We start from the raw sequence: 72,089 nt of genomic DNA, 5'->3' as shown, positions 1-72,089 counted from the left end.
AAGCTATAAAGTGTTTTGTTGGCCAAGGAGAAATCATTATTCCAGCCAAGCCGTAATAAATTTCTATGTTGTAGTTCCTAAAATATTTTCCTGGAATTTATGGCATCACTGGAACTTATTCCTTACATTTTTAAACACATAACTTTATTATTTTGCCAGTAATTTTATGTTTTACACTAAATCACTGGGTTATGAATGTTCCCATTCTTTTTAGACTTTGTCTTTTGTAAATCAAATTAATCACAATTTAGAAGTACATAAACTTGATAGGACATTTTTATAACTTTGTGGAGCATTTCAAACTGGATGTACACAAAAACAATTAAAATAAGAAAATATCTTGAATCAATATTATTTTAATTTATTTATCAGTGGTATAGAATAAATTACAGTTTCTAGAATCTGATTTAGGCCACTCTGTAGCTTCAGTGACAACCACAAATCATGTACACGCATACAGATTTCCTTACATCTCCCCAGTCTCCTCTGCAAACAAGTCTGTTTCCTTTCTGTCTGCTCAGCCTTCTCAGTTCTCAGTCTTTCCGCACTCTGAGCCTTTGTTTTCTATTAAAACAACACACTCAGCTACTTACCTGTGAGCACTAAGAGTGAAGAAGCCTGTGTACTCTTTTGGTGCTGCCCTAAAATTATCTTTCCGTACAAGATGTAACTTTCTCTTCTTCACCTTCTCTAGCTATAAAATGCCAACCCTCTGCAGCTGAAGAGAGGCAGAGATTTATTAACCTGTCTAAACCAGACTTTGAGAAGTGCAGAGGAAATTTCTGCCGAGCAGATGCCCCGCAGAAGGCATTTGCAACACTTAAAATTAACTTAACATTCCTTTTCAAGGGACTGAGCAGCCCATAAAACTTAGTGCAGCTTTCAGTTCTGCTGCTAATGTTATTTCAGTTATAGCATCTTGCTTACCCTTGATGGTAGACTTTCAGTACACACACCATACTCAACAGTTGCCGCAATCAGGAAGAATAACAGATATAGCTTAGAGAGCAACTCATTTTAAACACGGGGTGCAAGCCCATCACGCAAAACGGCTGCCAGGGAGGTGCTGTGGATGGAGGCCACAAAAACGGACTCAGAAAAGTTACAAACTGTGTTAGTCCACTCTGATCTTCTCTGATTTCCCAGCAACAGTTCATTTTAGGTCCTTCTAAACCTCACACAAACACACTTTGATGAAGTCCACAAGTCCCCTGCAATTCCTAAGATCTTTCTTGACTTTTTTAGGGAGCAGCTGGTTTGTCAGCATGCTTTCTGCAGAGCTGCTTTTGTCCCAAGAAACAGTTATGGCCCAAAGTTAATTCGATGACTGAACTATAAAACCTGAAAAGAAGGATTTGTATAGGATAGCTGAGAGACTTTTAACAAGGACACCACAACAGCAGCTGGTGTGATAAAAGTGATACTGAAGGATTGCTTGAAGAAATAAAACAATTCAAGCAATTCACCTGACAAGGAAAAATCTGTTTCACCACTGTACATCTCAGCAAGCTGCTTTTAAATCAAAAACAAATAAAATACTGAGAAAAAAAATATTTTTATATATCATTTATATAAAATATATATATTTTTATATATATAATTGTGTGACTTCTTAGTCAGATCATTCGGAAAAAACCATCTGGATGGTAGTGGCAGAATGTGACTCTTATTTTAGTGAGCCTATTGCACATGATCATGGAAAATCTGTCAGGCTTGGTATTTATTATCAAAGGGCTCGCACAGCAGCACTGGAAACCTACATATGAATAACGTTTGACGCATTGCCCCATCTAAATAAGGTCCTAGATAGTCCCAAATAGGCCTGTTTCCTCGGTGTGGCAGGTCTCAGAAGTGAGCATGACACCTGGTAGCAATAGCAGTTGCAGAATCAGAACCAGAGAGCAGGCGAGCGTTGTAAGCTTTTGTTAAACCTGACAGTTTAACCTACTGCTGAAAAAGGAATTTATGGACTTCTAGTTTTGATTTAAATCACTGATTTATCACTTTCATTCTATCCCGAACTTTTCCCAGTGAAAGACTTTGTATTAACAACTCCACTTTTCTTAGCAGAATTTCTTGGTGCAGATTCCTTACGTGAAGTATTAATTGGGCTCTTCTTTCCAAATCCACTTTCTGCCCGTGTTTTACAGTCACACAAGGTATTTCCAACACAGCGGGGTAAAATTTTTCAGACAAATAATATACTCATCAGGAAATGTCATGCTGTGACAATATGTAGAAATATTTGAAAATTCAGGTCAAATTCAGCAAATAATTTGAAAATAGCAAAGTGGAATGGGCAAATAATGTCTAAATATTTTATTTAAATATTTGCTAAATGAAACATTTCAACTGCTGATGTCAAATTATTGCCTTATCTCATGAAGTTAGCTACTTTTTAAAGAAACATTTTAAAGACATTTTAAGGGTAAAACAAAATAAAATTGAAATTGTTCATTTTATATTAAAGCTGTTGAACTAAAAAAATCAGTTTAAGCAATTCTACAAAAGAAAGATTTTTAAAAAGATTGCAATAAGTCATTGTGGATTGTGATCCCCTCAATATTTTGATTTGGTGACTTCATAGGAGGTGGGGATGGGGAGAGGCTATTTTCCCAGTTCTGATTATTACCACAGGCCTCCCCTCGATACTGTACTGTGCAGGCAAGGATGAGTGACCATCACAATTCATACTGGCACAGTAATAACGGCCATGATCTATCTGGAGTTGGAAAAGTGCATGAAGCTCTAATCTAAGGACTGGTGCACATGGAAAGAATTTGATTTAAAAAAAATACACAGCATTAAGGTTTAAACTAAAGTTTTGTGCTCATATAAGTAGTTCCACATATTTCAGCTACCCACAATATCTTAAAAAAAATTATTGCATTGTGAGACCGCATATAAATGATGTGCAATACCTGGAATGAAGTGCAGGAAACGTCAAGGACATTCATTTTAGCACTGCTTCATAGGATGCCCCAAAAAGAGACACAAGTGAAAACCCGAGAGCAGATAGGTGCATGAAAAATGGACCTGCTTTCCCTCCCTGTTCAGAAATCCTGAAGCACAGGTTCCTGGCTGCACCACAACTGCTCTTGACTACACAGCAGTAAGCAAAAAAGATGTTGAATGAGAAGAAAAATGTTTAGTGGCTGTTTATTATCAGAGTTACAGATGTTTTGTCTAGTGTGGAAAAACTCAGTCCTAAGTTATTTCCTTTCATCACACTCCTAGAAGAGTGACTTCTCTTGCCTACAAAGGCACCGTACTGTCCACCACACACAGCTATTAGCACACATTTGGATATCGTGACTGTATTCTTCTTTGAATATTATCCAGATAAATCATTCATTGTTTTTTAGAAGTTCATGAAAGCACAATGAAAAAGGGGGAAAAAACCCAACAAATCTTAGGAAAAAATCTAATGCCAAATACTGTGCAAAGGTAGGACTTTATGCCATTTGAAAAATCAAGGTACCAGTAAAGATCTCCACATAGCATCCTTCAGCCTATGTTGTGCATGGTTTACCATGCTATCAGCAACACACCTAAACATGAGGGGAATTTTACCCTCTTCACACCACTCCTTACATTCTTAAAATAGACCCTAAATGATACATTATCTCGCACTCTCCTTCTGCATAGGAGCATTTCAACTAGCATAGGTGTTGTCTGGCATATAGTCCAAAGGATGTGCCTCCCCCTTTGCAATCTTCCCATTACTGAAACTTGTTCTACCACCATAATTCCCATAAAATAATTACTATGTTCAGACTCAACTCAGCTAAGAAGGCAGGTATGTCTGGCAAAAATATAAAAACTGAAGAGAGAGAGAAATAAACTTTATCCAAGCCACTGACAATGATTTGTCAAGCTTACCCAAGCCTTGCACTCACTCAGTGGTAGGAAGCAGCTAGACAGATCTTATACTGAATCCAGCCCTTATTCTGCTCTTGGGTTATACAATATATTATACCTTGAAAACGACGCTTATGTAAGTAAAGTTACAGTGGACTCACATTTCATATGTAGAGAAACAGCTGCTTTTTTAATTTAAAAAATCTAAATTAAATCATAACTTAAAAGCTATGTTTCGTCATCTACAGAACATGCCAAATCATATGCCTGAAATATAAAACTGATGCTGAAATTCTGGTAATATTTAACATGTTCGTTATGAAGAAAACATTCTTCTTGAGCTTGGAAACTGACTGAACAATAGCAGCTTTAGGACCTCCAAAGCCGAAGGCGTACAAAGGTTATGAGAATGTGTCTGCCCAAAACTACAAATCAAAAGAGTAACAACAATACCATATGTTACAGAACATAAAGTATCCTTCACAAACACTATAAAACCCCCACATATCTCTGCCTCAAGAGTCCCGCTGGCCAGCGGAAGGTTGTGTTTCATTACACTATCACCATATAAGAACATTTTTTCTCCATTTTTAATGGCATGCCGAAAACCTAGCAGCACCACTGAATGACCTTTGGAGGGTTAAGATTAAGTACTAATGACAGAAGATTGTCTTTGGCCTAATACTTTTTAAAAATGCAGAAGCTGATTTCATGGAGAATGGCTCCAGCTGGCTTTAAACCGCAGCCAAAAGTAGCCTTTATTGATGTTGTTAGTTGATTTTATTTAATTTAGGGGAGGTGTATGGATTTGTCCACTCCAATAAGACCCATTTCTTGTTGGAGTATTTCTCTTCACACAGAAGTACTGTAGGTCATTGTGCACTAAGGTATTACAAGTAAAGAAATGGACACATCTAGACTGGCACTGAGACCCTGCACCTAAACAGGGGGGAGAGAGAACTAGTGATCCCCCTTGTTCAGCTGCACAGAGCCCCCAGACTCTGGGCTTTATAACATAGACATGGACCCACCACGTCACTGGGCGAGGTGCAACTTGGCAGAAAAGCAGCTTCTCCCACAGCTCATTTCAGCAGAGGGAAGATTGCACTGGAGGGCCACCATTTCCATTAACAGATTATTTCTTTTCTTCCTTGCAAGAGAAAGGAAAGCGGCATGTGAGTGATGCCTTTCAAGCATCTACATGCCACAGATGTGCTGGAGCTGGCATGGTTTTGCTCCAGTGAAGGTGCAGAGAACTTGGTCAGTCTTTCAGCACTGATTCCTGCAGTAATGGGACCTTTATGAAATCCTGAATTAAAAGCAGTATATGTGGAGATATACCTACAGTCCATTCAAGACCCCACTAAAATCAATGAATTAAGCTCTACAGCAGTCCCCAGAGAAAGCACAATGAGACACAGAGGAGTTCAAGCCTTGAGCTGTAAAGTGTCTGCACCTGGGGCCTGGGTTAAAGTGTGCACATACACAGCCTAGTCCTGCACGTAGCTCCTTGCTGAAGCTCACCTCTCTTTTGAGAAACATTAATATAAAACTATCTTAAGGTTCACTAAACATAAACATCAAGCATAAACTTTATCAATAGCTCCCCCAAATTTTAGGAAGTATCTGGAATACTCTTAAACGGCTCTTTAACTAGAAGATAATGAATAATAAAACTGTCAGCCTCTCTTTCCTGTATCGATTTCAGAGAGATTTTCCTTACTCCATTAAAATTACCTTTTCAGATTCTCAGCAGGAGCATTCAATCTTGCTCAGCAGAACTTAATCACAGCCTATGTCTGGTTTACATGGAAGCTTAGGTAGACCCTTTCAATATGGTTATGAAAAAAGAAATTCCCTGATCTCCTATACAAATGCTTCAGTCTCATACTAGCTTGTGGATTGCCCAGTACACTTTGTCTAATCAAAAGGAAAATTACAAAGACAAAATGGAAAAGGTTTATAACTACATGAAATAAAACAGTGGAGCATTCCTGCAGAACCCATCTCAGTACAAGGCTCTCTTCCTCCCAGCAGGAGGAAGGCTAGAGGAGGCATTGACAGATATTCTCTGTACTTAACTCTTATATCTATTCTTGGACTTAGCAATATAGAAAAATACAACTTTAAGCAATTAACAGTAATTAAAAGTGTTATAAGTGTTGTGGGTTCTAGAGGAAAGCTTTTGCGTGCCCATTTGGAGATGCCTGAGATCTAGGAGGTGGGCTGTAGAGGGAAAGCCATGCACACGTTTCCCCGCAGCATGGAAGATCTGGAAGGAAATTTCTGTAAAGTTCAGCCAAGCCCAGCACTCCTCATACCCAGAGCACAACTGCCGAACAGCGTCCCCTTTCTTTGCCTTGTGCCACGTGAACAGACTCATCTGTAGCCAGGGCTGAGGAGAGACAGTGACAAGAAATCTTTCCAGGCTAGAACTTAAATCCTTGCATTTCTGATTGAACTGCAGATTACTGTGGCCATATGCTGCCTTTCCACAACAGGTGGAATACACTTTATCAGATCTGCCATTGCCAAGACAGCTATCATTTTACTCATTTAAAAGATTTATGCCGCAATTGTCCTCTCTCTCTCAGACGGAGGGCTTGTCTATGTTGGAAATTTGGTGTGCAGTAAGCCAAGCCACAGATTTTCAGCAGACATGCTTTTCCACAGTAATGCTCTGAATGTGATTTTAGGGCCTACTATTGTTACTTTTTTTTTTTTTTGAGACAGTCTGAAAGAATATATGGTTGGAAATCGGTACAGAGAAGTTATGTAAAATTCACGGCCTCCCATGCCACAGACTGACTTTCTCTGGGGAAAGTTAGCATAAACAAGCTCTGATAAAACTGGCTGAGAGAAAAAAAAAATTATGCATAAGATCCAGCCTTCCTCTTCCTTGCTCTTTCCTCTCCCCCTGAAAGCTCTAGACCTTTCCTAGGTGTTACTGCTTCAGAAGTCTGGCAGATCTGAGGCTTATTGCTCTGGTCTGTATTCAGACAAAGCAAAAAAAAATTTCAATATTCCACACCAGGTTAATGGAGCTGAAATACTTTGGGCCTACAAGGAAAAGAGGAGAGTGATTCTAAAAACTCTGATAGGACTGTTTCCATTGGAAAAATGCAGTTTCACCAGAATAATGGGCTCACTCATCTCTGCCATACTGGTATAATATAAATATAAATAATATAAATAATACCATACTTGGAAGAGTCATCAATATGATATAAATTGAGTGTGTCAAGAAACGGGAACAGACAACAGTGCAAAGTGAAAGGGTGCTGGTACCTGCTATTCAGGCAAGCGGTCTCTCAGGCCTATGAACCAGGCCAGCGTCCATGAAATGCCTTAGAAATGGACGTCCCCAGGATTCCTGTTCCCTCAGCACTTATTTTGGGACTAATGTCCCCGTCCAGCAGTTCACGTCACACAAGAGGGGAGCTGGGAGCCGAGGGGGCCCCGCTGGGCACAGCCCCACTGTACTGAGTGAGGGAGCAGGGCAGGCCCCAGGGTGGCGGCTGGTGTCGGCCCAAGTCCAGGCCCTCAGGAGGGTTCACGGTGATGAAGTGGGGCCGAGGTGAGAGCGGGACATCAGTGGCACTGCAAAATGGCATCCCCCGGCCTCGCTGGGGCAGGGAGGAGGTCCCAGGCTGGGCTGCAGGGGGGTCCTGGGCCGCAGGGGGGGGCAGCCGCGGGGGGGAGGTCAGGGCCAGTTGGGGCTGTGAGGGCCGCAGGGCCATGGCAGTGCTGGTGCCCCCACACACCAGTCTTACTGGTACTGAGGACAGGTCGAGCTGTGTGCAATTCAGACTGAAGAACTGCTTATTCTAATTTTTATTGCTTATTATAATTTTTAAGTGCCCTTTTCCTTGCATGCTAACAAGCTAGTAGTCTTTATCCCTTTCACAGAGAGATTCCTCCATCTTAGAGCTTCGCTCTGGAGCCACCTCTTGAATTTCTACCTGAGCCTGCCTGCTTTCTTGTTCAAACCTCACAGAAGAGGAAGCACCACAGGAGAGAAAGTGGAGCCTTCATGAGGGAGGAAGTAAAAACGGGTGGCGAGCACAGAGTCTTTGCTCCAAGCTGGGCTGACTTAAAGTGCCGCAGCCAGACCCAGGGTCAAGGAATCCCCAGGGGATCTATCACGCAGGGCAATAGTGCAGCTCTTTGCCATGTCATGATCACACAAACCCTTGGGAAGTATCTTCTTGTGCTTGCAGCTGAAAAGCGGGTAGTTTGTCAGAAAAAAATCCCATCCCTCACCCAGCTAATTGCATAAAGAAAAGCATAGACCAGGGTGGGCAGATTTATCATCAAGAGCACCCACATCCATTTAGTTTCAGTAAGAGGTAATTCTCCATGTTGACTGGAGGTATTGCACTATCACATTTATGGCAGTGCCACATATGGAGAGCATAAGATGTTGCTGTGCCAGGTACTGTACATTATTATTATTTGTACTAGCACCATGCCAGGAGCCAGGTGCTGTACAACATAAAACAAAAAGTAATTCTGTCCTGTGGACAGGTTACAGAATAATAGCAAAGGTGACCACTCCTGATCTGGACAGCTTAGTCTAGATCAGGACAAAAAAGAACATGCATCAGATGTCACGGTTAAATAAAATATTTGTTTTCCTCACAGAAAGGGTCTTTGTCTAACAGGAGTCAGGATTACCACGCTTGAAGACAGTCAGAAGGTAAGGTGAGAAGAGACACCTTCATCACACTGTGTTTATTCAGGGTCCTTTTTGAAACATTTCATCAGAGACATCAAACTGCTGAAGAGCCTGACTTAGAAACCAGTTGTGAAAAGTGTAGTCCTGCAAGTGGTAGAAATAGCCATGAGTCTCAGCACAGTCAGACACCAGCATTTTGTTCTGAGTAAATTCATCTACAAACACACATGCAAAGCACTGCCTAGCTCATACACTGGAAAAGCAAACATTATATATATATCTTAAAAGCCCAGTAAAGTTGTTGCTTCTGCAAGTGAAGATGGAAGAACACATTCCCCAGCAGACAGCCAGGTTCAGGCTGCGCTTGCATGTTAGGTCAGGCCTCAGCACTGCCAGCTATCTTCTCCATGGAAATGGACTGAATAATCCTCTAAAGAAAAGGGGTTTCATCACGTTAGCCTTACAGCTTTTTTCTGAGGCCTACAAGTTAGCAGGCAAAAAAGAATCCCAAATCAACTTATTAGGTTTAGAGCTGCTTTTTAAAGTCAAAACTGTATTTTATCTAGTGTCCTTACAGCAGTGACTATGGCCTCACCATCTGCAGCAGCCAGGAAGTGAACAGATCCATAAATAAATTTATCCAAATTTGTCCAAAAATAAATGGATAAATTATTTTGGATAAATTTATCCAAAAATAAAATTCTTAATAAAATATGCATATAACTTCAAAATCTCTTCCAGTTTTTCAGACCACGTTACACTGTATTCACTAAGAAATCTCAGTAAAAACTAACAGAAACCCTTGTAAAGCCCTTTATAAAAAAATGATTGGCATGCCTATCTTTTGATTTGGCTGAATGCAAAAAAGATGTTTGAGAAATTTGGGTTTAGGGCAGACACGTCTAGGAAGATCCATTCAAAGCCCGTTACAGAGGCCCCTGGGTTTTGCTATACGGTCCCTCCCCCAGCACTCCCTTCATCTTGGTGCTCATTGTCATGTATCTCAACTCCGCACACAGGGTCCAAACCAATGAACGGCAGTTTCGCCATTGCCCCCGTAGGTTAATGGTCCACAGTCCTAGTCTTTTACCTGCCTAATCCTTTCTCACAGAGGGATGCCCCTAATTCTAATTAACTGAGTGCCTTTAGGTCCCTAATCTATGCAAAATCCTTTTCAAAATTTGTACTGATAAAAGTGCCAGGAACGTATGTATGTGCCAAGATCCTACAAGGAAAATACAAGAATTTACTTATCCAAACACAGTCCTTGTAAGTATTTCTTGACATGTGTGAATCTTGCACTTTTAGTATAGAAACTGCAGGTTATTTGAAAATAAGTTGTGGAAAACCCTCCTGATAGAGCCTAGTGTTGGTTTTAAGATGATGAAGGCATGCTGTGGCTAAAAACAAAATATTTTCTAGGGAAGGGTGGAGGAGGCAAAGACTAAAAATTCTGATTGTTGAAAGAGAGATTCAAATGGTATAGAAATTATCATCTAAGTAGCCAAAAAATGAGAACAAGGCTAGTACCCAAAAGACAGCCTCTCCAGGACAAGGCTTCAGGTGTCTTGACATAGCGTTATCAAAGTTGAGATGCCAAAGCACACACCTCCAGAGCAGGCCATCCTGGCAAGAAGCAGGCCATCCTGGCAAGACAGCATTAGCGATCTTCAACTAGCACAATACACAATTGCTTTTGCAAGGTGGGTTGGAGGTAGCTCTCTGTGCCCTGAGAGAAGACTCCAAAACCTTTTGACAATGCAGCTCACATGACAGTCCCACCTGGTATCCTTCTCTGAATGAAACACTTTCGAAGCCTTGCTTTAGGAACACAAATTAGCTACCAGAATTTAGCCCTTTTTAAAAATATGTTTTGTAATTCCTGCAGCTAGAGCTTGACATGTTTACTTCTGGTATCTTGCCCTACAGTAAGTTCCACATAAAATGCTGTTCCTAATGAACAATAGATATAAGAATCTGGCTGGGAATGAAATGTATGAAGCAACATCTATTTCCTAATGGATTCCATAATTGGTGAAAATAACTTTAACAAAATACAGGTCCTCCCTCCCCCAGCAGTTCTTCCTCTGTGTGTCAAGTTTGTGGGTTTACCAAAGCCCCCTCTGCAAGCTGACTGAGAGCCCTAGCCTCTCAAGAGTCTCCCAAATCAACAAAATGCCCCCTCCTAATTCTTTCTCTGTTAGAATTTATTTTGCATAGAATTTATTTGCCCGTTTTGCATGAGCTGTTTGGCTGTAATCTCAGCAGCATGCAGTCTTGCCAGATTTCAGAAAGATGAGTAAACTTCTGAATCTGATAGTGACTTCAACAGAATACCAAAAAGGGGCTTCTTTGTTCTCCATAAACAGACTATTTACTTTGATCTGGTAAAATGAATTAATGAAAGGAAATGACACCTTCCAATTTTGTGTGTGCAGGAGAAAGGGAAGTGGGCTTAATTTTTGTTTGTTTGTTTGTTTTTTTCCTTTTTCCAAGGATGGAGTAGGCTAAGGGGCATCCTTTCGAAAGTACCGGGCTCTTAGAAACAGACAGATCTTTTCTCTGGTAAAAAGTCTCCTCATAACACTGTAAGGTCCATGTATATGCAAGCAGTTCAGAGTTATTACAAACCTAAAATAGGAAGCTATTCACTTGATCTTTTGGTTCAATCCTATTAGGACCCCCCTGGAGCTCTAAATGGATACCAGCCTGTCACAGGCCTGTTGCTGTGACGACCCAGTCTTTACAGAACAAGAAAAAGAAATGATAGTGATTGGCAGACCTTCCTTGCCCTAGTATGTAACACAAAAGGAGACAAAATGAAGAGGAAGTCAGACTCTTATTATAGGTTTGATGCTTCTTAACCTTACAGCACCTTACACCTGGTAAGTGTCACCCTGCAAACTTAAACCCTTGGACGACTGCTGTTACATTTCAGTATAAGATGTGAAGAGCTAAGTCAGGCATTAATTTATCCATCCTCTTGTTTTAGTTGATTGAAATGCAAACAGCATTCCTAGCAAAACTGCATCTGCAGAAAGAAGAAATAAACACAGAGGGCCAAACCCTGCTCACCATGCCCTCATAAGTAGGTTTAGGGGTGTAAAAGCACTAGGTCAAGCAGGATTTAGCCCACGGTGTAAATGAATGAGTGGCTAGCAAAGCAAGGACTGCAAGAGGGAACTGTCTACGGCCCCTATTCGCCCTGCATGAGAAAGGAAAGAATTTGATAAATTCTACCATATGGTGCCATACTGTATCTTGCTAGCTATAAATAATAGTCTTTCTGTTTCTGGTTTTCTTTAGCTTTCCTTGGTAGCTGTGACAGATTTTCAGCAATGGTTATAAAAAAGTGCAAAATGCAGTTTCTCCACTTTTTTTCCTTTTTTTTTTTTTTGTGACCAGCTAAACAAAAGAAAAAAGATCAAAAGAAAGGGAATAAAATAGGAAACTTTCCATTAGCTTAACAACATGAAGATCCAGATAAAGTCATTGTGATGTTAGAATATTGTGCGTTCAATTGTTGCTATCAAGAGCTGTCAAAGAAAATGATTGCTTAAGGGTGACAGATATACACCTGCATCCACAATGCCTGAGCTATATCTGTACCTTATACATGTTTTTCCCAAACTTAATTATAAATTTTGTTACTATCACATAATAATCTTGAAAAAATCCCAAGAGCCAAATAGCTTTCTCATAGCACCACAGAGAAAGTTATTATAAAACTTTTCTATTTTCATTCCTTTCTGAGTTCTCTTAAAAGCAACAAAGTTTTTACTCATAAACTTTCAAACAGCATTTCTGACATTTGTAGTACAATCTTGTGTTTAAAAGTGTCACTAAACAAATGTTTGCTTGAGTAGTCAGATGAAATCCAATAAACCATGATCCTTAATGATGGTATAAAAGTTTGCTGCATTAGCATGCTCGAAAAATGACATTCTCTAAAGATAATAAGGGAAAGTTAAATTACCAAGAACAGAAAATCTGGCTATATTCTGAAATGGCTTTTTAATACTCTAAGTCACAGTTCAAGACATTAATTTTCTTGAATAAGCAAAGCTGAACTTTTAAAGGTTTGTAGAAAAGCACTTGTGCTTAAAATAAGATTCAAAACAATAGCACAGATTCTTAGCTGATATAAGCCAATGTAGCTCCATTGACTTCAGTGAAGTTACACTGATTTAAAGCAACAGAAATTCTGATCCAACCTTCTAAAAGCTTTTAGACCTGAAATTTATAATAATATGCTATTGAGTCTTTTGGATGATGCTTTCCATATTTACATTTACAGCTCTTCACCATTATTCCTCCCTAACCGCTCACTTCCAAAGCGACACCGACCTCCAAAGCAAAATGCAAAATAAATGTGTATATGTGTTATTATTAAGGTAGGGATAAAAAAACCCCATTGATCCAACATTTCTCAGAATTTTAAAAAGCAATTAAGTTAGCACAAATTTAATACTATATTTTCTTTTAACCTTCATATAACTTAATTTCCCACATACCTTAAAAAAGATTGTTTAATAACATGTTGAACAGAGATACACTTATTACAACATATATACACATTGCCTGATGAAGTCTGCATTCATAAAAACAGTGCAAGCTTTTGTACCTGGAACATACGTAAAATTTGCATGAAAAAATATTTGTTAGCCAGGAAAGGAAAAAAGTTAAAGGTGTCAAAAAATAAATTCTAAAAAGATTATATTTCTTTTTTTTCCAGAGAAAGTATGCTGAAATATACTGCTTTTTGTATACTGTCAGACTAAAGTATCCCACAATAGGCATTGCTAATCATTGCCAAGTGAGAAGCTGAAATGAATGCTTCCTTTACAGACCCTTGTTCTTCTTTAAAAAACAAAACAGAACTTCTGTAATATGAGGAACAATAAACTGAGGCTATTTTTTATTTTCTGCGTAAGCTGAACTCATGCCCATACAATTTTTTTCTTACAGTGTAAAACAAGTTTTCATATGGCAGCTTTGTAATCATTCACGGAGATTTAAGAAATGAAATAAAAACTTCAATTTATCTGAAACTAATATGTTTATTTTGCTAATGTTTCAGTAATTCAGCAATCAAGCCATGTTTTATACGGTTCTGTCACAAAGTAGTTGTTTTGTTAAATTCCCACCAAAGGCCATATAATGTATTTACAAACTACTTATTACTAACGTACACTATTTCAGTAAGGAGAAAGGGAAAACATAAAGTATTTCCTGTAAGAGATAACTGACAACACACTTTCATGACATAGCTTTTAATTTGTTTTTAATTAATACACATGGAAACAACGGTTTATGAAAATCTATTTAATTTTACTCTTATTAATTTATTTTTAGTATTATTTTATGAAAAAGTTTAAAAAATAAAAAGAAAGCAATTGTGCAAAATGGAAAATCCAGGCACAAAGAATCTATAATCTGATCACATTTTTGTCTGCATTCTGCACAGCAAGAATCGTTTGTCCTACAAGTATAGCACTTTAGAAGTCATTTGGTAATACCTTTATTTTATTACCATTATTGCAGCATGATAAGAGCAGTTAGTAGTATAAAGTTCCCCTGCATTTTCTTCCTTTCGCATAGTTAATATTGTCAGCTTTAAATACATACCAAAATACCAGAGTTATAGAAGCATGCTGGGAGGGTTAAACCTCTAGTATTTTTCCTGGGTAGCACAAGTTGGAGTAGTCCCTGGAAGAATGAAATGTGTCTCCTGTCTGTGGGATGAGCAGGGGCTTTGCACCACCTCCTGGTGCACTGGGGAACAGCTAGAGACCAGGGTTCTCGCTGACGGATCTTTTTTCTCCTCTGTTTTTCTCTTTTCCCCCACTTTTACCCCTATTTTTTCTAACACCTTTTTAAAACTTAGGGACCGATAGCGACAAAAGCCCTTGTCCTGCCCTGCTGCCCCCAATCCCCTAAAACACATGGATAGAGCAAAAGGTCTTTGCATCCGCCCTCTTGCTGCCCCTCGGCAAGAATACCTCTGCAGATAAAGCCAACAGTATGCACATTGCTGATTTAACACGGACCCCGGTCTGGAAAGCACGGAGACCCCGGAGGGATGGAAACTCCCCGAGCTTGCACTACGAGGTGCGCTCCGGACTGGCAGTTCTGGGTGGCATTGCCACTGGCTGTCAATTCTAGGCAGGATTGTTTGAGCAGGGCCTTTGTCACAGCCCTGTCCCCTCGGCCATAGCTGCTCTCAAGCCTTCATCACCCTGAGGTGCAGATTTCTAGATGAGCCCCCCGCAACAGTCTGGTCTAAGGGCTTGCAAAAAAGAAGAGAAATATTCCTGGGGGTTCCGGTGGGCTTTGGGTCAGGCCCAGAGCTAATAAACTCCCGGCAGTAGACCTTTCCTGGGATGGGCTAGTCCTGCCTCCTGTTATGCTTGTTGAACAGCATCCTAGATAGGTCTACGGGGTTTCTGCCACAGAAGAGGAATTAAAGAGAACAAAAGGAAAAAATACAAAATCCGAGAGCTCCTGAACTGAATCCTTGTCTCTTGCACTGACAGAGCCACTGTGTGATGGGGATTTGGCCCCATAAGTCTAGTAACAATCTAGAGCAAAACAAAAGAGCTAATAAAGGGGTTTCATCATCTGTTTGGCTTCGCACTCCCAGCTTTAAAACAAAACAAGACACTACCACTATAATACCAGAAAAATAAATGCTTTTCTTTCATAAAAACACTCGTTATCCATAATTAGTCATAATGACATGCTGTATTCAGGCCTCTAGCTAGGTTCTGGCTAGAAGTGTAAAGAATTGGCTTCTCATAGCTTCCAGTCCTTTACCCAGTATGTTCTTGAGGATGCAAAATTGATTATCTGAAATAGAAATCTCTTAAGTTTCCTTTGTTTTTGTTGTGCTGAAAAACCTATTAATTAGTCATTAAGTCTCTGCATTTTCCAGTTCCCTTAAGCAGTTGGCTATTTAACTCCATTGAGGTTAATGGGTTTACACCACAGTGAAGTTAACCTAGCAGCTACAAAGTCATTAAAAGCTTGACCAAAGCTTGACCAAAACTTGACCTGATCCTCACTAAAGACTTTGGGCCACTACTGAGATCGTTAATAAATTATGTATGTCTTAATACTATCTCCTCACAACAGACCCCAGGATATAATATGTAATATTGATTGTAATGCAATCTCTCCTTGGCAAAATAGCATTGATACTATGTATAAATATTATTCTGAGATTTCAAGTAAAAAAAAAAGACCACCATAAACACTTTAATAACAAATTTCCAAGGTATATAAACCCATACAAACATTTTTTATTCTAGAAGTAAGAGTGGAAGGCGAAAGCAAATGTTAGTATATATCCATTGCCCCAGCCAGCTATGACATTTAAACTAAGAGTACAATTCTGCTGGAGAGATTTTGTTCACCCTCACATCACTTACACTGAACTCTGATAACGGGAGGTTGGTGCTTGATCCAAGGTCTATTTAGTCAGCAGTTTTCTACTCATTTCAGCCTACAGGTTGAATTGGATCAACCCCCAGGAGACATCATGCCTGTTGGCTTCTTTTATTCCATGTGTGATATCAGGTTAGTAACAGAAAAACACCCACTGTCTCTTGGAGTAATTTCTACTTGCTTCAAATTGGCTCCACACAAAGCATATATACCTGTACCAGCTTGCTCATGCCAGCGGCTCCCTTCCCCTCATCCTCCAAGGATGGATAGTCAGTCTGGCCAAGACAAGTTTTGAGCATCTCTGATATGAACCAGGTTATTTTCCAAAGCCCAGGGAACTGAACAGACAATAGCTGCTCGCATACTTAAGACAAGCATTTTGCTGTCATCGAACTGTGCTCAATGTTGCAGAAGTAATCGCTACTGACTGCTCCTCAACAGGGCATTTACACAACACAAGCAGGACACCTCCTTCTCACATGCTTCAAAAAATGGGTTTGCTCAGACAAAAGTGGCAAACCTACAAAAACCTTCCCAAGTCTGAGTGGACATCATCCTGATTTCCTCATAGAGATGGTCCTCAGAATTTAGTAACTATAATTTTTGATGAGTGTGCAAAGACTGTGTAAAGGATTATGGATTTGGTGTAGAAATATAAAACAGACTTAGAAAGAAAAACTCCAAAGAAAAACTCTCAATACAATTCGGTAGGCCAGACTGTGCTCACTTTCTGCTGAGCTTAGTGCAGTGGTAAGGCTGTCAGTTATGGCTCCCTAACACATCCCCATGGGCTGCTCTAGCTTTCACCAGATGGCAGTGGTGCCTCAGGGACTATCCATCAGATGAGGTTAACAGCAGGCTCTCCTCCCCTCTCCTGACATGCTTACCAAATGGGGGACTTTGGGGAGCAAAGCATTGCACCTTCCTTATCCTGTTCAAGACTCTCCCATTTCCTGTGGTATCCACAGCAGAACGTTATAGGAAATCTCCAAATCCATAGGACTACCTGAACAACAAAGAGAACACTAAAAAATAAGGGGTCCTGGCAGTTTCTGTAGTTATATCTACAGACTTCTGTGAAATTCCATAGATTCCTTCTGTTACTAAACTCAGAAGGACTTTTTCCATAAATACAAGGACAAAGAATAGTCACATGGAATCAGAGCTTATGGATTTGGTTTTGCCACAAGCTCTGTATTTGGGTTAAGTCATCTAACCTTTCCATTTTTCAGTCTGCATGATGAGCACAGTAATTCTCCTTTAAATAATGTATGATGGGATTTAACTCAGTTGTCATCTGCGAAGTGCTAAGGCTGATGAATATCATGGAAATATCTATCTGAATGTTTGTACAAAGTGTACATTCTTGGAGTATAGGCAATATTTATATTAATGATTGTGGAAACAGACTGGATTTTCCAGCAAGAGATTTCCATCTACTTCTCCTCCCAGCCTTTCCATAGCCCCCATCAGACTCCACACTCATTCATTAATTCACATTTATTTTGGTTACAATGAATAGCCTATCGTTCCTCCTATGTAGCAATCAGAGCAGTTTTCCCAGTTCCATTCTCACTTTCCTCCACTAGAGTTTGGGGCAGGTGAGACTGAGAGGTTTCCAACAGCAGATCCTACCTATAGGTAATAGGCACGGACAGATTTTTCACTGTGACATCCTTGTACATAACAAGCTAAAGGGGACATCAGGACACCATGTGGCGAAACCCTAGCAAGAAACTGCCAGTCACTGCATGAATTTGCCCAGAAGTGACAGAGCCCAACCAGGAGGTGCAGACCAATTCAGTTGTCACAAAGAATGGCTTGGGAAACAGAACCTCAACAGAACATGAGCCACTTTCTTCAGAAAGTTGCCTGTTACCCTCTAATGGACCAAGAGACCAAGCAGATGTTATTGGAACTGTTGATCTGGCCAACGAATATTCATCTATATATGTATATCCTGAGAGAAAGAGAGAGAGAGAGACATGTATATAATGGTACACACCCATACTTTATGTGTGCCCAGCAGAAGCACACATGAGATCTGCCACAAGTCTCTTGCTTGTACTACAGCTCTGGTAAAAGCTGAAGGTTTTCCATATCCATGCTTAGATAAAACAGTTGCACTGTTAAGAGAAATGTTGGCTCCAGTGGCACTTCCTCCTTCTTTAAGTCATGGAAGGTGGGCAGAGAACTGCCTGTGGTATGTGGGCTGAGACCTGGTACCACCTCAACCCTCCTGAGATGTAAGAAATGATTATTCTCTTCTGCAATGTGAAATATGTTCTGAGGCACAGGAGAAGTCTTGTCTGTTATAAAGAAGCACAAAGCAAAAGGAAGGGGCTGGCCAGTACAGGTTCTGCTTATATGCTGAATTTATATTCTTGCAACACTGAATTTTGAGCCACAGCTTCATCCCCACCTCGCCACAATCCTGCAGCTGTGCAGATGTACATGCCATACTGCACGAGCAAGGAAGAGACACATTTTTAATAAGTTGTTCTGACATTTCTACACTATGGCATTTGTATTTATTACAGCAGACCATCACGGTGCACATTGCAAATCAATAAAGTGAATGTGAAGCTGTTCGTAGCACTCAAAGCCTTGTCCATTACTGTAATATCCAGTTGTTTACAGTGCAGTAATGAGGCACTTGTAGGCCTCACTCAAATATGGCTTTCATTCTCCAGCATGATCAAATGCCAACATGCTGTACAATGGTTCCTTTGTGGATCAGGTATATCCTGATTTAGCCTTGGATAACACTACAGAAGTCAACAGGGTTGTAGTTCACTCACATCATCAGGTAAAGATAAATTAAGTCAAAACCTCAGACCCAAGCAGTTTCCAGAATTAGGGAACTTTTGGCTCAGATCCCTTTCTTTCAGGAAGAAGAATTTAAAGAGGAGAGTGGGAACACAAGGAGAAAGGGGGTGTGGAGACAGGAAAAATATGCCATCTCAGCCGTGCATTGGCAGCTTCCATAAAAGAGGTCTTGAGCAGAGCTCAAAAACCTATTTCACAGCTTCTTTGGCTGAAACAAAGCCTGAGCAAACGTCTATATTTCATTTCCTAATATTACAGACTGATTCTGCATGGGACAGACTGCAGAGACACTTGCCGATTCTCTTTGCCATGTCCCTTGTCCCTTCCCATGTCCTGGGTATGGGCTATTGAGTAATCATGCAGCAAAAATTCTGGAGAGCTGTGCTCCATCTCTACGGAAACAGGTAAGGATCCAATTGAGAAGGTTTTAAAATTATTATTATTATTCCTTGTTTTCACATCAGAAACATTAACCCTTGCGGGGAAGGGCTTGCTGACTGCAAGTGGAGTAATTTCATCCCAGGTTTCCAGGAAGGAGGCAACACATTCTGAATATGACTTTTTGTTCTTTTCCCACCAGCAAGACAAAGGGTCTGTAACAGGTATGAGGTTTGAACAGCTACAGTTTTGGGGGAAATCTGGTGTTGCACTGGGAAACTCAAAACCCAGAGAGCTGGTTTGCTTGCAGATCAGAGAGATTTCAATGAGATGCCATGAGCAGCACAGGCTTACTTAAAACAGGGCTTTGTCCTTCTCTCAGACATCTTCAATGACCACATTAAAGGTAAAAACTGAAAGTTGTAGTGGGGAAAAGGAAGAGATGGAAGACAGGTATTCTGATTTCTCTCAGTTTGTCCTCAAATGCTCATTTCCTTCTGGCAGGTACTAATTTCTTCAAAATTTTCCACCTATACCTTCTCCCTTCAGATTTCACCTTTGTTCCTCTTTTTTTCAGTCTTTTTTCTCTCTTTTCAGTCTCTCTTTTCCTGCCAAGGATTTCCCTTTCCACAGCTCCCTTAGCTCTTTTCTGTCACACCCAGCTCCTCCAGTGGCCCTTCCCTAATGGGCCTTGCTCTACTCCCAACCCTTCGTTATCTGCCTGCAGCAGCAGGCTTTGTTATACTGCTGTTCCTAAGCCCAAACCAAACTGCCTGTTTTGCAGCATCCCAGCTCTGGTGCAGGGCCCATTCAGAATAAACAGCCCAAGTAGGCTACACCAGTAGCTGCTCCCAGATGTGGCTAATGAAGCCAGATTGATCTACCCAAGTGCAGAATGGGAATGGCTCCGCCTGGATCAGGGCTGCAAGAAGTTTCCTGTGATGTTTGAGAAGGGGCAGTAACAGGATAGGAGAGCAGATCTGTAAACCATTACAAGTGCCTCTGTAGAAATGCTAGAAGCTTAAGGAAACTGGACAAAGAAGCACTTTTGCTGGGATGGTCATGGTTTCAATTTTATCATTTTGTTGTGACACAGCAGTCAGTTTTTCACCAGGTTATGGCTTTTGCATGTGCAGTGGATATACTTCCATAACAGTATGTCATTTGACCTTTTAACTATGCAGATCGATTTTGTGAATCCAACCTAAAGCACCAAAAAAACCCAAATCATTTTGTTTAGTTTTTCTTTTGGATCCAAAGAAGTCTATATTTGTTGATTTGTGCATGCTCAGATTTAATGCGCTCCTGCAGACTATCTGCTTAGCACCCAAGCAGCAGGGCTGGTATATCCCATATGCATCAGAGTAACTGCACATGCATCACCCATCTGTCCAAGACTTCCAGCAGCCTGGTCAGAAAAGCAGCAAGAACCTCAAGCCCTGTTCAAGCTAAAACACTGGGCAGAAAGAGGACATGGCCTGGCAGAGAGCCTTCAGTTGCTGAGCTTCATTCAGCTTCACGGAGCTGCTATAAAGCATGTAGATAGTGATAGCCTTCATTCCCAGCTCCTCCAGATGGTCTATGACAATTGGAGCTGTAACTGGCATAAAACTTGTTCAAGAACATGCAAAACTAGCCCTGGAGTAGAAAGGTTGACTGACATGTTTAGTGGGTAGCGCTTATATAATATTAAACATAGCAGGCTGTGCAGCAGCTTCAATTGTAGAGAATTGTAATCATTGCAATCATGCGGAGTAGAGAGGGTGAAGACAAGACTCGTCTAACCACCAACACACTGAGCAGGTAGCCACAGCAGCAGGTCTAGAGCTTCAGTGATAGTTTCAGCCAAGGAATGATATGACCATCCCCATGTCAGCTCCTTGTCCAAAACCAAAGTATTTCTCAGAAGTCAATAGCTAGGCAGGGCTGCCTTTCCAAATTGTTACAGGGTACTTACAAGGAATTGCTGCTTTATCTGAAATCACTCTGTTTGCTTGCTTTAACTCCTTTTTGGCTTTATTTGCTAATCTGCCTATTCTAGTAAATCATTTCTTTTAGCCAATTTAAAAAGATGTGGTTTGGAATCCCCTACATTTTTTTAGACATACACAATCTATAAAATTTACATTTTATTCAGCAGCTCCTAATGAGCTGCTTGTAATTGGTGTCTGAAGTGAAACTTATTTCAGCCACTGCAAAAGCTGGTTCTGAATGTGAGGACTTGGTGTATCAGACGGGAAGCAGCAAATCCTCTGGCTAATGGGTTCCCCATGTTACGTCTACCCTGACTTAGTATGGTTACGTCAGAAGGAGCATTACTGCCTTAGAGCCATGCTATTCTGTTTCACAAATCCACACTTCTCTAGTGTGTACAAATAACAAATTCCCTCGCTACCACTCCAAAAATATTTAACAGCAGCAGCTCCAGGGATCATTCACATTACTGAAATGTAATTAGGCCTACAAGAAGTGTAGGAACTTTTACTAGTCTATTATATTAGCATAAAGAATAATTACACTGCATGGATTTTTTTTTAACACAGCTGTAGAAGTACATATTTTGCACTGTCAGCACATGGAAAGGCAGAGAGATTTGGTAAGCCTGCAGACAAGTGTTTATTTGACTCATGGGAAGAAGAAAATATCCAAGGTTTATAAGTATCCTGAAAAAGGGACAAATGTGCTGCAGCAATTCAACAAAGTGCTTATTCTAATCCTTATAAATATGCACCACATGTATCTTTTATAACTGTTATGTTTTGTAGTATTTAGGCAATAGTCAGTATTGAAGGCTTTGTCAGCTATGCTTCAATGGCTTCATAAAAGCACCTTCCATTTAAAGAAAGAGGATTTCATAGTAATGGGCAAAATTGTAAGTGCTGTCAATGGCTACATTTCATCTCATTGATTTACACTGTGTAGGATGATTGCCTGATCTGAATCACATATGCCGGAGACATACCACATTCAGTGAAAAACAACTGGATTTCACGAAGGAAATGAACTAGCAAAATCCGCTAATTCTCGGTGCAGCGACTCTGTCTGTGGAAAGCTTACAGGGTTGTGCTGAGATGATCTCAACGGTGCAACAGTGAGTGGAAACTAGCAGACTACGAGTCTTCAAATGATGCCTTAAAGCTGTCTGGGACCAAAATACACCTAGTTAATTAGCGGGTGTTCAGTTTTAGTGCAGAACATTGTTGAAAAGAGGCCTTGGGCTGGGACAACCTCTAACTACAGATAAGCAGAGGGTATTTCTAGACGAAACTTGCAGATCAGGGTGGTTGGCACTGCTAGCAAAACACTACCAAAACCTAACTGTTTATGTTTGCTGGGGCTTCTTCTCGCCCTGGTTGAATAGTCTGGAAGGAGGGAGGAAGCACTGGATGGGTTATAACCTGAGCTACATAGTGAAGTGGTTCGTGCAGCAAGCTGGAGTGCTGTTTTGCACCCAGTGCCTGTGTGATTATAAACAGCCTGTATTTGGCACCGTAGGACTGGTGGTAGCCCAGCATCTTGGCATATCAACTTTCTTTTTTCCTCTCCTCTGGAATCCCTCTGTGTAATATGTGTTAAAAGGGTCAATGCCTTTTGAGGATTTAGGGATTTAGTTTAGGGTTGAACTCTGCACGCTTATGCATGTTATGCTTGTCACATACCTTACTTGGACTTTGTTATGGTCTTCACAATCAATGATAAGAGGTAACACCCCAGCAAACACTCCACCTAAACTGTGCTAGCAGCAGTAACTCAGGAGGTAGAGATTTGGTTTGCCTTGCAATTCACAGCATAGATCAGATGCAGAGGCCACATTTTCTCTCCTGACCTATTTCGTATTAGTCCCCAAAAGTTACACTTCTATTCCTCTACATTAATAAGGGCACAGGGCATAGCCTGGATAAGGGCATAGTCTGGATACTCCAAGCAAGATTTAGTTTTTGTTTTCACTCTCTCAAACAGGGATTCACTCTGTGAACTCATGTGGAGTAAACGCACACCTCTTTCCCCAAAATACAACATTAGGGCAAGCACACAGTGAGGTTTTTTTGATCACTTGTAATAGCTTAAAATTTCAGCTTAGAGATGGGCTGATTATTTGAAGTGTGCACTGCACAACAAACTTTCCACAAACATAAAGCATCATAACAATGGGACACAAAATACTTTTAGCACAACCGAAATCTTTAGCATACATATGAGAAACTTGAAAAAGTTGGCCTGGATTTAAAACATAGGATATAAGCCTAAGAAGACAAGAGGTTAACTAAGCATGGAAGAACAGGACAAAGGAGCCTGAGCAAGGTCAGAGGAAGGTAAAACCTCCATGCAGCACAGCGGAGAACCATGCTGAGTTTGAGTCCCAGAGGCAATACAGATGCACCAGTGCACATGTTAATAAGCTTCATCGCAGTAAAAACTATTAGCATGGGCACAGCCTCCTGCTACACCAATTATTCTGCTTTGAGCACTAGTTTAGTTTCTCCAAGGTGCTCCATTGCAAACAACAACCATGCCTTCTGCTCCTGTTCCCTGCACAGCTACTTTGCTAGCAAATAAATCTGTGGTATGCAAAAAAATGGACACGGCTTAGTTGTGACTCGGCCTTGCTTCCAGGGCTTGCTTTGAAGATCCCAGAGCTATAACAGCTTGGACTACGTCTGAGGAGCTCCCCAGGGCATTTTTGCCTTGACACACTGAGGGTGACGGAGGGTATGGATTGGGAATTCCAGCTGGGGCCCTTGAAAAACTACAGAGCCAAGGCTGGCCGGAGCAGGGGGCTGGCAGCCAGCTGTTTGCAAGCAGAGACTACTCACCTTTCCCCTCACCCTGCATATACGTGGTCAGCCCTGGCCGACGTTGGGTTTCCCCTGTGTGCTGAAGGCCTAGGAGCCAGGACCTGCAAAGCAGGGATAGTGCTGGCGTACCCGGCAGCTGCTCTGCGGCTGTAACCTGTCGCTGCTGCAGGAATGAGTCTGCCCGCAGGCTTAGGCAGCTTCTGCCTTGCCTCAAACACAACAGGACTCGCTTTGGGTCACATCTGCCCCAAAAATGGTTTGGCTGAACCGGCTATTTCAATGCCCCTCCCATGGTTCTGCCCTCTCCCTCACGTCTTTGATGGTGTCAGCCCAGGGATTCGTTGCAAGGTTGTGGAGGTCCCCAGAGAAAGGGCTGAATTCAAATGGAGGGCGCACCATGGCCAAGCATGTCGGAAGGGGCTGACCCTCTCCAAACCCAGGCATCAGTGGCCCACTGCCCCATGGAAGCCGCCTGGGGACGTAAGAGATGCAGCCAGGGAAGAACTTGAGTTCTGAAGCCAAAGAAAATAAAGCTTTAATCATAATTATAAGGTTATTGTATGACATCACAAGAGATCATTGGGAACCTTCCGGTGTCTTTCTCTTCAGACTTATTTTAACTGAGCTCACTTCAACTGAGTTTTCTGTGAATTATAAGGCTTGCTTGGGGGACAATTACATCCCTTTGATGTGTTTTATGCTGGCATGATTGATATATATACCAGCCTTAACTTATTAATGCAGGGGTTTTGGCGCAGTTCAGGAACCAATTCTCCTGGTCCCACTCAATTTACATATAAATGTAATAGCCAGTACTAAGGGGTTTTTTCTTGCACAAAGGGCCAGATGCAGAAGCAGGTCTTAGATGTCTGGAATTAGATTTTGGCACTGAAACTTAGATCCTCTTGATCATTTTGCAAAGCCTCTGAAGGTCCTGGGATGAGAGATGGGGGAGCAGCAGGAGCAGCAAACGGCTGCTGCGTCAGACAGCCTGCGGGGTCAGGTAGCAGGTAGGTCCAGTAGCGGCACTCCTTCCAAAAGATGCTGTGAATTCATCCCATCTCTGCTACCATCCATTTCATCCTGCCATATCCAGAGAAGGCTCTTTGTCTCTCAGAAAGGAAGACAAGGCTTTTACCCCAGCCAGCCCTGGGCACACTATGGCATTATGATCAGGGTATAGACTGAACCATAAAAAACCAGGCACAACTATTCATGTTCCGAGATACTGCTGAAGCATAAGGAGTTTCCTGCTGGATGTGAGTTCAGCTGAGGCACAGTATTGACATTACTGACCAAAACAGGCTCAGAGTGTGGAGAATTCAGTGAGAGAAATTGCTAAACATAGGGCATGGAGGGACGCATCTTGCACTTTTCCTGGAAAGGACATTTCTTGCACCCCTTTATGTAGCTCTTTTCCTAGATGCTAGTACCTAGGCATCACAGCTGTAAGCCAAGACCCAACTGTGCTGAGCACAAAACTCCACCCTTTGCCTGACCACAGGTACAAGTGCACAGGTATTCACAAACCAGGCATGCTCTGCATGCGCTTGGACCAGCCGGCAGTGTGAGCACCATACCCATCAGCACGAAGCAGTACATCATTGTCTCGTGCTATGAATCGTTCTCCCTGTTGATCGGTGACTTCTTCAGTTGGTGATGTCCCTAGTGAAGTATTCTTCCTGTTGAGTTTTAGCTCTGTCGAGCCTTTTGACTTTGGCCATCCTTGAAAGAAAAGCTAGGTTAGCTTTCTGCTTTTAATTTATCATCCTGTTAACTGTCCAGGACCCTGTGGATTACAGTGCTACAGGTTTTCTTTTTTCTCATCCCCTAGATTGATAAGGAAAGAGTAGTTTATATAATCTGCTCTGCTTGGAATACATATGGTCCTCTGTCCCCCTCAGCAGAAGTGCTGATACGCCCAAATCCAGGAGAACAAGCCCCCATGGAGTGAGTCAATGACAAGATCTCCCTGAGGATGTGTTGAGGAATCAAGGAAATTAATTCAGGTTTCCAAAACATTTCTGAAATATAGCAAACAGCAAGAAGGTGTCTTGGCAAAGGCATAGGTCAGTGGGTGGCTTCCAGGCTCCTCCTGCACTGCCCCAGCCTTTAACGCCTTCCTGGGCTTTGCAGGAGGCCATGCTGGTTCCTCTTGCAGAAAGTCACTCTGGCTACCTCTGCACAGAAGAATGCAGTGAAGAATTTTTGCCTTTTTTCTTCAAAACCACTACAGGACTGCTCCCAGCCTTCGGAGTCAGTAGAAGGATTGCCACTGACTGACTTCAGGCTTGAACCCATGCCCAAAGTACGTATGGGAAATGATGTCAGCCTGGGCTGAAAATGACAGTGTTCAGATGGCCAGTGCTGGCCAGGACTTGGAAGGAGATGATCTAATGGTCCTTTACTGACTGTAAAATCAATTCATCTATTATGATAGTAATGCTGATAATGATTCCTCAAAAATTGCCCATTATTTCTTACCTGTCAGTGGTTCAAAAATACCCACTTGGAAAATTTCTTAAGCTGAATCCATTGATTTCAGAAAGGGTGCTGCTCTTTCCCACAGTTTGTGGAGGACATGGGAGAGGATTAGATCCAACACTTCATTGGACTCTGCAGTGATGCTGGTCAAGTTCATTAGGTAATGAAAACTGCCTGCTGACACTTAGCCTGCAGGAGAAAAGTTCTAGCACTGGTAGGAAGTTCATAACCCATTGGAGAAAAAAAATACATATTCTAACAATAGATTCAGGAAATTATCACAGGCAGGAGTATTCTACTCAGAGGTCGTACACGGACCCAGAAAAGCAAAGGAAGGTAAGAAGGGCAGCACAACTAAGGCCAAGTAACCTGGAAATGGTCCAGGTCTATGCGGCCTGGTCTTAGATACAGGTCTAGGCAGGGAGCAATACGCAAGTTGGATGTCAGTGCAAAAAAGTCTCAAGCATCCTCTGCCACATGCTTGTTTTGGCCTTGAAGGTAGTAGTTTCTTTCCCCATCCCATCTGGCGATTCACTGTGGCCAGAAGCAGAGGCAGGCTGAAGGCCCGTGTGGTGCCATGAGTGGGTCCCACACCTGGGCCACGATGAAGGTCACTCTGTTTGACCTGGTAAGCAAGTGGAGGAGCCGCACTTCTTCCTGGGCTGGGCTGGGTTCTGGTTCACAGCCGTCAGTGGTGCAGCCAAATGCTACTGCTTGAGGAAGCTATGGTTTGCAAGAAAAATACGGAAACTGCTACATATTGAGAGGAAGAGTGAGGAGATGAGAAAAAATGTTAATCAAAGAAATGAAAGCTGGTCTAATAACTAGAGTACTAGTAACAAGTACAGTATTCAGGGACTGGGTGCCAGTTCCTATCTGCCACCCACTTTCTTATGTCCTAGGGCAAGTCACTTTGGATCCCAGCATCTGAAGTATTCAGGCATTTCATGAGCCTTCTCACCTCAGTTTCCCTTCTGTAACAGGGAATAATACCACTTTCTTACCTCCAAAGCAACTTGCAAGAATAACAGTATCAAGGAGTATCGGGAGCACAGGTATGGGATGATGCAAATTAGCAAATATGTCTGGGCTTTTCTTGGTTGAGAAGCACATGTGCCATAGGTGCATATGGGCGCTGGGCGTGTGGAGCCCGGCTGGGCCCGGGGGTGCCACACCGACCCCGCGTGCACCGGCAGTGTGCCTGGGGGAGCTGGTGCCACAAGGTGGGAGATTTACACCTTGGCTGGCTCCACAGTAACGTCCTTGTGCACACAAGTCCTCACTATACCTGCAGTCTTCCCTGCAGGGATGTGCTATTAATTCACAACCCAGCCCCGCGTGCAATAATTTTTCCACGGAGACAAGGCCCAAGACAGATGTGAGAGTGGAAATGTAAGGCAGAATAAAAATTAAGGCCAGCTGGAACAACAACGTGGGGGGAAAGGAGGATTGTGTCCCCCTGCTCCACTGCCGCGTGCAGGACTAGCAAGGACTCCTGCTGTCCCTTCAGCGCTCTCTCCTCCTCGTGCCTGAATATGTCAGGGAATCAAATATTGCGAGAGAAACTTTCCTGAGTCGGTGTAGACAATGTGGAAAAAGATGGAAGGATTTGTTTTCTCCTGGCTTCTTACTGCAGAGCAAGCTGAAGATGCTACAGAACTGAGCAGCTGGCTGCAGTTTGTGCCCGTGGACTCGCACAGCAGCACAAGGTCGGAGGGAGAGAAAGCAAAGGCGTGTGAGGAAGAGACGCAGAGTAAAAGCACGCTGAGAGAAATGCATATTAGGCAAAAAGAGAAAGTGGGCATGCCTGCTGTGAGTGAGTGTGCGGCTGTGGGAAGGGGCATGTGTGAGACAGAGAGAGAAAGTAGATGAGGGACCTGCCAGCGGCAAGTGTGAAGATGAACACCCAGTAGTGACAATGATGTTCTGGCCAATCAATGATGCTTGATGCATGGGGGACGGGATAGATGTCATTATTCTACAAAACCGTATACAAGCAAAACCAAAGCCATCTTTTTAAAATGAAAATAAAACAGAAATGACAGGGGAAAAGCAAAATATTTGTGAAATGATTTAAACAAAGAGAAGTAAATCCAAAGAATATATTTTTTCCCAACCAATATGATGTACTGTATAGTTTACGAGAGAAGAAAGAAAAAAATCAATCTGTGGCAATATCTGATGTGCCTCTGTGTAATAAACTGCTCTGCAATTATATGAACGAGGTGGTGGTGGTGACGAGAGGTAGGGGATTTTTGTGTCTCCAGATGTGCTGGGTTTGTATCATCCTGTCACCAGTTGTTCAATATTGTGATACCGGACAATCTCCAGTCTTTTTCCCAGTAGGTCAGTGAACTTATTTTCTTATCAAGCCTTAAGGCAGGTGCAGACATGAAGAAGGCATTTGCCTTTGTTTTTCTCCTTCAGCCCAGCCCAGCAGCTCCTTAGTATGCGGGGCCAGTGATTCAACCACACAAGTTTCCTCCTCCCAGTATTTTCTTTACAAGGATTGCAGTGAAAAGCACAACGGGGAGAAGTTTCATCTCCCCCTGTAAATGCGAGCGAGAGAAATGTCTAATACCCGTTATAAAAGATGGCATTTTAATTACTGCACTGCACTACAGCAGGCGCATGCACACATCTGCGTGCACGCACACACAGTCACAAAAACCCACGGGCGCACACGCCACCCCCCCACCCGCTGCACCTCTCCCCCCCTCCCCGGTATGAAGAAGGTCTTCCTCCTCCTCCAATCCCTTCTTCGCCTTTATGCAACCCAGGAAACACAGGTTGATTGGAAAGGTCTCTTTCCTTGATAACAACAATTCAATGCGCCTTGACATTTTAATAGCCTGCCGTCCTAGTGAACACAATCGAGCTGAGCAGTGAAGCAAAAATCATTAGGTAAGCAAGATAATCTAAACGAAAGATCAGCCTCAACTGGCTTCCCACATCTGGGGCACATCTGGGCAGAGGCTACCCTTTCCCGCCTGCTTCCGAAGAGGAAGCCTCTCCTGGGAAGGGTGTCGGGGAAAGAGGGGCGTCCATGGATTTATTGCTGGGGGAATCCACCCCCTCCTGCCCCCCCCCCCACACCTGCAAACCCCTTCCCTCCGCTCACCCTCCCCCCCACCTCCCTTTCCATAGGAGTGAGATGCTGACTTCGCAAGCCATTCGCTTTATGAATATGACCCTCAAAGGGAAGAAACCCTCTCACAAGCCCAGAACTATGTTATCATCGTTATTAAGGAGCTTAAAAAGGAGCTGGGAAGAGGAGACACCGGTGGAATTGCAGCCTGATTGTGATTGATGTGTTCCTATTAGCTCCTCACTGTTATCTCTCTGGATGGCAAGAACAGCCAGTGGCTTGTAACACAACAGATTACCTGAGTTTTCAGCCCTAGACGGATGTTTAAATAAAATATAGTCCCTTTTAGCGAGAAGCTCATTTTCTCTCCGAGGCTCCCAGACTATTTCATGTCAGCTGTGATTCGCTGTGACTCTCCTCAGTAAACATGTCTTATCATTAATAATTCTTTACAAGCACAATTTCATGGAGTCTTTTTGTATGTGTGCATGGGGGGAGGAGGGGGCGTGCATGCGCAAATGTTGGTCTCAGCCTCATCTCGATACAGTTTGGGAACCCAAGGTGCTTCTCTTCAGAATTTCACCTGCCTTGCCAAAAATGATTGATTACCCCTAGCAGACTGGGTGTCCGGCTATACCCAACAAATGACTTTGGCCCCTAACAACAGGCCTTGGCCAGATAGAAATCAATATTTCACCATTAAAATCTATCAAAGAAGAGTTAAGGCACCATCTGTCCCTGCCGCCTTTCCATGGTGTGTGAACATTAAATCCGACACTTGTAGTACATGAGTAATCAATATATAGTAGTTCACAGATCATTTGTGGTCCCCTTTTAGCAGTGATGGATGCTTGGAATAGTTGTGATTCATTTTGTCACACCATTAAACAAGATTCTGTCCAGTTCCTTCCTGATTTCATTTAGAGGATCATTCTTCACAGTTCATAAGAGAGAAACGGTTTTACCAATCTGCTTCTATTTCAATAAGTCACTTTATAGAGATTTTGTGTCCTGCAGACTGTAAAAATTCTGGAGAGATAGTACAAACATACCTCTAAAACTATTCACTGCATGACATATGCATAAAGTGTGAAAAACTGAATGTAAATATGTTTACCTCTTTATCTACAAATATTGGTTTTAACCCTCCCCTTGCTAGAGGGGTCTTTAGGCAGAAGTGCATGTAAATACAGCCTTGCCTAGAGCAGATATAGTCAAGTTTGGAAATGGGCTGTAATTAAAAACATGAGTAAAACAACTGGAAACTCAGTGACAGAACTTTACTTCTGAAATTAAAATGGAGAGCTCTCAGTAAAATAAACACCTTTCTTAATTGCTTCTGCTGATATTCACCCAGCTTTTTCTGAATTGTTCGTTTTACACTGACAATAAATGTATAATTGCTAAGCATGTTTAAATGGTTACAAAGAAATGGCCTTATTTTCTTAATTTTTCTTATAATTGCCATTACTATGCAGACTTCTTCCTTTTTGGAGGAGGGGGAGAATTACATATTAATGTTCCGTAGATTATTAATCTCGTAAAAGACTTGTTCTTTCAGTCCCCAAATCAGTCAATCAGATCCTCAGACGGTGGTGTAATTGGGCATCGTGATGGGGCCTCTCAGATTTAAACACGTTAGGAATCGGCCCTGTCTGGACTTCCCCTGGCTGCAGTAAGAGATCCAAATAACATAAGCAGCAGACTTGGATGCAGAGATAAAGTCAGAGGGAGCACTGAAGATCTGTCAGAAGACATCTTCTGAAACATGCATTGTACAGCAATTTTCCTAATTAAAGGCCATAAATAGCAGTGATTCATGCAACTAGCAGTGCTAGCCTGTCCTCCATGGAGTGCGCCATACAGTAATTTTTAATCAGGTTGATCGTTTACAACCCATGCATTTTTAAGGATGCTATTTGGCTGCTGGAGCTCACTGACCCACTACACACAGCGGCGGCAGAGGAGGCAGGCAGAAGCCCATCCTCCGCTGGACGAGGTCCCACCAAAGCCTTCCTGGCAGTAGACCAGACCCCACAGACATTTAAATCAAGTATTCCTTGAGGGAGAACCTACTCGCTTGAGTGCAAACCACCTCAAACTGGGGTTCCCCCTTCTGTATGTGGCTGTGTCCCAGCAGCGTCCAGTGGCTCGAGGCAGATGGGAAGAGGCAGGAGGAGAAGGGAAGAGCCCTGTCCTCTTCATTGGGCTCGGTGGAGATCACCGGGAGCAGGAAACGCAGTAAGCTGATGAGTTCATACTCATACATGAAAAGGCACCGGGCCAGTATATTAATGACAAAACAGTACAGATGATTTGTGTTAGTGAGGTTGAGTCGCTGGAGCGGAAACCCATAGTGAAGAATTCCTGGGGTCAGGCCTGGCTTTGTCACAGCTCCTGGGTGGCTGGGCTCAGGTACTTAAAACTGCTCTGAGTAGGAAAAAATGCCCCAGCTCCACATACTGCTGGGCTGACGTCCCAGGAAAACTGCCTGCGGTTCCGCCCATGGCAGTGCATGGGCAAGAGCAGGGAAGCCGTGCCCAGGAACCCACCTCCGAGACACTGGCTTAGGCTGTAGCTATACTTTAATTTCTTCCTTTATATATCCATTATTCATTATTTCCATAAAAAGAGCTGTGCTCCTGGGAGATAACAAATGTAAAGTATTATTGCTAAAAATGAGCTACTTAAAAAAATATGGCCAGAACTTCAGCACAAATCAAATATCCACCTAGATTTTGGTGAAGACGTGCTGATTTGCACATGTGGAAGTCCCTGTCCCTTATGCTTAGGCTTACTGTATTTCAGAGAACAGAGATGGCAAAATAATTACTGACTGTTTTCCAGAAAAAAACACATTGAATCATCGTACGAAAGCAGTTCCTAACTTCAGCCATACACCTGACAACCTGGCGCTGGAGCATGCCGAAGCTACCGTGGTTCTCCTGTTACCACCGAGCAACTCTGCAGGTTCAATGCAGAAGCCAAAGAAAGAAAACAAAGATAAAAAAAAAGAAATCCAGCAAGAACCCTGAGTTATTACCTGTGAAAGCGTTGCATGGGGAAAAGAAGATAAGACGAAAACATGCATCATCTCTAGTCTTCAAATATTATGCAGAGCACCCCCTGTTTAGCTGAACCTCTAATACATGCAAAAAGATATATGTATTGATTTTTTGCTAATAAACTGCATAGCTTTGATTCCCTTATTATAAATCTTTTCCTAAGCACAAAAGTGAGCAAAGGGAGGGGGAAGGGGTTGTAGGGTAACAAGACTAATCAGGACTTCACCATCAAAGCAAATACATCTAATTAACAGCTATTAAAGGAGAATTTTATGGCACCGTGCACAGTGAAGGCCATTATATCCAGTGGAATTAATCTTAATTATTTTTACCTGTGTACATACATGCAAAGGAAAGCAACTCACATTAATCTACATTAAACTTAATACACAGTTGGTGTATTATCTTCTGAGTCAAAATTGACTGCTGGTTTCTGCATATGTATCTGTGGTGCTATCTTCAGTAATTATAGTACAGTATGTCTAAAGACACAATTTGCTCCATACAGAGCAACTCAGCAGTTAAAACCTTTTCTGTGATTTTTAAAAAGCCAAAAAATAGAACAGTATAGGCAGATATTATCTTCTCAGAAGTCTTTCTTAAAAAAAAAAGACACAAAAAAAAGCCCAGAAGAAGCTGTACAGATTTATTATCCAGCTTAAAGGGAAACCGAACAAATATAAATCTGTGGCTTTCTGAGGTTTAAATAACGGCAATTACTACCCCCAAAATATTGCATTTCATGCACTGTGGACAACGTTGTTAAAACCACCCACAATATTTTGGACTGCAGGGATTTTTTTCCAGGTTTTTACAGAAGTTGACAGTAAATTATGTTGGTTGTTTGTTCACTTGGTTTGCATTATTTGATAGGGCTAGCTGTAGAGGTCTGTGCTGCGGTAACAATAATGAATGGTGTACTTTTTACTTTAAATCCCTGCCTAATGAATATAGACATAGGCAAACAGCTCCTTAGGATTCCAAAATATAACTAACCACAAAGCAGAGCTCCAGCTGGTCTTCCCTCCTAGTGCATTGTTCAAGGGCATTTTCCTTATCAAAAAATAGCTTCTGAGTCCCGAGAAGCAAAAAGAGAAATTGACACCCACTGTGCCCAGCAAAAGCACTTCTGATGTGGTGGTGATCAAGTACACAATTGCTTAATAGTCTTATAAATGTTTACACCTAACTGTGGGGGTTATTCAGATCATCATATGCAAAATCCTGACCGAGCAGAAATCAGTAGGTCCCAGTTTCATGCTGTGTCTTGGCTCAGGATCCCCAGAGCAGATGTTACCTACTTTAGCAAACATAGGTCAGCGCCTTGTCCTGTGTGAAAGCCTAAGGACTGGATTTTAGTTATGTTTTAATTAACCTTCACTAGCTATCAAGATTTTAAAATCCTGTGGAGTCACTATACAAAATATTTCTCTTAGGGCTAATCATACCTAGCAGCAAGTTAAAGTCCTTTCCACACCAGCATTTGCAGATGTGTCAAAATATGCATCAAAATACCATTGTGCTCTTCAGTTGTTATTAACGAGAATTTTGAGTTAACATTTGTAACTGAATCTCTGGTAGTAAAACTGGTAGATTCGTGAAGATTTAAAGAAAAAGGCTTGAAAATGTCTCATGAAGTCAGGCTATTTTCACTCCTTCAGCAACGTTCAGTCTGTTCTTGAATGTTTTAGGAGATGTATTTCACTCTACACTTCTTAAACATTGATGCGTGTTTATCAGCTATTAAACCATTATGGCTGAAGTGACTTCTCCTGCCCAGGCCGCTCCTGGGGCTTGCTGCAAGTAAACCTGCACAGGATACACAGCACTCCTGAACTGCAGTCTGGCATTTTAGCGTGAAATCAAATTCTGATGTGAACCTTAGGTTTTGCACTGTCAGGGAATACCAAGAGGGGCGATGTCACTGCATTTGCTTTAATTCAGATGCTTACCAAGATCTGAAGTGACTATTCTTTATCTCTGCTTGTATAGCAAACCTGAGGCTTTTCCCCCAAGCCCACACCACTTTCCTTTCTTTGCACATTAACCATAATGCCAGAGATTGTGTTGCCTTTGGGTTTCTCCACCAGGAAAGGGTGACAATATAAGCACAACAAATGAGAAAGTCTCCCAGCCCAGGGGCATCCAAGCAGCAAGAAAACTAAATGGAGAAGTTCCTGCAAAGGTGGGAAGTACAAAAGATTAATGGGGATGAAAGGAGACAAACTTAGAAGGAAAAATAGGAGAGTCACCTGCCAAAGACTGATGTGCTCAGAATGAACTCAGTGACTCTTTTTGAGAGGATATTAGAAAATACACCATCCCCCACTGTAAAACAGTAAGATCAGAGCTCTGATGCTCTTCCAAGCAATTCTGCACTGGGATAAGTTTGCAACTTAAGCTAATGCAGGTGGTGGTGAACCTTTGAGAAAGCCAGTGGGCTCCGTGAAAGAATGAAGGCTGGAGGCAGACGAAGTATGCATCAGTACAAATACCATCATTAGCTACATTTCTGAGGCCTGCAAAGTACAACAGAGATGTCTGTTCATGCAAAAACTTGTTAGCAAGCCTCAAACCACCAAATAAGTAGGTGGGGATGGAGAAAAGATTTGTATACAAAGCTGTGTCTTTGTGAGTAAAGAAAAAAAATAAACCACAAATGGATGTTTCTGAAAATATCTCAATCCTTAAAGATTAGCCTCAGCAGAAGTGTCACTGCAGAAACCATCTGCATGTTGAAGAGGTTGCCTAGCAAGGGTTTTTTTCCTCATTATTATTTTCTACTTAGATTGCTAAGAAAAGATCTCTCAGGAGAAATAACAGTAGGATCTTAAAAATAGTTCCAAATCTGCCATTAAAAATTCAACACAGATATTGTCTAAGCCATCTGTACTCGTGTCATTTTGATGCCACCACATTAAACACGCTGAGATTCTCTGCTGAGCTGCTTCTTAATTCTAAGCACCCACTTAAGTATTTCACTGAATTAGATGGCCAGAGCAGCGCGGTGCTCAGGGAGCAGCGACATGGGTTGAAGGTGCTGCGACATCACGGTGCAGCGAACAGGCTGTGTCCTCCTAACGAAATAAAGCAGGACAAGGAATTGCACTGGAACTAGAAGAGGTCATCCCTAGGAGTTACCACGAGGACAAGGAATTGCACTGGAACTAGAAGAGGTCATCTCTAGGAGTTACCACGAGGACAAGGAATTGCACTGGAACTAGAAGAGGTCATCCCTAGGAGTTACCACGAGGACAAGGAATTGCACTGGAAGTAGAAGAGGTCATCCCTAGGAGTTACCACGAGGACAAGGAATTGCACTGGAACTAGAAGAAGCAACCCAGAGGGGTTACCATGAGAAACCCCAGCAACGGAAGTGAAAAGGGAGCAGACTGAAACCTAACGTTTTCTCCTCTATGCTATGATAGGTATGTTGTTATACTGTGGCCATCACTGTTGCATTTTGCCCTTTTCTGAAACCAAACTAATGATTTCTGCCATGTACTGTTTTTTCTTTCATCTTTTCCCCTCTGGAAACCCGGTGTTCCCCGTACAAATTTGTTCTCTTCCCATCTCATCTTCGTCTCCTTGCTGTTTTCCTTTTTCACTGCCAATCTCATCAAAGGCCTCTTCTGCTCCCTTCCCCTCCCCTGGACCTGCTGCTTCTCACCTCATGGGATCTGAAGGACCCGAAGAGCTCGATAAAGAGCACCGTCCTCTGGAAAACAGGAATGGCACCAGCTAGCACGTTTTGTAGGCTATTGCTGTATTACATAGTCTGCATATTAGGCGTCTTTCTTCTGCAATTTGTGTGCCTGGACAATGGCAGGCAGTAGGAGCCCCGATGGCAGAAACACCCTCTTAATCTGTTCCGGTAGTGCCGTGTCCAACTGGAGCATACATTTGGTTGATCCCCAGTCATCACACATACAAAGTAGGATGCAGCACTCTTCTGTGGTGCAGATGTTTGTTTCAATTTCTATTATTTACTGAAGCAAATGTTATTTGGATATATTTAGTGAGGATGAAGGAAGCAAGCAGAAAACTGTGTTAAATTATGAGTGTCTACATTAGGAGGAAAGTGAGTAAAACATCGACATTGGTTAAGAATTTTCATAATTCATCTTATTGTGTAGAATATAAATGGAAGTGGGTAAAACCTCAGCCTTAGTGAAGCCAGTGCAAAACAACTACTGACTGCTTAAGATACCCAGCAGAAGCCATAATTTTAAGTGGATAGGAAACACTGCAAAGATTTATTGTATCCTAAATTCTCCATCACCAGAGCCTCTAAGCACTTCTCAAATAACATGACTCATTGTTTCTCTTGACCTTCCCCTGGGGAGAGCAGAGAATGCACCATGAAATGGTTTCTGTTGCAAACCAGCTGTATTTCGGGGTAGAGTTGATGCACGTCCTATTTGTTTCTGCAAGAGAGAAGGCAAGTCAAAGACATCTGCGCCTTGTACCTGGAAGGGCAGGTAATTGTGCCTTTGATGACCATCCATCCCCAGAGGAGTTCACTTCCCAGGCTCAGGCTGGCCCCCCGAACACCCGTCCCTGCAAAGAGAGAGCCAGGAGGCTGCCTGGAAATTAATTCCAGCATTCTCAAGGAGCGGGGTGGGCAGGCACTGCCTCCGTCTCAAGCCTTGAGCCAGTCTGTCATATACCCTGGTCACAAGCCACCGAACACTTTCAAGTCTTGGACCTGTTTAATAACATCAGTGAGCACGTAAAATCTTTCTGTGGTCCCGCAGAATAATTAAACTTCCATCACTGCTGCTAATCTTGCCAATATAACAATACCAGCTACTGCATGCCAAAACAATAAAATAGCTGTTTCCATGAGCAGCCAAATGTAATTTGAACTCTTCAGTTCTTTCCAGTTATTTACAAGTATTGTATTTCACAAACAGACCACCTCTTTTGTAGCGTTCTTTAGGAAAGCTGTGTATTATATTGGCATAATAGTCTTCTTCAGGGAGAGCATTTTGTTTTAATAAAATGTGTGCCACCATATTTAATCAATCAGGTTGATTGACACCAGCACTAGCTGCATCTCCCAGCAGATGCTGCTGCTACCTCATTCTTATTCCAGTTTCATTTCTCAATCAAATCCATGTGTAAAAAACATAATGTGCTGCCAACATAATGTAATAAAACTTCAACTGAAATGCACACCACCACAACTGAAACTGATAAGTCAAAGTATGGGAAAAGTTAACTTTAGCAAAATCATTTTTGACATGAAAATATTAAAGTTTTACAGTTCAGATATGCCTAGAGTAACCCTAACATGAACACAAAAGTTTCACGAGTGTTAAAAAAATCCTATAGAAAGAAACCTCTCTAAAAGTTATTGAGCTTTCAGCTCAGTCCCAGCGTTTTCTAATCTTTGGAGTTTGTTAGTGTCATTCCAGTCGGATTTAAGCATGGGCTGCCCAAGTGAGATGAATTATAATTTTTACCCGAACAGCTCAGGTGCCTGTGTTGAGGTGAAGACCAGTTAGCGGTGATGCATGGCTCTGTGTCAGAAGCTGAACTAGCAGGTTTGGAAGTTAATGATTCATACAAGCATACATACCCTAACTGTTAGATGTCACACACCGGATGAAACTACTCTCAACTCTATTAAAGTTCATTCCAAATAATCTGCACACCTCACATTACCCACATGGTACGTACAGCTCATAGAGCAGTTTCCTGGGGAATTTGCCTTTACTGTGCTTATAGGAGCTAGCTTCAGACTACTGAAGTTGAGACCCTTCTCGATAGAGACGGGTCCCTCAGACTCCTGCAGAGGTTACACTGCAAACCCCCCTGGTTACCCTCCACCCTGCTGGGAGTCCCCCAAAGCCAGGTGGGGATTAAAGCATATGATTGCTTGACAGATTATATACTAAGTGCATAATGTTTTAATGTGTAATTACGGAAGGAGGTATGAAAAGAGCTCCAGACCAATTTTTTTAAGGCCCCACAATAAATGACTTCCACTTCATTTCTTGCATCCTTCTCTCAGTGATGATATGATAGGAAACACATGCCATGAATTCACGTGCCACTGATTTCCATACTTCTGTTAAAAAGAAGAACAGAGGTTTTAATCTGAGAAAATGCCTGGTCTTTCAGAATGCCTTTTTTTCCTCTGTCACTCATTTTCAGATAAAAAGGTTTCGTTAAATGCAGTCCTGCTGGACAGTGCTTTGGACAGCCTATATTGCAACAGTGGTTATACACAGAGGGAGAGATGTGGAAATTTTAGGCTGCAAGGAAATTGCCACAGCTGTTTTTCAACTGTTTCTTTAGCCAAAATGCATGAATGGTAAATATATAAATACAAATAACACTTGAAGAAATTGCATGTCTCAAGTATTATCAACCTCTCAGTTTTTATCTCCCCGGAACACAATGAGCCCAGTTGGCAGGTGGGCTGGGGACGCCCCACCAGCAGCACCGTGGGCCGTGCTGAGCTGTGCCAGCCAATTGAGATCCCTCCTTTTTTCCCATTGGATCCAGCACATTATGCTGCTGAATCAGCCCATCTTGCTCAGAAATAATGTGTTTCCAGAGAAGGTTCCTTTAGTACAGCCAAATGTCCGGGAGTGCTGCAGCCTCACAACACACGGGCGATCACACATAGGCTCCATAAAACAGGGGTGAGGATGGTGATAGGTGTTGTTCAAGCTGACCTCAAACCCAAACCTGAGACTGGTGGGGTTTGACCACTTGATGCTTGAAATGGGTTGATGTTTTCCCTTTCCTGTCCCAAACTGGTGCTCACCACCAGGGCTACAGCACCAAAACGGCTCTGGGAGACAGAGGCGGTGAAGCCCAGCAGTGCCAGAGCTGCCGTCCCGCCACCACTCTCCTCCTCATCCTGTGCCTTCCCAGAGAGGGGCTGGGGCTCCCTGCCCACCAAACACAGCAAACCCACACGGGCAGCCTGAAATCGATTCCAAAAAAGAGCCATGGAAATGATTCAGTGTTTGGAAAAACCTGTTTTGTAGTGCAAAGTTCAGTCCATGTAATTTAGTAAAATGAAAATTCAGCAATAGTTTAGTTATTGTCTACACATAATATAGGAGGAGGAAATTTCTGACAGCAGAGGGCTCTTTAAGCTAACAGGCTGAGGTACAGAAGTATCTGGTAGTTGCAAGCTGAAGCTAAACACATTTGGACTAGAAGTAAGCTGAAATTTATTAGTGATGAAAAAAACTAATCCACAGAACTTCCTTGCTTTAGAAATGAGTTGGATTCCATAGCCCTCGACAGCAGATTAAATCAGGGTGGAAAGAAATGGGTAGTTCCAATTGGATTGTAAAGATAATTTTCACTTAAATTAAATACACTTTTTTAAAGAAATAAACTTGTTTAAAATTGCATTTGTTACCATGACAAGCTATAGTAAAACCTAGGCTTACTGTTATCTTGGAATAATTCAGATACATAAAATAACACACTGCATCAATGAGATAAAAGTGGTTTAAATTCCATAATCCTTGGTTTTCAACATGTAGTCTGCGGAAGCAACTTGAACTTCTGAAAAGAGCTCAGGCTGTAGAGACTTGTCACAAAACTATGGAATACATTGCCTGCATCATTTTTTTTTAAGTTTAAAAGTCCTCAGAATTTCATTATGTGTTCCCAGCCCATTTCAGGACCCCTAGGACATCTCATCCCAACACCGAGACCCCATTGGAGGGTGCCAACCAGACGTCCTTTGGTTGCCTCAAAAAACACATGCCCTCTCCTTTTGCACAATGAGCATCCTGAGTTCGTCCAATTTTGACCATGGACGGTTCTCGACTTGCTGCCTCCAAGAGCACACACACTGGCTCTGCAGCATTAAAGTGCTCAGCTCTGAAGACCTCATCCCTATTCATCAGAGCCAGGTAGACGTTTCTGCCAGAAAAAACGAAGAAAACTGCCCATTTTGTGAACAAGACACCCTGAAGTGGGTGATGTATTGCATATTTGAGGAAAGGTAGAGCTGAACGGAGCCAGAGCAGAGCTTTCTTGGAGATGGTACAGTGAAAACACTCCCATGTAGAAAAAAGGCGAAACTTCTCTAAGAAGTTTTCCTCAGCGCTGCTGTTGAAAGGAGCGTTGTGCCTTCACGTTACCATGCGCAGTGGCTGGAGCAGCGTTTTTCATGGCATTTCGTGTGTGCCTCAAGCAGAACCTGGCTCTCAGTGTGGCTTCAGGAGACAGAACTGATGGCCAGGTCCCAGGGAGAAACGGCTCTCCTAAAACATGGGTGAAAAAGAAAACATAGCAACATGACTCTTGAGCCTAAAATATTTAGATTAAATTTCATCCAGATCTGTGCTAAGCCTTTTTCTGGCATAGCGCTAGCAATGTAGAGGATAACCAAGGGATCAAGCCCAGCCAGCATGGGTTCAGGAAAGGCAGGTCCTGCTTGACCAACCTGATCTCCTCCTATGACAAAGTGACCCGCCTAGTGGATGAAGGAAAGGCTGTGGACGTTGTCTACCTAGACTTCAGTAAAGCCTTTGACACTGTTTCCCACAGCATTCTCCTGGAGAAACTGGCTGCTCATGGTTTGGACAGATGTACTCTTCGCTGGCTGGATGGCCGGGCCCAAAGAGTGGTGGTGAATGGAGTTTACTCCAGCTGGCAGCCGGTCACAAGTGGTGTTCCCCAGGGCTCTGTGTTGGGGCCAGTTCTGTTTAATATCTTTATCAATGATCTGGATGAGAGGATCAAGTGCACCCTCAGTAAGTTTGCAGATGACACCAAGTTGGGCGGGAGTGTTGATCTGCTTGAGGGTAGGAAGGCTCTGCAGAGGGATCTGGACAGGCTGGATCGATGGGCCGAGGTCCATTGTATGAGGTTCAACAAGGCCAAGTGCAAGGTCCTGCATTTGGGTCACAGCAACCCCATGCAACACTACAGGCTTGGGGAAGAGTGGCTGGAAAGCTGCCCAGCAGAGAAGGACCTGGGGGTGTTGGTCGATAGCTGGCTGAATATGAGCCAGCAGTGTGCCCAGGTGGCCAAGAAAGCCAATGGCATCCTGGGCTTGTATCAGAAATAGTGTGGCCAGCAGGACTAGGGAAGTGATTGTCCCCCTGTACTCGGCACTGGTGAGGCCACACCTCGAATACTGTGTTCAGTGTTGGGCCCCTCACTACAAGAGAGACATTGAGGGGCTGGAGCGTGTCCAGAGAAGGGCAACGAAGCTGGTGAAGGGTCTGGAGCACAAGGGTCTTGTGAGGAGCGGCTGAGGGACCTGGGGTTGTTTAGCCTGGAGAAAAGGAGGCTGAGGGGAGACCTTATCGCTCTCTACAACTACCTGAAAGGAGGTTGTAGCGAGGTGGGGGTCGGTCTCTTCTCCCAAGTAACAAGTGATAGGACGAGAGGAAATGGCCTCAAGTTGCACCAGGGGAGGTTTAGACTGGATATTAGGAAATTTTACTTCACTGAAAGGGTTATCAAGCATTGCAACAGGCTGTCCAGAGAGGTGGTTGACTTCCCATCCCTGGAGGTATTTAAAAGATGTTTGGATGAGGTGCTTAGGGACATGGTGTAGTGGTGGTCTTGGTAGCATTAGGTTTACGGTTGGACTCAATGATCTTAAGGGTCTTTTCCAACCTATACGATTCTGTGATTCTGTGATTCTGTAATTTGCACCAGAGATCATAAAGCCTTTCCTCACTGTTACTGAACTACCCCTCCAAGAAGCTCTCCAAACAAGGCACAGTTTGCCAATGTGTATGTGGAGGAATTAAAGCCCAGAGGATGGAGCTCAGCAGCTGAAACATAAGTCTCTAGTGCCAGGTGGAATGCTCTGGGGGACCTGAGACATCGGTATGGGGTTGGCAGGTAGGAGAGATGACCTACATGAGACCCCGCCTTCTGTAGTGGAGGTCAGGGCTGGCAGCTGAGTGAGTCCAAAGGAGCATGAGGCACATGTGTTACTGCAACCGAATCCCCTTAAAAGTGATTAAAACTTGCCCAAGCTCTCCTCCAGTATGAGAACTATTTATACAGCATGAGCTCCGCAGCAGAAGCCTTCCAGAGCAGAAGCTGGACATCGACCCCGCTCGTGGTCTTCATCTGCCCCAAAGTACCTTTGGTACTGACGGACCCTCAAAGCAGGGAGTGAGAATCAGCATCCTGTGCAGGAGGGATGGACATTGCTTGTCTGACCCTGACACCCTGCAGTCTCTGCCATCTCCTCATAAGGGTGCTTGCTTGAGCAAAACCTTTTCCATGAAAGTCTCTGTGACCTTTTCTGGTTTTTGTTTAACATATAGTTCAAGCTTGTCAAAGACGTAATCACTGAAGTGTATTTTTGTCTGTACCTTTGTCTCTGAACAACCAAGCCCATGCATTTCAGTCTTCCACTGCCGCTACTTGTTGCTTCCTGGTCTTTTTATATGCAACTTTTTTTTTAAATTATGCTTCCCCCCGCCCCAACACAATTTCTTAGTATACCTAATGGCAACAGCGCTTCTCCCTTCCATGAGCATTTAAGCCCTGAAGCAGAGTGTGTTACCACTGCACTAATGGTCATGTTTTCTAGTGGAAGTGAGGGGATGCTGCGCAGAGGGACAGCAGATCTGTGCTCTGGATGCCCATGGCCAAGGTGGGGAGGACAAATTTTTCCTGTCTTCTGCTCCCTCTTGCTGCCCTTCCCTGCCGTTCCCCGGCGCTGGGCCACGGGTGTTGACTCCTTCTCCTCAAGAGCCTCAGAGCTGTGACCCCATGATTTGACGCTGGATGACAGAGACAAAAAAAAAAAGAACCGTAGGAGCGGGTGATGAGGGCAGAGGAAATGGTGCTGCTGCTCCTCTCCCCACGCCAGTGCCGTGCTTGCCCCGGCAGCCCCCGGTGTTCCCAGCACAGTCTGGTCCCCCTGCCTCCACTGCACTGCTCTGCTACAGGATTTTTGTGTTCAATTGGTTTTGGCCACCTTCCAAAATTCCCCTCAGGAATGCAACTGGAAGGAGGGAAACGGCAGTATTTAACACTTCATATTTCAGCCCAAGTGGAACGAAATTTTAGTGGAGCAAAAACATGGTGGTTGAGCACCTCTGTAGCCTGAGGGCTGCCTGCTCACCAAACACCGCAGGCACGCCACGATCCCAATGGCAACGTTGTGAAGGGAAAAGTCATAGGACAGTTTTGTGAGGGGACGTGTTGCAAAGCCTGGAAAAAATATTTCATTGCACACCCTCCTCTAATACACGCTAGAGAAGTCCAAAAAAATTTGGACATTAATGTTGCAGAAAGTTTTGAAAGCTCAAACTAATAGAAATATCCCCAAATTTTGGAAACTTTTCAATTCCTCTTCAGCATCTGTGGCCTGACTCCACTTCTAATACATTTGTTACTGCATAGACATTAAATGTCCTGTCCTGTTTGTCTTCCACGTTGAGCTCTCTCCTCTGCACAGTGATGTTTGCAGTTGGATTTGAGAGCCTTACGCACGCACTGTTCACCCAAACTTTGGCTGCGGGGTTATTTACAGCCCTCCCCATCGTACGAGGCAGGGTGACAGTTGCCAGCTGTGCTGGTGGCTTTTGTGATGAGCAAACTGAATGCTCCGAGTTTGGCTGGAAACGTGCAATTCATTGCACATAAAAAAAACCTGAACAACATCAGATGTGAACACTCCTTTTAAATGCCCCGCTGCTTGGCACAGATTTCTCCTACATCTGTGTGAAGAAGTTCCTGCACAGCCCGGGACCATGGAGGAGCTGGGACGGCAGCTGTGCTGCACTCATCATTTTGGAAAATTGCTGGATTTAAGGCTAAATCTACAAAGACTTTGGCAAAGTATGGAGAGGAGGAAACTTCAGGGTATCTGGCCAACCTTGGGAATGTCCCACTGAGGAGAAACTCTTCAGACTGAGGTGTTGATGATGAATTAAGTTGATTTTATGCAGATTTGCACTTTCCCAAGCAACTTGAGGAACAGTTGAGTAGTACCAGGAGAGGGCAGGGAACAGGGGTTAGACTGGAGTGTCCTCATCCCTGCCCATGGACAGATGTGAATTGTGTAGCCAGCTTATACTAAAGACTTTTTCATACGAAAGGCTTTGTTTTCTCTCATCCAAGGCATCTCTCCTGATGTTTTTCTTGTTCCACCCAGTTGTTATGCCTTATCAGTTATATCAGCAGACTGTTTGGGACTTACATATTCATAGGAATGGAAGTGTAACAGCCATGATTTGGACAAAAATGATAGATGCTGCCATGTTATAAAACAGGATTTTTCTCATTCTTGTTTAGGATAGGACCATATTTTGGTCAGTAAACCTCTCTATCAAGTATGAGAAATTCCTTGCCATGACATTAAAGTCTCTAGAATAACCCAACTGATTTGATTTCTTTGCTCCGCAAGAGAAACCATACGGACTGGGACTTGATGAAAGCCATTCAAAGGGCCAATCTCGCCTCTGTTGTCGCGACATTTGAATAACATCTCCAGGAGAATGCGAGGCAGAAGGATCAACATGTAATCAAATCCAGGATTTAATTTGCCTTGGGCTAAAAGCTAAGGAAACCAGTTTAATTTCTTCTATGAGAAAAGTGAGATAAATGATGTGTACATGTGTCTCAGGTAAAGTATTTGATCGCTTACCTTCTTAGTCATCACTGGTCTTTAATCGCTTATTATGTAATGTTACACCCAATACAGATTACATCGGGGGGAAAAATCACAACCATGCAGCCTGCAGAAACTAGAAAGTAATTTGTCTACAGGAGGAAGGATGCTCTTTTCTGCACACTCCGTGTACAGCATCATTTATCATCTGGGAGAATCGCCCGGAGGCAGCAGAACAATGCTCAGCTGAAGTCACACCAGGCCAACCGTCTTCCTAGAGGCTCCTGTCCTGATAGCAGCCAAACCTACGACTTTCCAAGGGCAAAGGCCTCTGAAGCGATGCCAAATCAGTCAGCCCAAATAGGTTTAGAAGACTTTTTAAACTCCCAGCCACTCCTGTAGTGAAGTATGGTCTTTTCCAGGCTACCTCTGTGACATTGCCGTATTCAGAGACCTATTATACTTGCAGATTGAAGACAGATCTATTTGGTAATAACAAAAAAAAAAAAAAGGAAAGGAAAAAAAAAAAAAGAATCCCAAAGCCAAACCCTGCAAAGAAATTATTTCCTACTGAAGAAACTTTTCTGATGCTATGAAACCTAACTACAGTTTGGCGTGTTTTCCGAAACACAGCATGCAAAAGTAGTAATATTTTATGTTGTGATTATAGAACATTGTGGGCTGCAGCCATCTGCTAAGAGAGGGACATTCTGCTCCCTGAACATCCTGGCTGTAATTTGCACAATATTTGAGTTTCTGAGAGTTACCGGGAGCTCTAATATGGTGTGGATACCCATCAGCACTAACAGCACATAAAACATGGGAGAGCTGACTCGGGGGTGACAGTGGATTTTGGCACCTCGGGATTTTTCCCCGGGCAGTGGAAAGTGTTCCAGCATGAACTAAACACGTAAAAAGGTTTCCCCGAAGCATGTGCTGCCTCTATGGCAAACAGAAAGCACGAGGGGGTGTCTCATGCAATAACACTATCTCCTGTTTTCAGAGCTACAGTTGGGTTCAATTTTCTATTATTGCAGATCTTTGGGGTGGGATTTTTTTGAAGCATTCAGCCTTGGCCTAAATCCTCTCCCGTTGGAAACAATGAGCCCCCCGACCCCCCCAACTGCTTTAATGGCAGAAGAGCGCAGCCAGCACAGAGCGCTTCGGGAAATCCCTCCCCTCGCGCCCGGTCCTGCACAATGGGTCAGATGTTTCATCCCTGCATGAAGCCTGAATAAACAGGCATTGCACAAGGAATTGCGGTGGGGAAGCGAAGCCGCTGTGCCAAGGGCAGGCGCTAAGGCTGCAGCCGCCCTGCGTTAACCGTTACAGCTCACGGACCGGGATCATTCCCGGGAATGCTGCTGCCCTCCTCGGGGAGCCTGCATCCCCCTCGCACGCTGTTTGACTGACGTCCGTGAAGCTCTGCAAGCGGTGGCTGACAGGACCGGGCTGACCATGACGTGGTTCATACTTCCATATCCTCCTACCGCTGACAAAGATGGTAATTTCTGAATTTGAGGGCTATTTATTGTAAGGTCAGTTTTGGTCCCCTGGTTGCAAATTTTGATGCGAGTTAATATTTTTGAAAATCAACCCATTTCATTCATTAATGAAACAATGTGGCCACAAATCATTACGTAGGACCTTCAGAAGGTGAAGACGACTTTACTGTTGGTTTGAAATAGCTGACAAAACCGTACTTATCACTCACAGCCAAACTAAACTTGGAGATAAGACTGGGGTGAAAGGGACATCTATTTGCCACAGCAGCCACGCACAGTAATTTCCTGACAAAACCTGTCTGAGGGCCAGCTCGGCTTCACGCAGGTGTCAAAGACAATCTGCGCTGAAACACTTGCAAAGTTCACCCACATTTTTCTCCTTGGGACTGACAGGCGGGGATTACGGATGGAAACGTACATTCCCACAGCGGGTGGGACCTTCTTCACCCACGGGCTACCTTGCAGGAGAAGGTGGCATGAAGGACTAAATATGGGCTCAACAGCCTTGAGCCCAGCCAGGATACTAAGCTCATATTGGGTTAAGAGTGTTAATTTGCTGCTAACGCACACTTTTACATCATTATTTCTTCCTTATCTGGGATGTTTCTAGTCTGGTTCATCAATGTTTTGCCCTGAGTCTCAGGATGTGTTTCTGTAAGCCAAAAGGAATAAATAGCTTTTTCTTCTGCCTTAGGTAACAAAGCACAGTAAATGGACTCTCCCAGTTTATTTTAGTTGAGGATCTGTCCCATCATCTTCAGTGCCAAGATAGCTAAGAACTTCCTATCATCCTTCTATCGAGATGGCTACAGCAAAGGCTGTAAAACGCTTTCTTCAGGCAGCCCTGTGAATATTGTGCTCATTTAAGAGGCAAGTAAAGAAGACATCACCGCTGGATGTGTGTCCTCTGGTAGCAATCAATGCACAGCATACACTTTTGATGAGGTTAGATAACAAGCATCACATGGAGAGAGGAGTACCACACACACACAACCTTCTGAATATGTGTCAGCAATAAAATGAGAACTACAAAGGCAAGCAGTAGCTGCCCACCGTAGGATGTCTCATCTAGTTCAAGTTCAGCTGTGCAATACAAGTCTAACCCTCAAATTCAGAAAAAAACCCAACCTAAAACAACAAAACCCCCATATACTACTCTGAAGGATTAGCACAAGGATATATCTTTGTTCACAGAGCCCTTTTTAGTTTTGAAAAAAGGAGTTTCTTATATCAAAAATAGAGAATTCTTTCATGTTACTGTCAGCTCCGTAGCCCACCTAAAATTGCATTATTACCACTGACAGAAAGACAGGTGTTAACAGCTGGAGAGAAAACAAATGTAGAGCACTGTGGCAAAATTTGAGGAGAAACAGATGTGTGAGCAACTTTGTCTTTGATATTTATTTTAATAGTGCTTCTCAAATGTGTTTAATATTTATGCGGCTATAGTCTCAGCTTTCACTGGCACACTAGAGCCAGCACAGTGCGTTATTCACCTCTGCCACCACTTCTCCTTTTCTTTTCCTCCCTTCTAACCGTCATAAAACAGCATCTGTAAATCTCTCAGGAAATGCCAGTTTATTCCGCCTCCCCTCCCCCAGTATGAAATGGATAGAGTTTTTTAGCAGTGGGAGTTCAGTGTGATTAGTATGCTAATACGGGGAGAGAAAAGGAAATGGAGATGAGAGATATGGTCCTTTAGCGAAGAAAAGCAGGAACAACTGAAAGGAGGATCTCTGCTAATCAATTAGCCTACAACGGACCTAATGCCATAAGAAGCTATTGTGCATAAAGGGACAAAATTCTCAGTGACAGATGGCACTTGGGCTCATGATATTACGGGGTTACTGCTCAAGAGCTTGTTTACCTCCCATACAGGGGTAAGCAATAAAGCAATAAAATTGCTTATTTATTTTAAAGAGAGAAGTTGAAATGCTTATTTACCAAATCAATCAAGGTTTACTAAGGCAGAACAGCCACAATCCTCACGGCCCTAAAATGCTGGATACTTCACTGGTTTCGAATAGCAATTATCTATTGCAGTTTCTTGAACCCACTCTGACTGCAAAGAGACATTTAATTTGCAAATTTTGATGAAAATTGTCATTTTTTTTAATTGCCTATTTCACCAATTTGAATTTTAAAACAAACTATTAACTAGAAGCTCATTTTTACTTGCCTTGGGCAAGCCCGGAAAATATTTGTCACGACCCAAGTCTGTCTGCTTAGCATTTGAGTTGAGAAATGCACAAGTGCCTTCAAGTCAGCATTAGCTGTGACAGAAGCAAGACTATTATTTAACAGTAGCTGAAAATGTCAAAAACAAGCGGCGTCTGGCATTTTGACAAGATGGTGTTGAAAAGAAACCACTTTTTTTTTTTCCAACACTTGGTTAACTGTAAAGCAAAACTGTACAATTATCACTCGACTCCGAGTACGGCTTTGGTGGATCCCTTTGAACTGGTGGGGATGAAGGAGAGCAGGTGGGTCTCCATCTTCTGCTCGCAGCCGCCTTCAAGCCCCCGCCACAGGCCAGACCCTCCGTGCTTCAAACCAACCCACGCTCTGCTCCCAGGAACGGAGACGGCATCATCTAACAACCCATGTCAGGCCTCAGGCACATCAACTCAATGAAGACATCCCGAAAGCTAAGGACGTATGTAAATGTTTAGAGGTATATGTTTTAGATGTTAACTGGCTGTCAGAATAAAACACAGGTGTTTTTTTAAAAGTAGGTATTGTGCCTGGGCATTAATCAGCCTTTTTAACATTAGAATTCATAACAAAGGGTCGGTGGATTTAATTAAAAATAGTATTGTGATGAAGAGAAGGCCGATATTGAAGTAGTGTAGGAAAACTAATATCTAAAATACTTTCTTCCCACAGGAAGATTAAGTTGGAAGTTACCGTTTTAATCAATGGTAAGATGCGACAGTGCTTATGATGAACAATATTGTGAACCGTCTCAGGGAAACAGTGCAACGGGCGATAAGATATTGTTTTCAGGAATTTTAGATAGCAGAATGAATAGGCCTTAATAATTTAAGAGATGCCAAAGTGACGAACATATGTTCATCTTCATCGCACACACCAGATACTCAGCACCATTTATCTGAGCTCGAGTAGAACAATTTTCTAGCAGCTTTTCCTACCCGTTAAGTCCCTTTAACATCAGTCAGCATTAGGTAGGGTATCAAATCCCATAAAGATTTGTCTACACAAGTGTCAGTTGTCTATTTATGCCCTTCCTCAGCGAAATCTCGGCATGTGCCTCACAGCAGCTGTGCAAGAGAGACATCAGACCATGTGTTGCATGGTCCCTTTTCTAGGCCACATCCCTTAGTAATCTGCTGTGTAGCAGCTCCATGACCAACTTCACCACATCTCTCTGGGTTTCATTAGTTACTGCGACCTTAGAAATCACAAACTATCAAAGTCTGGCAGTTCATCAAAGTGCAAGTACTCCATGAAAAGCTGATTCAGATGATGCCAGAAAGCACGTACTGTCCCCCATAGCTTTGAAACTTCCCTGATGAGATAGTTTGGGGGTTTCTGGTAGCAACTGGGTCCCTTTCTTGCTGCACAGCATCCCTGGTGCCTCGCTTTTACGACCAGTGGAAGGCAGGAGGAGCCAATACTGCTGACAAGAAGAGGCCTTCCCTTGGCACTGAGCTGTGCATTGGTGCTGCGATGGAAAGGAGGGGACTGGGGAACTGCTCCTGCTTCAACTAAGCTTATTTAATTTCCTGGGGGCAGATTAAGGGACCACATTTGTCAAGCCACAGGTTGCGGGAGCAACACAACCATCCTCATCTACCCGTGAGCTGATCCAGAATGGTGAAACCCAGTGGTTTTTGAATCCCAAGAAGCACTCCAAATCCAGGAACTTGAGGTTCAAAAAAGCACCTTGAAGTGGCACACGTGGGTCTGAAAAACCAACTCTTCGTCTCGCCTTTAAGTATACTCCCACGGAGGTTAAGGTTTGAATGCAAATGCAACTTGTGGTATCTCTCTCTGTCCCTTGGTACTTAAAGGTGATTCTCCTTTATGAATTTACATTTTAAAAAAATCAAAAAGCCAATGCGTGTGGACTATACAAATACCACTGGTATTTGTCTTCATGCTGGGCATTTTGACTGGACATCTAAACCAAGCTCCCTTTTGTATCTAGCCAGCTTATCAAGTGACCCCTCATCTCACTGCTCTTCACTGTCCCAGAGTTCATCCCCTGGACCAGTGCAACGACCAAAGTCTGCAGAACAAACCCGAAAAAAATGTTTCCAGGAATGGGTACTCACTTTCTACCAGCTTCCTTATTTCTTAACACTGCATTTCTACACTTATTAGTTACATAATACTACACGTCTATCGTTTCTTATGCCACTTATCACCATAGTGGATACATCACTACATCGATTCACGTCCTTGAAACATCAGTCTTCAGGTCATTCAATTAATCTTCTTCAAGCCACTACTCCAGCTGCATTTTTGCTTTTTACATTGATCTGAAGAAACTGGTCAGTAAGCGGGGCCTGAAACCACACAAAGCAGTATTATTTCACTCTTTCCAGTTTAATCAGAGCAGGCACAGGTCCAAAACAAATCCTCAGCTGAATTTCCTACAAGCAAAATACTGGACGAAAAAAAAATGCAGGATTGTGGCAAGCATTTATGACAACAAGCTCATCAGCAGCCAACATTTTGCATTTGCATCATTATTAATCTGACCTGCCAGATCTGATTCTTACAAGCCAGTCCTCCTGAAGAGCTGATATACCATATAAAAAGCACACATTGTAAATCTCAGAAAATCATGACAGTTTTCATCAGTGGTGAAAGAGGAGAGGGAAAAGCAGATTCTGCAATGTGCTGCTCTTATTTGTTGCACAATGTAGGAATTTTTTTGACCTGTATCACATTAGAAAAGAAGTGAGGTCTAAACAATTTCATCCCTTTCAAACACACTGGGCCAAATTCCCGACCAGCATGAACTGCTGCATATCCACTGAAATCGATGGAGCTACGCCAGTTCAGCTGAGAACTCGGCTTTGCATGTCAGTTCATTCAGCAATGATTGTACTTGACATGCAGCACAGAACAAGCATTTGTTTTTAAAAAGAAAACAGTAGAGTCTTTCAGTGCTAACCCAGCCTATAAATAGTCCTGGTTCCAAGAACAGGATTAACTGTCCTTAGCTCAGGCTCCTATGTATTTGTGCAAAGGAAGAGTAAGGAGGAGGAAAGAAGCATATTCTTCCCTCTTTGGCACACTGATGGCAGGTTTCACCACTCGAGACAAGAAATTAGGGTCTATAGAGCAGGGCAACTTTGCTTTTCGTTAAAACCTATAATTGACATATGCACTTAATGTCCTTACAGGGAGTTTCACCCCCACCAGAACGCCATGTAGTCACATCCCTCAACTTTACCTCACCATTACCAACCAAAGTGCCCAGGGCCAGATCCCCAGTTTCTCACAAAGCTTAAAAGGACTGTGTTAATCTCAGCTAGAAGTTGCTAAAGCCATTTTCCTATGGATTCTCTGGTGGCATGGCCAGGCTTACGCCACGCATCCCTAGTCACTGAGGAAACAACTGGCACAGCTGGGTTAGAGGTAAACAGACGAGCCAAAACATGCTCTGGTAATCATGGCCAATAAGGTGATGCCTTTGGAAAATGGATGAAGATCAGAACAAGTCAATACAAATGCACTGCATCTGTAAGGCTCTCCCTCCCCTCTTGTTTTGAAACCCAGGGCGAAATCAGAATGATCACTTGCTGTCCTTTTCTTTCTTGCAACATTATGCAAAATGTTGGAGCTTCTCCTTGCATCATTTATATCCAGTAAATTAAGCTGGAACCCTATTCCTTCTAGCTTTCTTTTTAGTTCACATGCTTTCCCTGAATAATTGCATGAAACAAATCTTGCTTTGAGGTTTGATTACCAGAAGAGTATTAAGTATCTGAAATATAGGTTTATCTCACATAACACAAGGCATATGTTGAACTAATCAGAGAACGGCAATAGCAGAATTACACTGTGAATTCAGACAGCAACATATTTATAAATACAGATTTCCTTTCAACAAATATTTTGCCCTATTTGCTTAAAAGGCACAATTTCAGAATTTCTACCAACTCAGAAAAAGCAGACCTTATGGCTATAGCTGTGGACTTTGCCACTGCGAATACTCTGCAACGTGTACGTGTATCCCTGCATAACTACAGTACAACAGGTCACTCCCTGCAAAGCCGTTTTTAAGTGCGAAAGTCAAGGCAGAACTGCTGCCAGCACAGAAAGGGAATCCTATGAACTTCCATCCGGGGACGCTGCAGGTTGTGCATCTTACACTGATGCACATGGCACACTGGACACCGAGCTTTCAACCGGCTTGGCCTGGGGAAACTTAGTAGCAGCACTTTCCCTTTATATTCTTTCTTATTTGTATATGTTGGTTCCTATCTTCTATAGTGCTGGGCAGGCTGAAAAACAAAGCAAGTGTGAAAGTGCAACAGGAGCTGCTAAACTTCTGCGCTTCAGAAATGAAGAGCAAGAAAGGAAAACCTCAAGAAAACACAAAACTACACTTCAACCTGGACTTCGGCTCCAATCAGATCAAGAAATGACCCCCACCTCTTTCCCAGTGTGGCTTTTAAGCATTCAAAGCACAAACTCCCAATACGCTGCCTGAAAAGCCCAGGCATAAAGTTTATCCTTTAATTTGAGGCTTTGTCATTTGACCAGGGGGAGGTAATCAGGACAAGGCTCTGGACCATGCTGCTCAAAACATGACAGCAGACACACCAAAAATCCAAGCTGGCTGCATGAAGCAATTAAAGTAGTGTTTACTATTCCATGACAGTTAACATGTTGGACTGACCTTTCATTTACTGTTTAGTACTGAACATTAAGCTGCAAAATTACTCATGCTTTGCATTTAGTACTGGCATCAAAACTAACAGCATTAGATAGCTATTCCCACGGCGAGACACGCGTTCCCTCTGCCCAGCTGTGCATGTACTTTTATAAGCACTGTATTTGATATTTAACATCACTTCCACAGGTTATATTCATCCGTTACCATTAGGAATTATTAGTAACACTGCTCCAAAACATAAAAAGCATATGCAAAATGTCCGGAGTGACGCAGCTGGTAAAATTATGTCCCTTCCTTACATGCTGGGAGAGATAAAAAGGGAAGGCTGGTGTATGCCCATAGGTCCCCGCAGCAGCTCCCAGCCAGATGGCAGAAGTAGGGAAGCTACAGAGGAAAAGTTTCCTTGTTTACTCTCTTTCTAGATGCTTACAGCAGCCAGGTTATAAAGGGAGGCACAAGATGCGTTTCGCAAGAGCCTGGCAGCCCAGCAGTTGGAATATTCTCTCTGAAACAGGCAACTTTCCATTCCACACCCCTGGGCTGAATTTGGGCAGAAGGACCTGGAGTTTCCATTCCCCAGGGTGATGCTCTCATGGAGAGGCTACAGATGAAAGGGAGAGGTTAAATCTCCAGCAAAGCACCTTCACCAGCATGCTTTTGACTGATCTTAGTGCCATGAGTAGGTAAAATTGTAGTTATTTCTGCCTTGGCTGTAATTCCTCTGGTCAGACACTTGGCATGCCCAGGGCTCTGCATTTTGACTACAGAGTCCAGGTTTTTGGGCCACAGGTTGCCCCATCCAACACAAACACGGGTCTTTTCCATTGACCCCCTGCGCTCTTTCCAACTTTCATGTGTGTTGCCATCCTGCTGTGGGCACTGCATCTCAAATACCAATGAACCTCTCTCCCCGCCCTTTCTCCACCTCTGCCTGGAGGCTTTTTCATTACACATTTCTAAACCTCTATTTGTTATATATTTTGAGACAGAGCGATGGGCACTGCGAATGGACAGTCTGTGAATAGCAGAGTAACATTCAGTTCATATCCAGACCGGAACATTAATAAATACAAATATATTAAGGGATTCTCTGCCATTTGTGGTTTTTTTCATATTCATAGGGGCTATTTATATCTAAATCTCTATTTTCTGTATTGCAACTGAAGTTATCTGGCTTATTTTTCCCCAGCTCAAATATTCCCATTGCGGATTCAAAAGGGCAAATTTTCAAAGGCTGCTCAGCATGCTAATTATGATAGAATCACTGCCGATCTGATCTTGCCCGCTTCTTTTTTAATATTTCTAGACAGGTGTTTTTTGCCACTAATATGTCAGCTTAATCATCAAAATTATTATGAGATTGCTGATAGAAGGCAACTCAGTGTATTTTAAAAATCAGTATAATTTCTTAAAGAAAGAAGAAACCTATCAAACAAGGTTGTAATTGTATTTAATGCACATTTTGCTTTTAACAGCAATTTGCCAGTTTAAACAGCATAGACCTTACAATGCTTAATTAGTGAAGAGGTTATAGTGCTTATAAAGTTGTATCTAAAATATACCTTATTCATTCTCTATTGAACATTTTTAAGACAGTCTAATGTTATAATTACACGCTATACAGTAGCAGCATGTTCACACCACTACAGTTAAGGCCATGTCAGCATTCTCATCATGAACCTTTTTTCAGGGTTTGAACACATCAACCATAAAATTACAATGCAGTTTGAAAAAATATGACACCCAAGATGTGAATCTTGTGTTGACTTCAGTCAAATAAGAATAAAAATAGGAAAACACATATAATAAAGGACTCCACCCAAATTTATTTTGGATGATTGCTGCCTTTGCGCAACACGGTCAAAATTTCCAAAATGAAATTTAAAAGAAGGTAGTGGACAGCACAGTCTAATCAGGTTTAGATGAATCTGAGTGCAAAGTGTTGTAAAGTGGGTGCCACAGATGCACAATAACCACTTCTCACATACTGCACATTTTAACATACACAAGGCTTCTTCTGTGTAAATATTTAGACTGGCAGGTAAAAGCAGTTCTACCACCAAGTGAATAATAAAAACTACTCATCTCCAGTTGTATACACTTATTGGTCACGATGAAAGTAAATTTTTTACCAAGTGAGCACACTGGCTACTGAGGTACCATGTTATTCCCTACAGTTAGGATAAGAAACATCTGAATTTTTATGCCATTCATGCCCTGATAATTCAAGAGGGACTCATCACACTGCCCACCAAGCTGAAGCCATTTGTTTAAGTAAAAAGGCAGATGAGGCCAAATACTGTATGGAAAGGGACCCAATAGCTTCTTCAGTGAAATGCCAGAGCCTGCCTAAGGAAACCCACCCTTAGTTCATGCCCTAACAGTTTCTTGGTCTTATTAATAAAATGCTTCTTATTGCCATATGGTTTAAGAGAAAATCTCTAGTCAGGGATCTACGTAAACGTGTTCTACCTCTGCTTAAAGTAAAGCGCATCTGTAAGTGCTTTCCTGAAACATTACCAAATTAAAGTGTGCTTCAGCTTCAGGTGTTGAATTGTCATGGAACCGTGATAAGCTGACGAAACTTTGTGGAGCTGGAGAACCAAGCTCTTTATCATAATTTGCTTATTTATTATTTTTATACTTCCTCATTCAAGAAATTTTCCTTTTTTGACCACCTCTTTTGTTACAACGCTTTTGGAAGCACTCCATTGCATACTTTTCAGACTTAGAGATAAGCATATAAGACTGAAAAAGAGTTGCCTATTTCAAGCTTCGTGTACAATGCATATACACATTTATTAATAAAAACTTGCCTAAACATCTATTTTTTCTTTGGACCAACTCCAGCCTCCCTAGGTGACTGTAACATGTCTTATAAACCTTTCATGGAAGATTTAAAAAATAGTATTTCAAGACAAAAACGGAAAACGAATACATTAAAACATCATCAACACAGAGACAGAAGGGGGAAAACAAAGCGGAGACATCTCATGCCAAATTCACTGCTGGCACAGGTTCGCAGTGTCCTCTTGAAGTCTGCTTTCTGCCTTCTTGCACAAGTTCTTTTATCTCATGGTCTTAAAAGGGAGCTGCAAAGCCAAGAGGAAATTCCATGCATGCCCCCAAATATGGGTCACACACTAAAATCCTTCTTCTTAAGAAGGGAACCAATTAGCACACAGCTTATTTCAGCTCCCTATCCTATCAGACTTTCTGTGCCCAGCCACCTGTAAAACAGGGGTAACAGTATTTCTCTACCTCAGAAAATTGCTATGAGAACAAATGCATTTATGGTTGCCTGGACCATAGTCACAGCAATAAGGGCTACATCAGTACCTAAAATACAGCCTTGCCTCCTTCTGCTGATCCCTGCGAACAGAGCAGGTAGTAGACAAGAACTATCAAGAGTAACATTGGTAATGGAGAGTTTTATGACACTATATGGTAGTGGCTGATTTAGTTCAGTGAAATCAAGTTTTGCAATAAAAACTCCCTAAGATTTTTTTTTTTTAGTAAGGGATCAACACAAGTCAGCTTAAGGGATTGTACAACTATGACCTGAATTGTATCCCGTTACTCAACACAACAAGTAGTTTCAGAGTCTGTCCACATTTGATCATGGTCCACATAAATTCATATACAAACATGTATACTGGTTGTACCAGGGGAAAAAAATAGTGAATTTCCAGCCTCGGTTTCCATTTGTGTATTCTGTGATACTGGGCACGTACCACAGACAAATGAAATAATACAGCAATAACCCATACAATCTGTATTAAGTTTCCTCACCTGTGATGTAAGAAGAATGATACAGTGTGTTAAGAGGCAGAAATCAGTTACTTACTGCATCAAAGCTCACCTGTAACCCATGACTTTCATGAAGATATTATGGGCTATCATCACGGAAAGAGATCCTCATTCCTAAATTTAAATCCTTTGTCTTTCACTGAGCTATTAAGAAATTCCTCAAAATTTTCAAGATAAAGTGAAGCAGAAGTTTCAGCTACAGAAATGTAGTGCAAAGGTTCAGTTTGGCACTGCAACATTATGGACAGACAAGAACTTATGGTAAACTCAGTTTAGATTTGGAAAAGAGAATCCTATAATTGAACAGATATTGTCAAATGTATTGCATACTATTGTAACTTCACAGTAATCAAAATCAGACATCAAGGTTTCTATACAAGCAGCAATCACAGATTGCAGTAAAGTATACCACTCAAGGGAAAAAAAATTGCATTTTGGCAATTTCATAGTCAAGTGTTCCTTATGCTCCTCCAACGGTCACTTGTCAGATATTTTCCTGTTTAAAACGTGCATATTATTTCTCCTCAGTCCTCGTGAGACTTCTCTGCAATGACTTTGCATTCATACTGAAAAACAGAAGTTGACAAAATTAATAATATTAATTTACATAACTAATGAAACTGCTATGAGGGGGATTTTTCTACAAAATGGGTGATAAAATAGCTTAACTTACACTTCACCCAGATAAGTTTGGTCTCCCTAAGTTCTGTGCCCACACTGTTGGCTGCAGTTTCTGCATCCTTGAGCGGCAGAAAGAGCAGTTCAGACTTAGGGGATGGCCTGACTTCCCCCCAAACACAGGAGCTCTTATTTAGCTCCTGGTCCTGAAAAGACTAGAAGTATGCAACTGAGAGCGTACAGAGCAAAGTCATGGGCTGTGCTCTGAATAAGAGTACTAATGGCTCACTAACTAGACCAAAAAGCAATGATTACTGATTTCTACCTTACTCCACATCCACAAGTCAAATAGCCGGTTAGCATATATGAAGGAAGGAATGGCATGTAGATTAAAACTTTTATTACAAGGCAATCGACTCCCCCTCCAAACTTACCATTGCCAGCTGCCTGCCTATATTGCCCATAGTTATTCCACCAGCAAAAAATATACATGGCAACCAGGAACGAACATAAAGGAAATCTGGAGACGTGTATCTGGAAAAGAACACACATTTTTGAGCTCAACACTGTGCAATACATAGAGTCCTCCAATCATATGACACAAATCCACAAATTTAAATATTAGGACACTTCAACTACAAAAGACATGTATTACTGAAATTTAATTACTTGCAGCAAATAACAAAGGAAGCTTCTTATTGATTATAATCCCATTTGTTCAACTAAAAAAGGCACAATTACATTGTTGGTAAGGTAGCAATTTTATTGAAATAAGCAACTTTCAACTAAAAGTCTCACTTACAAACACATAAAAGCTTTCATGAACGGTCCATTTTATGTTACACTCAAAATTAAGTGCTGGCAGCTTTGGAAATCATGTCAAATTCTACCCTTTCAGCTATTCTGATTTTATGTTATAGCTTCAACAGACTATCATGTAACCTTAAAGGAGTAAATACTTACTGATAAACTCCGTTGTAGACCAGAAGTTGTGACACCAATGTGGCCAAGAAAGCAATTCCTACTCCAAGACCAAAGCCACTTCGTGATCTATCAAATGTCCACCACAGTCCAATTGACAGGGCTGCTAATGTGAGAGACAACTGGATATTGTTGGCAAAATCCACTTTCTGTGTTAATTGTTAAGGTTAAGCTTGGAAATATCGTATACAAGTCTAAAGCAGTTATCATATTTTGGCACAACAGAAAAAAAATACCATAAAGAATACAGCACTAGCAGTATCAGCTGTAACACAGCTATCAGGTATAAGGAAATAAGCCTTGTAAGTGTTGCCAATACATCAGTAAACTAAAAACTTACAACATTTCTTCGCATTTTTAAGGTCTTAGCACTGTACAAGAGCAAAGAGACTATACACCTACCAAATAATGCAGGCATTTTATACATACATACAATGCACATGTTACCGTTCAGAGTAAGGACATCTCATCCTTACCTGGTCCTTTATCACACTAAGCATGAAATCTTGAATCTAGCATTAGACTCCTCTAAATTACAAGGATTTACTGAAAAAAGGTATTTGTTACTCTCACTTAATTGCAGTTTTGTTTAATTTACATGCTAGTTTACCTTCAGCTAAACATTACAAATGTTAATGTTTTCTACAAAACAAAATATAAATAATATTACTGTGAAAGTAGTCATGTAAATCAACATTGAAAATCAGTTTTGTCAACTCTGTGCTGAAAGTCTGAAGTCACTCCAGATATCTTCGTAGTGTTTCACATTCTTCAAAATGTTATGGAAATACTAACTCATCCTCACTACTCCTGTCCAAAACAGATTATTAAGAAGGAGGCTGTCAAGTTTCATAAGCCTGAAAGCAAATTTATGGGATGACAACATAAAACCACTGCCCTATTTTCTCACAAAAACCTGGAGAGAGACCTAGAGGAAATAAGAAAGAAGTTCAACTAACTGAAATAAATAATTACTGGATAAAAATCAATAGCACCACAAAAAATGTCAAACAAGACCAAAAACCACACCAAATATGGTAATGTGCAGAACTGGTAATAAGCTGAAAAGAAAGCAGTCTGGAGAGCTGTCAAGGAGGAGATACAGACAGTACATTAATGATGTCCTGGAATATGTGTAACAGCTGTTAGAAAACTGCAAGAAGGTTTGCTGTAAATAATCGGACCCATGCAGAGAGAAGCTGTCAATTCTCTTGTATTTCTTAAAAGCAGCAAAATGGCATGTGCTTACACAACAGGTACAGTCCAGGTTGGTGAGAACCACACAACCAGATTAATGCATCTTTCGCAAGGAGAGCAAGGTTTGTGAGGGACAGTGGGAACGACTCTGAACCTTGGCAGCTCCAGCTCATCCGGCTGTACTGGATAGGATGGCTGGTGCAAACAGAACCAAACAACAACAAAATCCATACAAGGGCCAAGCCACCTCAGTAAGAATTCAGCCAGCTCTCACAACTTGCTGTCTTTTCCTGGAAATGAGGAGATTCAGCAGCACGCAATCAGAACTTCACACGGTTTCTGCAAACTGTGTTGGAGCTGACACAGAAGGAGATGAGAGTTCCAGAGATGATCAGCTTACTTTCTAATTAGTTTACAAGAACCCAATTTTTACAGACAGATCCTGGTTTTACCTGACAGAGGAGGCACTAGACATGACTACACAAAACCACTAAGACTGACAGCACCACCAGTAAGGTGTGTCAGTCCACGTGAAAAAAACCCTGTCACCCAGCACGTCCCCAGCTCCTCCAGAGGGAAGGGACACCAGTTTTGAGCACACTTGTGCAAGGATGTATCTGAATAGCTATACAATTAGGAGGAGTATAACGTACTGCAACACGCCGACTGACTTCTAATTGCTCTTACTGAATGACCACAGGAATGGTAACTACTCTCTCAGCATCAAGGCATCATTTGCAGAATGGGGTAACAGCGCTTACTCGCTTTGTGTAGTCCTGGGTATTACCTGGTCCTGAGTTTTCCCCATTCTTTGCAAAATGCTTGTGCTTCACTGATGACCTCAAGACTGGGCTTCGACCTCTTACTACGGTGTTAAAAAGACACGAACCCTTGGAATGTATTAAAGCACTTTTTTTTAATACCTACACCACATAAATATTTCCCTGCACTTACTTTAATTATTCAAAGAAAATAAAGACTCTAAGTAAGACAAAGCCTAATATTGAGACATTTCTAAAGAAAAGATTTTTCAGAATGAAAAGACGTGAGACTTATCAGCTCCAATACTGCTACGACAGTTTAACACTAACACATATTCTGCATTTCCCTTGCAAAAATGCTGCATGTTATATCTTTAACAATAATTTACCATGACTGACTATGTGAGCTTTGTTTTAGTGGAAACCCATTTGTTATTGCCAATTTCATTAGCATATAGGATACAGCGCTGGCATGATTTATTCCCACAAAGACTGCTACACATCGCATTACACTGGACCATTCTCTCTTAAATTTATGTGGCTCTCCCAGATGTCTGTCCATGCATGGGTACAATAACCCAATCACAGCTGTGGAGACATGAAAGAAAAAATGCCCAAAAGTTAAAGCACTGAAAATATTTAACTAAAATAAAGACTATCTAGACTTTGACAATTATTGTGACTACCAAAACAGATCTTTTAAGGATAAATAGTACAAAACATACATTGTAAAAGAGGAGGAATTTCAAACAATTTCATTATTTAAAAAAGCCCTGTAAAACTTCAGCAGCATCTTCAACCACTGCACCAGTGACCTGGCAGAAGTAGCAAAACAGAGAACTAGGGGCAGAGGACGAAAGAGCTCTGCACCCTACCGAAATCTGCAGTCTCACACTGTAGTTTGAAAAGAGCAATAATGGCTTGCGCAGGTTGGCACTTCTGAAAGTCCCACATATCATACATGTTTAAATAACTGCAAAACAAACACACCACAGTAAGGACTGAGTGCGGTTTATAACATCAATATTTTGTGTCTTCTTTTATTGTTGTTACAAGCAGTTTTTGTTTGGATAACGTTTTTCTCTTCTTCAATGCTACTATAAAGTCTCACACAGAAGAGGGAAAGCTAAGAGCCTACAGTAGCTGTTGAATACAGAACACGAACAGGACTTTCAGCCCCCGGGGACTACTATGCTCTTTGAACATTTCTTCATAAATGTGTTCTCTACTGCAGTTGCAGCTAAAAAGACTGTTACCAACACAACTGAGGAATAACACTGCTGCTTAATGTTAAACTGGTGCTGCAGGAGGGGGGCAGAGCCCGAGTCATCAGTACGAACTCCAGTGCCCTCAGTCTGGCATGCTGTTGGAGGTATGTTACAGCAAATGCTCTTTATTCTGCCAGAGAGGAAACTGATCTCCAGGATTCAGGAAAATAAATCACCAGTAAAGCTGGAGAGGAAAAAAAACTCCCTGAGCAATTTTCTTGCCAAAGGCATTGGGCCAAACTGATGACTAGTAACAGTGACGGATGAAAGGACTTCTCTGAAAGCAGCCTTGATCACCACTGATTATAAATATGCAAAATACCTTTATTCTGTTCATAATAATAAACCATACTGCAGAGAAATGTTCATGTCAATTCGAGGAAGGCTGTGCAAGTACAAATGGTAAGAAAATGGGTGAATTACCAGCATTTACCACAGAGGTTCCCTGTATGTATGCTAGCAGAGAAGATAAGGAAAGAAAATGGAGAAGAAAAGACTGATAATTAAAAAGAAATAACTCAAACACCTGAACAGTGGTCACTCCTGCTAGGAAAAGCCAATTAAGGCAGTAATATCTTTAAATCAGGTGGCTTAAAATCAAGTAGTGCAAATACCTAGCAGGTGACTGACTACACTTTACAAGCCATAGCCAGTCTTTCCATCAAAACCACCAACCCATCAGAACCAGAAAGGCCCACAAGTTTCTTCTGAGATGATGGCAAGACCTAGCCTTCACAACTTCCCCATACGCAGCTGCAGGCAGTGTTCTCAGACGACCCTCGAGAGCATAAGGTGCAGCCTGATGCAAACAGTTGACAGCACAAAATTTGTAGTGAACATTGCAGACCTTCTGTGTTGCTGCTGCAAGTTGGGATTCTGTCATTTCAGCCCCCACTACTCCATATATAAAAGATCAAACCTTTAACAGACATGTTTGTCAAGACAATCAGTTTAAAGTATAAAAGAAAAATGCAGCAAATGCAGGATACAAACCAAAATCTAATCAACAATCTCAGCAAGACAACAGAAAGAGGACTAAGAGAACTAGCAGATAAAACAGGTATGTAACTGCCACTGTAACATGCCAAATGCATTTCCACAGGAGAACAAAACTGACATATTCAGAGAGATATTTGGAGGGTTTCCTTTCAAATCAAGCTCCTCTGGGGTGTAGTATTTCAACAAGGTATAAAAAAGAAAGCAATTAGACTACTAGGAAAAATATAGACTTAAATATTATCATTAGCAAAACAGTGATGCCAACTGAAAAGCTAGTTTATTGACTCATATTAATACCCAGAAACATGAGCTTCTCAATCTTATTAGAACTGACCTCTAGGAAGATACCGCCTTTACAGTAAAGGTTCGCTAAAGCAGAATCCTCCAGTACTGGCTGCTAAGGATATAAAGTGTAAAACTGACCCATGGGATCAGTGATCTTCAGAGCAAAGTAGAAAGCCAAATTCCAGCAGGCTTGTAACATGGAATACGCCTTGATACTTGAAGATGAAAGAAGAAGAAAAAGGGGTATTTCTTGCTACCTGCAGTAGACGTCTCAAACTAGCTAAACACGCAAAAGCCTCAACTCCCTACATGGTCATGGGAGAAACGGAGTACATTCACATCATCTGACTTGATACATTAATCTAACCAAGGTACTCTGTTCTGCAACGCGCCTCTACAACTGCAAACTGCATGCCTGGCCTCAACTCCCTGAGCCACAGCCAGGTCTCCCAGCTTTACAGAGCTAAACCAATACTTCAAACTGGAACGAGGAACAAATGGAAAGCTGGACCACAAAAGGGAGCATAACTCAGGGTAGTTTGCTGTGCTCAAAACAAGGTACTGTGTGCTGCACCATCTGGCACTTGAAGGGCTGCCTGCAGAGCACACTCCTGTAATCCAGCTTCAAGATTACAAGTGGCACCACCTTTTAAAGTCTGTTAAACTTGTACTCTAACCCAGCAGAAAAAGCAGAGGTTATGCTCTGCTAACAATATTACAGTATAACAAGTTAGCAGAACAACAATTTCTGGACACATGCATATTTGTGTATACACGGGAAGATCAGAAGGATAGTAATAGCTCAAAAAGGGCAGTGATGCTGAAGAGACCTTCCACACCTTTCATATAGTTTTTTGCAACTCTGTAACTACCTATCCACCCTTTCACCTCCACGCCAGGCATACGTACACAACTGAACTTACCTGACGCTGTGCCACAGCAAGGTGGTACCCACCAAGCTGAGGAGAAGATGCTTGTGATCACATCAGGGGGGAAGAGAGTAACGTTTCTCTGGATCTGAAGCAAGTTTAATACTAATGCAAGAAATACGCCAATAAAAAACAGCACTATGCCACGAATTACCAAATTCATGCCACGACTGGTTACAGATGAAATGTATGGGCCACACTTTTTTGGTAAGGTTGGCATTGCATCATTTTCTGCCATGACTTCTTATGTTCTCAGAGACATCCAACAGGCTGACTGAGGAGGATTCACTTGCAATCAGTATTTTGACTCTCCTCAATTAGGAGATACCCAAACCCTGAAAAATAATTAAAAAGGGTGAAAAATGCAGATATAAGAAACATTAAATATACTTCTCTTAAATAAATTGGAGATTGAGTTAAAAATATGGCTATTATATTTTTCTGAATTTTCTGAGGCTGCAATTAGTCATTTGAGAGCAGAACCAACCACAGCTGCAAAAATGCCTTACAAAGAAAACAGGTTTTACAAATAGCTTTGCCTACTAGGAAACAGAGGAGGAGGAAACATGTGGGATGGGACAGCTAGGAATGTGAAATCACAGAGAAGAGCTGAGGAATGAAACTGGTATCAGATAGAAGAAAGGCTTGCTTTGCAGTAACAATAAACTTTTTCTCCCCTTCTTTAAGCAACAACTGGAGATTATGTAATTCAGAAACAAGTAAATACAGCCCTTAGTTTCAAGTCAGCCACAGAGGTTCACAGATCTCTCTTCTTGAAGAGACACCAAAAAACATTTCTCAACTGGAAAGTGAAATCTGAGAAATATTTTTCAGGATGGAGTCAGAATTTCAGCAATCCTGCAGTGCATCCATTTTCATAACCCCAGATAAGAGCAAACAACTCAGCAAACCAGAGAAGTAATCTCAATACAGAGAAGTGTTTACTGAAGTAACACACTTTTGGTGAAAGCTGTCATACATTATTACAAACCGTAATTCTAATCACGCACAAAAGAACCTGAGAGTGAAGGGAAAAGGAGCTCCCCCTGCCCGTGCACTAGGTAGCATCCTACATGAGTAACTCTGCTGGCACTACAAGAATGGCAGAGTTCCCATCCCAATCACTCTTTTAAAAAAAAAAAATCCTGTCCATCAAGAGTCTTGTTATACATGGATTCAGTGCCACACTCATGTATAACAACAATTTTGATCGACAGCTTAGTCACCTGGAACTTAAGAAAAAAAAGCCCTGACATTGTTTTTAAATTTGAAACTGCCAACTGGTGGCGGCTTCTGTTAACTCTTACTTATGGCCACGTGGGCACAAGGGGAGCCAAACCAGCATATCCATCCCCTTTCTTCCTGGCTTCAGCAGATCCCAAAGAAGCTCTCTGAAGATGCAGCAACAGTGCAGAGGACACAGCATTCACTTTTGCCAATTGAAAGCCAAAAGGGAAGTTAACTACATCCAGGCTAGTTAAGATACTACAGTAACTGCAGTAAGATACTACAGGTAACAGATGTCATGTCATGTCGTGGCATCCTCCATCACTCAGAAAAAGTCCCAAGAGGCAAAAAAAGGGGGAAAAAAAAAAGTTCTGATCACACGTAACTTCCCGCTAGCAGTTCGGGGAGGCAGCAGAGTCCTCCTAAGAATACAGGAGCTCTTCTACACAGCCGATTCTCCGTGTTATTTGTAATCATGAACACATCTTGGAGGGAAAGAGGACAACCACGGCGTCTGGCTTCTTAGCTTCCTTACTCACACTGAACAGATGTGTGCATCAAGGCTGGCACTGGCACTGCAACACACTTCCCTCAAGCAAAAAGGAGGTGCTCCAGATTTTCTTTTCCCTCCTCCGGATGGCATGACAGTGCAGCTTGGATAAGACATTTAGCCTCCAGGAAAGAAAGCATGGAGTCACAAATACATCACTATTCCAGCTGAGAGTCTCCCCTGTCTCTGGGGGCTTTGCCAACCTGGTGATCACAGGAATTCCCAGAATTTACAGGAGTCTTTTCAATACTCTGCATTGGAGACTGTAGGTCCCAATTACAAACTCTGCAGGAATACCGTACCAAATGGGGGCTTTTAAGCTGTTACGTCCCTTCTTAGCTTTAGCTTGCCTAGGAAAACAAGCTAAACTCTTGACTCTCCACTTACTTCACCATCCCAACAGCTCTTGGCACTTCCTGAAGTCTGCACATCCCTTTTTTTTTAATGCATTACCAGAGCTGATGTATACTATCCCAGGTTCAGCTCTCACAGCCTTGTACAAGAAAGTTCACACTTTTGTGTCTCTTTAAATGAGCTCTTCTGCTGCACAAGGAGGATCACAATTTCTTTTTTCACTGTCGTAAAGCAGTTGCTCACATCCTGTGATCCATTACTACATTCAAGTCTCATCTTTCCTGTTACTGAACTCCTTGTTCCTTGGTACCAGCCCCAAACCTTGCATGCTGAATTTCACCCCATAGGTATTATTTACTCTGACAGTCAACATCACTCCATTTTTCCTGTAGGATATCTCAGTCCTCTTTGGCCCTGCAAATGGTTCCCAGCTTTGAGTCATCAGCAAACATCATTACTGCATCCTATTTTGTGCACCAAGGTCATCAACTAAAATACTGAGTGAGATCAGCCCAAGTCCCTGTCTTTGACAAAATCTATTAATAATTTCCCCGCAGCCATTATTTCCCCATTTTATACTATCTCTTGATATCTCCCTCTAACAATACACTGCTTCTTGGAATTCTTCAAATACAATAATCTCCAACTTCATTAAGAATCATCAACTGTCCCACATGGCAATACTGACGTAAACACTGATTGGATCTTACTTTTCCCCCCCCCAAGATGCTGATGATCAAATAAAAGTCCAATTTTATTCTGGAATAAGCCAGTTTCAGAATATAAAACCTGCATTTAGCCTATTGCCATTTATTTAATACGTAATTTGGCAAATATATGATATTAAATTGTGAAGGCTTATCAAAATGTAACAGGACTTTGCTATGCGAGGAAATCACTTACTGCTCTTATACAACCATGCAGCTGCAAGTCATTCAAGGCACCAGCAACAGATTTTTCCTATGAGGTAAACAGCCTGACCACAGAAAGGGCACTTCGGTGGGCACATGTCTGTGAATGTTTATAACAAGCAATGCAAGGTCCCAAATTAGTATGATGCAGTAGTTTCCATCCTGGTTTCTCACCCTACACATATAGTTCCTATTTGTTTTATCCCAGTTTCCAAGTTTTCTCTGCTCATTGGCTCTGAGACCTTCTGGCATGCCACAAACAGAGCAATGGGGGAACAGAGCAAGGTGACCAACACTCATGTAAAGATTCTTCAGTGCCTCGGACAGCCTGGGTTCACGATGCTCAGGCATGGCAAAGGTATTTACTGTCGTCACCTTTCATGAAAATGGAAATTAAGATCTCCAAAGACGACATCACCTCCTTCTTCTAGACTGGGAGGCTAGTGTGCCTACAGACAGAGGAGATGATGTCTCTCTCCTTTTAAGCCTTTGTATTTTATTGAGGGTTTCCACTCAGATGGGAACAGTTCACATATTGAACCAACATTACTTCTGAGCCTTCATCTCTTGGGAATGCATATTCAAAACTGTAACACCACACTGAAAGCTAAAGGCTTGGCACGGCCGCAAAGTCCCAGCTGCACTTCCCCTCCTCGGTGGCACACGCCTTCAACCCAACCCAAGCTTTTTAACATACCACGCAAGAGCATTAGATACGATTCACAAGGCAACCACACGATGTCTGGCATTGCGCAAAAAGCTAACAAGTAAATTGTCACCCTAGACATTTTCAAAAACACTTAGTCACTTAACTGTCTTCTAATCAGAAGATGTGTCCCGCAAGTGCTCCCCAGCGCTCTTCATGCTCATGAAGAGCCTTCTGCTGTGTGCGATTCGCAACTTCTGACACGATACAGACACATTAGGAACAACACAGTGTAGCGGGGGCCAAGAAAGAGAAGATTTACTTAAGCAACAGTGCGCAGAAGATAGCAAAAATGGTGAAACGACAAGAAACCATCTGTCTTCTGCGAGGCAACGCCAAAAGCAAGCCACCCCCCTTCTCCGGGCACCAGGCAAGGCGGCTCTCCCGGCCAGTCTGCTCCGGATCCCCCGGGTCTGAGGACTCCTAGCCGCCTGGGCATCAGGCCGGTCGCTTCAGGCCGGCGTTAGCACCTCCAGCCCAGGCCGGGCCCATTAAGCAACGCCCGCAGAGGGGCCGCGGGCCCGGCCGCGCAGGGCCCTGCCCGGGGGAAGCCCCCTGGCGGGAAGCCCCGCCAGGCAGAAGGTTTAACCGCTGCCGGGGGGAACGGCTCCCGCCGTCCTCTCCCTCGCTCACCCGCAGCGCCCGGGCACGGCAGGCAGCCGCCGCGGCCCACCCCCGGCACAGGCAGCCGGGCCGCCCGCCGCTTACACCGCGCCCCCAGCAGCTCGGCCGCGGCGGGGCCCGGCGCCACGCCCGCCCCGAGGCAGGGCTCCGGGGCTGCCAGGGGCTCGGCCGCCCGCGGGGAGGACGGGGCCGGGGGGCGCCGCTGCCCGCCCGGCCCGGCCCGGCCCGGCTCGGCTCGTCCCCCGCGCCTCGCACAGCCCCAGCCCGCCCCCGCGCCGGCCCACCCGCCCGGGAGCCGCCGCAGCCCCGGGACTCACTCGGCCTCCGCCATCTTCTCCCTCCCCGCGCCAGTCCCCGCCCCGCGCAGCCTCCGCAGCGCCCCGCCGAGCAGCTGACAGGGGCGGCCGCGGGGCGAGCTGGGCGCGGAGCGCGGCCTGGCCCGCCGTGAGGGCCGGAGGCCCGTGTGGGAGTGGCCGCGTCCCTTCAGGCCGGCCCGGCCCGGCCCGGCCCTGCCCTGCCCTCGGGAGCCGGCCTCCAAACCCCGCCGCGGCGCTGCGAATGGGCTCGCAAAGGCGCTGGTCAAAAGCAGCGTGCGTGCAGAATAGGTGGAGTAACTCACAGAAAGTTCAGTGGGAGCCTGTTCAATCTGCACGAGGCTGCTCTTCCTTTGGAAAGGGGTTCGTTACCAAAATAAAAAAAAGCAAATACATGTGCCGTTAGGCTTTTCGTACCATGCTTGTGTTCCCAGCTGAGTTGGGTTTAGCGATGTAGGGTTGTGTGGTAGCCCTGTTACACGTTTCGGTCACAGAAAACGGGCAGGTGAAATACTTCTTTCCCAGCTCAAACTGCTGGCCTGGCTCCGGCGCTCCTGAGCACCTGATTCTGCAAGGACTTTCACATGTGCTTAACTTTATTGATTGGGGCAAAAATGACACAGCTCATTACTCCAGAAACCACATTTTCCTCACCAGTCTGGGGCCTCTTGGGGAGAACATACAGTGTGAAGTAGAAAACAATTTGCTTTAACCTGTCTTAATGAGTAGTAGAGGCATCACAATAAAAAAAATACCAGTTATTCTGTATATATGGGGAGGGGTATAGGAGAATAATGCTGTTATAGTCATGTATATATCATACATATTCATTATAACATTATATTCATTACTATTCTTGTATTAATTAACTTTTTCCTTTCTCACTGCACTGATAATGAATACAATTTATTAAAAATATTTGCACATTGCATTCCCCTAAGCTTAGTATTTCATTGCAAAGACTTTGATAGAGCTTTCCATATTACGAGGTCTGCAGTGATTCAGTGCAGATCCTGTTACAGTCCCCAGAATAATGATTGGATGGGATGGAATTTGTAACTGCGTTTACTATAGTGGCATCTCTAGCGATAACTGTGGTTTCTTTGTGGTGGTAGGTTGTGAACAACAGTGTCACCAAACACGTATAAACTCAGAGGAGAGTATATGGGTCTATAATAGACATACTAAGAATGGAAAAGGGAGAGATTTACAGCAGCAGAAACCCATTGTGGTTTAGATGAGCAATAAATGAATTTTCAAATCATTCAGCTTTGGTTTTCGTCACACAGAAACAAAATCTTTTTATTCTCAGTAATTCCAACTGAGCTGCTTGCCCTGTCTGTGGTTTAGTTATTTTGCTGTACTTGAGCTCCAAATTTTGGATCGAGAAAGACAAAAGGGTTTTTTAACCAAATAAAATAGCTTTCCCTAATGTCAGATAAACACCTTTGGCCAGCCACATGCCGGAGGCAGAGCAAAGTACCCTTTCTCTTTTTGCCTTAAAGACCAGAACCATCAGAAAGCCTGAAAGCAGAAATTTTGTGAACATAAAGTGTGTGCATTAGAGAGGAAAGTGTGGCATAAGAAGGTGGAGACTGCAAATGATTGCTGGATCTTTCCTTCTCTAGACACATGTATATATAGTCAGGTAATGATTTGTCTATAAATAAATTTGGATTAGTTATAGTCAGGTCTGCTGCTGTGTTTGGTACTATAAAATTACAAGAGCTTAATTCCTACAAAAAATAAACTGACCATATGAGAAATATTAGCTATATTAGTAGAGGCCTTTAAGGCTAATATGTGAGAAAATAAATAACCAGCATTGGTGTAAATCAGTGCAACTCCAAGGACTTTATTGACATTGCCAATTTACACCAGCTAAAGACTCGGTCCTTACACCCATCTGGTTATCCTAGATGGTGCAATGTCCTGTTGCACAAAAATGGGAGGAGCATGAGGGAAAAGCATACGAAAACTTATCTGAATTGGAAATTGCCAAAATAAGCACATCAGCAAATAGTTTTGCAGACAAAGGAGGCAGACATATGACCTGCAGAGAAAAGTCACTTGCTCCAACTTTGACTGGAATAGCTATAAAATGTCATGGGAGAAGCATTTTTTTTGGAAAGCAATACGGAGTTGTTTCCTTGCACTGGCTACAGAACAAGACAATACAGAACATTCTGGATTTAGTTTTGGGCCATAAATAATACTCTGGATATGACAAATCTGGCAATTTAAAATTTAAATCTGGCAGAGGAGCCTAGAGCAGCCACATACCTATAGAAAAAGTGGAATTGCTCTCACGTCCATAACAGTGGCTTTTTAAAAGTTGTATTTTGAAAAGGCCTTCATAGCTGCCTGATACACAGGTTGAATGAGCCAAGGCCAGTCGGCTTAGCTGAAGGTGTGTCCATAGCAGGACAATAAAGGAAGGGTGAGAAGACAGATGGATGGATGGATGGATGAGAGGGAGAGATAGTAAGAAGGGAGGTAAAAAAACCTAACCTGAGTCTTTCTGTGGTGATCCATGATAAAATGACCAGGTGTTTCTGGAACTATATGCATGTGTAACTTGGGAAAAGCCTATGCATATGACAAGAAAAAGCCTTCTGTAGAAGTCTGGAGCTGACTCCTGGTAGGGCTTCCGGGGTTCTGAATATCTACGATATCCCTTTAGGAGGAGTTCTGAAGAAGCCTCTTTGTGAACTGTGCTGAAGGATGGCTGATGACCAACAGCAGTTTCGCAACAAGGAATGCCTGTCCCTTCCTCGTTCCCCATTCCAGACAACTACATGAAGTACTGCTGTTATTTGGGGCCTTTAGCTAGTATTGCAAAAAAATATTGTAAATTACAGAATTTTCTTTATCAAAATATTCTTCAGGAATATAAATCTCCTTCAAAACCTTCTTGGAAGTTCTCCATGCATACAGAAGGCTTCTGGAAGGCCTTCAGAAATGAAGAATTATA

General features: G+C 42.6%; 1 protein-coding gene across 5 annotated transcripts; it reads right to left on the bottom strand.

Annotated features, from left to right (window-relative positions):
• Window positions 1-45,127: 45,127 nt before the first annotated feature.
• Window positions 45,128-69,274, bottom strand: INSIG2 (insulin induced gene 2). 5 transcript variants are annotated; one of them, XM_072874067.1, is made up of 7 exons: window positions 67,464-67,564; window positions 66,196-66,328; window positions 64,424-64,764; window positions 61,412-61,536; window positions 58,973-59,139; window positions 58,444-58,543; window positions 45,132-57,957 (listed from the first exon to the last, which is right to left on the bottom strand). In XM_072874067.1, exons 3-7 carry the CDS (start codon window positions 64,665-64,667, stop codon window positions 57,916-57,918), a joined length of 678 nt encoding a protein of 225 aa, XP_072730168.1. In that variant the 5' UTR covers window positions 64,668-64,764; window positions 66,196-66,328; window positions 67,464-67,564; the 3' UTR covers window positions 45,132-57,915. The 5 variants fall into 5 exon arrangements, with proteins under 5 accessions (XP_072730171.1, XP_072730170.1, XP_072730168.1 ...); XM_072874066.1 differs by lacking the exons at window positions 66,196-66,328; window positions 67,464-67,564 and adding an exon at window positions 69,119-69,274; XM_072874068.1 differs by lacking the exons at window positions 66,196-66,328; window positions 67,464-67,564 and adding an exon at window positions 68,285-68,374.
• Between the last annotated feature and the right edge of the window lie 2,815 nt (window positions 69,275-72,089).

Source organism: Ciconia boyciana, chromosome 10, assembly GCF_034638445.1.
Source record: "Ciconia boyciana chromosome 10, ASM3463844v1, whole genome shotgun sequence".
NCBI lineage: Eukaryota > Metazoa > Chordata > Aves > Ciconiiformes > Ciconiidae > Ciconia > Ciconia boyciana.
The sequence above is the reverse complement of the archived record's forward strand: the minus strand, read 5'-3'. Positions and strand labels throughout refer to the sequence as shown.

Excerpts from the sequence above, each read along its gene's own strand:
- INSIG2 (XM_072874066.1), bottom strand. The coding sequence starts at position 64,667 with ATGGCAGAAAATGATGCAATGCCAACCTTACCAAAAAAGTGTGGCCCA. Across the intron at positions 61,537-64,423 it reads TTGCTGTGGCACAGCGTCAG|CTGTGATTGGGTTATTGTAC; the intron begins GTAAGTTCAGTT and ends ATGTCTCCACAG. Across the intron at positions 59,140-61,411 it reads GAATAAATCATGCCAGCGCT|AAAGTGGATTTTGCCAACAA; the intron begins GTATCCTATATG and ends CAATTAACACAG.